The following is a 71,909-nucleotide window of genomic DNA, read 5'->3' as shown; positions in this document are numbered from 1 at the left end:
CTTTTTTTTTTTACGAACAAGTTTATGATGATAGGTATATTTTTTTTAGCAAATAATGGTTGTTAAAGCTTCTGAAACTTTAATCACTTTGTTCTTTAGAAATTTTTGTTAAACTAAGATTAAAAAAAAAAGTACTTTCCCTAAAAATGTATCTTTTTATATATTCCTGTACGCTCATTTGAATTTTTACTTAAAGTTTGTTTCTTTTAATCTTAGGCATTGTCATTCTATCTCAATGTTGATATGCACTTAGTTCTAATTTATGATATACTTTTCTCTGAAAATTATTTAATTAACCTAAGTTTGATCGGTAACCGTCTTTAACGGATCTTAAAGGATGCTTAATCCCTTCCCTTTAGGATAACTAGAACTCTTACATAGAATTTCATGTTTAGTAGATCTTAAAATGAAGTTAACTTTAGATAATGACTTAATCATTTTAGGTGCCCTAATTCACCATAATTAATTAGGTGGCGACTTCTTAAGTTAGTTAATAATTTGGAAATCACCAATATGTTCTACACCGTTTTGACCTTGAGTTAAAATGGGGTATAACAGTAGGCTTGCTTTACTGGTGTTCAAAGACTTAAAGCTGGCTTGTTCATTTCGCATTTTAATCTAGAAGTAATTTGGTCAAATTGTATCAGTTACTTGTCTTTCTTCTCCATTCACGAGGAAAAGACCTCTCAAACGTAAAGAGTTTGTCATGTACCAAGCAAGAAAAGCTACACAGAGACTCAATCCTACGTAGTATACATATAGTTTGTCTGAAGCAATAGTAAATTGACTATTAGTGACTACTACTAAGCATTCCTTGAACAACTGGATGTTAATTTGCTTGTTACTTTGACAACAAAGTTTACACCAATCCTCCAATCAACTTGCTATTCTGTGAACTTAGACTTCTGTAAGTACCAAAGGTGAATGGAATGAGAAGAGGAAAGAAAAAGGCAAACTCTGTATGATTAGCAGCTGTTACAAAAAGTAGTGTTTCTTGGAAAAAGAGGTTTTCCTAATAACATCATTAATGATCCCAAACTAAATCCATCTGACAAGCCAAAGAGGTATTGAAGCATTTGAGTCTAATCTCAACTAAATCCCATTGACGACTCAGAGGTGTATTAAAGAATTTGACCTATCCTTCCCATTTCAATTCAAGTTCCCATATGCTCCCAAAACGAATCAAAAGCTAGATAACGAATCCTTTAGCAAACACGATTGTAGTTCACATCCCCACTAAATACCTGATATGCCAGCTCTAATTATCTAGTTCCTAGAACAGTTTATTTTATATTTTTCCCTCAAGTTCAGATTTCCTCAAAGATCCAACAGGTAAATAATGGTATCCACGTGTTTACTATATTCCGGAAGATAAAGCCAATGCAAATCTCACTTGGAATATCTCAATGATAACTAATAAGTTGGTAGAAATTTGCACACATGCTCCAAGACGAAATTCAACTGGATCTCTACTAGAATGCTAAAGGAAAAAATCTTCATTCCATTATTATAAAACAAAAAAACAAAGTATTGGTTGGCAAAGCAGCACACAAGACCAAAAATTTTCTGTAGTGTTGGCATCGCGAAATAGTTGCTTATCTGCACTTATTATACAACAAGAAGATAAGTTTACTTTGAATCCACCAACAAAAAATATCATTCTCAATTCAAAGGTTACTAACTCATTGCCACATGGTCCATGACTATTATCTGTATATAAGCTGGTCACCTTTTTTGTTTTCAAGTAATAATTTCTTTTAAGACCAAAGCTTGTTGCTACCAAATTCTTAACTAAATCCGTAAAAACTACCAAGCAATAAATCAAACTGCATATACAAGAAACATGTTGAACTGATTCTCCAATATATTTTCCACATTTATATAGAACAAACATGCTATTGTGAACTCCAATGTACTTCAAACCTAACAAATACTCATAAACAGAAAGAAATGGTAGCATGGATAGATCATCAAGAACACAGTAACCAAAAATTGCTTCGACCAATGAGTCAACCCCCACCCCACCCAAACAAAATTCTGCATTCCAATTCAAATCCAATCTATTAGCACTCCTCCCTTTTTCATCATCCAAACAAGATTGACATTCACAAATTTACACTTAGGACAGGTCCGCTATATATATACTAAAACAAGTACTTACTATTTTGGTACTCAAATTCTTTTCTAAATGCCTTGCTCAGTGACTCAAATGCTCTACAATTTTGATTTTTTTAAAATGCCTTTCCAAGTGACTCAGATGCTCTACAATTTCGATTCTTTTTAAAATGCCTTGCCCAGTGACTCAAAAGCTGTACAATTTTGATTATTTAAAATGCCTTGTCCAGTGAAATACCCCCAAATCATTTGGGATCAAGGAGTAGTAGATACATTTATAATGAAGAAGAAACCCAAAAAGCAAGAATTTAATATATGCATGCATATCCAATGCGAATAATGAACAATCAACAACTACAAACAGACAACATATCAGATCAAAGTAAAACTGCATCCAAAATTTTCGCCTACAATGATTTGAAGTGAGGTGATCGGTAATCGGAAAGTAGCATATATCATATTAAAGAAGAAGGAGAAAGGTGACATATACCAGTCTAGTCCAGTGTGGTGTCTGAGAAGGATCGAGAGATCAATGGCGGTCGAAGAAATTAAAAGACTTTGTTGTTTACATGAAGATGAAGAGAAGTATTTTTCTATTTATCGAAAAAGAAGGAACTGGTCGGAGAAATGTTCAGAGGAATGGGGAGGTACAAACGAAGAAGAAGAAAAAGAGTGCGTATAACAAGGAGAATAAAATACGTGGAAAATGAAGGAGAAAATAGAATCTCTTTTTTTTTTCTTTTTCTTTTTGGTCTTTATATTATTTATGTGCACCTTGATTTTTAAGGTTTTGTCCCTAGATTTGTTTATTTGTTTTTTAAATAATAATAATAATAATAATAATAATAATAACAACAACAACAACAACAACAATAACAACACCAACAATAATAATAATAATAATAAGGGTTTGATCAACAAATATGAGTGTTTGACTTTGTTTATGGGAAAAACTGTTGTTTGGTTAATAAAGGGTTTGATGAACAAATATGAGTATTTGAGGTTTGATTTTGTTTATGGGAAAAATTATTTTGGTTAATAGAAAAAAGCTAAGTGAGTTAAGGTTGATCAAATTCGTTTTTTAGGCTATAATGTTAGGGTGATGATTCAATATAAGAATACAATCTTCTTATACGAAAGAAGAATATAAGTGAGGGGGAGGGTTAAACATTTTTTTCATGGGAATTTTAAAGAAAGAAGAACAAAAGACAAATATCACATTGCTTCGAATTTTCATTGATATCCTTTACTTTTTTCAGAGCTTTCTTTTATAAGTTACAAAAGCTAAATTGTCACGTCAATGAGAAACAACGACTTGTTTAGCGCTAAAAAGTTACTTCATATCGCGTTCATATATTCTAACGTCTCACCTGAACCTGATTGGAGTAAGTTGAGTATATCAGAGCTGACCACATCATGGGCTAGTCCATACTGCACGAATGGAATACAACTTAGTCATATAAAAAGACCAACTTAAGAGCGAGACAAGCTAGGAAGGGGCTGCTACCTAGGATTCAAAGACCAATCACAAATTACTCGACGTATCGCAGATTAGACGAGCGGTTTGAGCTTAATTGTTGAATTTCTAGGGTCATTATGAATGGTTCTAGTTGTAAGGCGGTCTCCTAGGGTGAAGTCTTTTCAAGATGCCTGATTGTGTGACAGTTTAATGAAGACAATCATCGAGTCCTTTCATGACATATCAAGGGTAGTGTCTCTCATTCTTTTTAAAATGTGACAAACCTTCCTTCGTATTTTTATTTTACCATGTATCATGGTTCGATTTATTCTTTTTACTAAATTCGAATTTTCTCCATACAAATTTAAGCTAGTTTTTATCAAAAAAAAAAACTAAAATAATTACATTACTCTATTTGTTTTATAAGTAAACAATTTTTATTTATCAAAGTAATATGTACAACTCAATTTTTTTTTGTAAATAATGGTCACTTTTGCTCCCAGAAAGTGTTCTCGCAACATTACATCAAAAAATTCTAACATAAATTTCAAACAAGATATAAGCTCTTTCTATACATGATAAAAAAGATCGAATATCATGAGTTTTGATATGCATGATCAGAAGAAAGATACAAACTGAAATATCTCCACATAAGAAATATCAAATTTTTGTCTCATGAATTATTATTTTTAATGTGCAGGAAGATATAATTTAACTTTTATGTGAAAATATTTAAGTGAAATCAAATTGTTATAGACTTATTGTCTCTAACCAATATTGTCAAAAGAAATATTTGGTTATGCAAAATGCAGGATGATTATTTGATCTACATAAAGTCATATATATTGCGTTAAAGTTATGTCAAATTATTCTACAAGACAATCCAATTGTAAATGAAAGTATCCACAACATGATTGTTACTATGAACAAGTCAAACTGACAATTTACATGCAATAATGAGGTCATGAATAGAGTGATTTTCCCTCTATCGATGTTTTGTTCCACTAAGTTTTTCCAACAAGATTTTTAATGATGCAACAAATAATGCGTATTAAAAGATATGTCATCTATTTTTCTTCACTAGAATTTTTTCACACAAGTTTTTTCGTAATAAAATTTTAATAAGACACATTATCTATGAATATCCAAGAGGGAGTGTTATAAAATATTAGAGTGTGGAGAACCTCCACTGTGAAGATAACCTTTACTTTTATGACCTCACACCTCCATAACCTCCACCATTCTTTTTAGGCATAATACATATATTGAACCCTAAACTTGGCTTCAAATTTCAACTTTGACCTCCAACTTTCATAGTGCACAAACATGCACTTTAACTATCCAACCTTTTAATAAATAAACATGCGTGTCCTACCTGGCAAAACGCGTGATGTGTACGTATTTTGCGCGAGTTAGGAGTAATTTTTGAGGTCCACAATAGTAAAAAAATGTTGAAATGATAAATCTACCCTTAATCAATCCCTTTTATATAATATCTTTATATTTCCAAATCAAAATCTCATTTCTCTTTCCTCCTCTTTCAAATCAAAATTTTTTTCCTCTCTTTTAAAACAATTTGTGCTCATATTTAGTGCAAATGGCTTCTAATTTGTTTTGTCCTTGTTGAAAAAGAGCTATAACCCTTGTATATTAATTAAAAGTAATTTTAATTTTTTTTAGTTCTAAAATGGACGTGTAAAGTATTTAATTAGTTGGCAGCCACTGAGTGGCTCACTAATACACGTGGGAGCGTTTGCATTTCACGCTCTTTGCCTCCAAAAATCGCGTGTTTATTTATTAAAAGGTTGGATAGTTAAAATGCCTGTTTGTGCACTATGAAAGTTGGAGGTCAAAGTTAAAATTTGAAGCCAAGTTGAGGGTCCAATATATGTATAATGTCTTATTTTTATGATTAATGTTATGTTTATGACTAACATTTTGCATGTCTCTATGTAACACTATAAAAAGAACCATAAGGATTTATACACAGGATGATACTTATTGGAAGAATAAGAAAAGTTTCCTCTCTTGTCTCTTTATTTCTATTATTCTTATCTTATTATTTAGTTTTACAACACAAAATATAGTTTGACATAATACATAAACATGACATTTAACTTGACGTCAGCTGACAACTATAATCTTTGACTTTGGGTGTGCACAAGTAAACACTTAAACTGGTATAAAATTGAATAAATAAACACATTTATCCTACATGACACCCTACATGACAGTTTTGTGTCATACGTAGCGTCTTACGTGTATTATACCTATAAGACATGTGTGTCTACTTGTTCAATTTTATACAAATTTAAATGTCTACTTGTGCACACTCAAAGTTGGAGGACATAGTTATCCACTTGCACTAAGTTAAAGGTCATGTTTATATATTATGTCATATAATTTCTAGTCATTTCGAATTTATTCATATTAAACTTAACTTTTTTGTAAAAAAAAAAATAGAGAATGGAAAAGTTTTTTAATAAATGAATATAAAAATGTTGTGGCTAATGATGTGTCATCCATATCAAAAACAAGTGAGCGACACAATTTATAGAAGGGCTTAAAATTCTTCTTTTGAATAAATTCAAATGTATGTTTTAAAAAAACTTTGGAGGTCAAAACTCCAATTCATAATTCGAGCCAAATATAAAAAATTAAACGAACCCTCATTGGGCTTCTTTCTTAGTGCGAGCCCAAAACTTTGTGTATAAAATGCATCACTCTCCCAAAACCCTAATTCCTCTTTTCACAACCCTACTACGTCGGAGCAGATCCAACAGATTGAAGAGGTAAGTGTCACTCGCCGACCTCTCTTCCTTTTTCCGTTTTACCTCATATTTGCGTAGCGCTTCCGTACATATTCTGCCTTTTTGGGTTTGAAGTTACGTAAATCCTCGGTTGTTTTATGCTTATACAAACCAGTAAAGGGAGAAAAAATTGCACTTTCCATTTCTTAGATAATTTTTATCATGAAAATTTGCATTTCAATTGTTTTTTTTTTCTGAGCTGTAGAAAATTGTGATTCTCAGTTGCTTTCATTGTCCTGCTGTGGCAATGCAATTTTGTGATTTGTGGTTGTATGTTGAATGTGGTTTTAAATAGGTGATGGCTCCAAAACAGCCGAATACAGGGATATCTGTTGGCCTAAACAAAGGCCATGTTGTGACCAAGAAGGAATTAGCTCCACGCCCTTCTGACAGAAAAGGGGTGAGTGATGTTCTTTATGTTGCCTGTCTTTGTTGATTGCTAGTGATATCTGTTTGATAACTTGGGCTTGTATTGTTTGTATTTGAATCTATGGGCACCTTTTGAACATTTATATTTTTCATGGAGCACAATTACAGGAAATTGGGTTTTTTGATATAGTCACCCAAATGTCTTTTATAGGTGTCTGCATCCCCGTTTCTTTTTGTATCACATTGAACACAACTCTTGGCTTTATAGCTTAGGGTTCTCTATTACCTTTACCTGTTTATTTTTGTGATGCGGAAAAGTCAGATGCACATGATTTTTGTTGTCTTAGAAGTGAACACCACCTGGCTATGCTGTTCTTGTAGTTGTTAGAAGAGAATGATGTAATTTGGGGTTTTGGGTACCAATACAATTTATTGGGTTTGGGAGTGGAAATTTTGTAGTTTTAGGAAGAGTACACTCCTGACATTATCACAGATGCGTGTATTCTTGTACTAGAATGGGTTGATCGAGTGGCAGGACAAAGATTTATCCCTTTGAGAGTAAATAGAGGTGAATAGCCTCATAAATTCCATAGATTGTTGGCCGTGTTGTTTAGGGATCATGTACCGTCTCTTACAAAGAAATGCTTTTTAGCATGATGCTTGTAATCTTACGAAGTATGTTTTATCACAGTGCTATTATTGTGGGAAGGAGGATTAAATAATTTTAGCTGGTTTCGTTCATGCAGTTTCCTATTTCTGATTTGGATCTGTGTACCATGCTTTTGCTTGCCAATTGTACATGTTTTACTTGCATCTTCTTAACACATCATAATCTGTTCTTTCCATTTTATTTGTTTTTAGAAAACAAGCAAAAGAATCCACTTTGTGAGGAGTCTTATCAGAGAAGTTGCTGGATTTGCTCCATATGAGAAGAGGATCACTGAGCTTCTTAAAGTTGGAAAGGACAAGCGTGCCTTGAAGGTAGCCAAGAGGAAGTTGGGTACTCACAAGAGGGCGAAGAGGAAGAGAGAAGAAATGTCTAGTGTTCTCCGCAAGATGAGGTAACGACTTTATTATTGGTTTTAATGATTCAGTATATCAAGGAAGATGGTCATTACTATTATTTTCTTACTGAAGAATGTTACAAGTCCTTGCGAAGTATCTCATGTTTTATTCTTTTTATCGTTTTGATTTGTACAGGGCTACTGGAGGTGGTGAAAAGAAGAAGTGAGGCCTGTATCCACCACTATTGATGTTTGAAGGACCCAGTTAGTTAATTCACCAGCTTTTACATTTGCAATGTATTTTTGTTTTCAAGAAAGACTGATCAAAAGTTCCCTGTTTATGTTTCATGAAGATTTTGGAATTAGTGAGATTTTAGACATTTTTGCAAATTGCGTGCTTTTCTGGTAGTACTTGTGTTGACTATCTGCTTGATCTTTGAAGTGACTTGGACCAAGAAATTTGTCCATGATGACTCTACGTGAAATACCTGGGACAAACTTATATGACAGTTCAATGCTGTTGAAATATATGTGCTTAACATGTACAATCTTTTTTGGGTTATAAAAAAGTCGATTGGACAACTTTGTGTTTGTTTGGAGAAATGTTTTCCACCATAGGTGTATTTCCTCCCTTCTTTGGATCTTTTATTTAGTGTACAAAGAAGGTTACTTGATAATCATATACAATAAGAGATTAACTTCTCTCCACTGACAGTGGACAACAAAATTGCGCAGCACAATAGGGAAAACAAGACACTGCTGTAAACTTTGGCTGAAAGATGAATTATGTCATCTGTAAGTTTCAGGAAACTAAAGCACCATTGTGTTCCAAATATGGTTGTCTCCAGAAAACCACGAGTGAAGCACATAACATCACTTCAGTTTATAGAGGGCAAATTTCCCTAGTATATGGATGATTATTTTGGTTAGTACAAGACTGAGACAAGAATATGCAATATTGAGTTCAGTCGCGTCTTGAATATATGTGATACTCCTTTCTTGCAATCTCCAGCAAAATTGTTTCTTTCCATCCGTGAAACCTGAGCCAATATCAACTGCTCTATGTTGCATTGCTTGTTGACGGAGCCACCCATCTTCGAGGATGTTATCCTTTTGCTCTGCCATTTGTGTGTTTGCTTTTCTGTGCCCATTCCTTCAACACAGATATCACAAAGAGTATCTTTTCCATTATTTTATGAATTGTCTCTTTTGATTTCGCTCTTACAGTATCAGCCATTTCCTTGAGCTTGTCCATCAAACTTTCAGTTCTATTCAGACTATCTTCAACTGACTGATTTCCTGCACTGAGCCATGTAACATCAATATTCAAATCTTCTAGTATGTCATTGTCAACTACCACTTTGTTGATGCCTTGCCTCTGCCAACGGTGTCTAGCTGCCTCCAGTGTTTTTGCTCGCTCTCTAGCTCTTTTAGCCTCACCTTCAGCCCAAGCTCTGGGTGCAAGATTAAAACATGATGAGCTAAAGGTGAAGAGTGGAATATTTTTTAGCTTTAGTATGAAATTGTTGAACCAAATAAAAGATGACTGAAATGTTTCAACATGAAACATGCAATTGCAGAATGTCAGCGGGTTTAATATAGCCAGGGCCACTTTGCCCATTGTCAGCTATCTTTAACAAATGCGACCAACTTATACATTTGACTAAACAAAATTCAAGTTATACGGTTTAGAAAAAAAGACCAGAGGAGCTAGTGGTGGCAATATCAGGAAAGAAATTATTAAATGAAGAAAATTTTGGTACTTTTCTTATCTTTCCTTCACCAGAAAGTGTATTCAAGCAGAACTGACTCTCATGATACATCATGTTGTTGCAACTTCCCAGAAATCTAAATGTCACTAGATCACATAAGGGATTTACAGCTAGTAAATGGTAGATAACCAACTGGAACATACAGTGTGATTGATTAGTTAGCCAGGTAATATACTCACCTTACTAGAGCCATGAGCCATCCAGGTACAGTGAATCAATTATGCAGATTGATATCCAATTAGAGAAGAGAACTCGAGCCATGAAATTTAACAATATGTTTCTTACCTAGCCATGGATAATGCTTTCCTTTCAACCTCAAGCTCATACTGTAACCGTGCAATCTCTTGGTTTTCAATTTCTGCATCTCTATGAAACTTGCCAAGCCTTTCCTTTTCATATGAGATATCTATTTTGTCACTCTTAAGGCTCTGCAATTGTTCCTCTACCTCATGTCTGAACCTGGAAAGAACTTCCAGTTCCGAATCAACAGCAGCTCGTTCCTTCATAACTACAAGATGCTCTGCTTTCCGCTCAGCTCTCAAGCTTTCCAACTCTTGCCTTGCCTCCTCAGCCAACTTCTTCATTGTATCAACCCTTTTCTTTTCCAATATGAGTTCCTTCTCAAAACTTGCATTCACATCTTTCTCAACTTGAGCTGCCAGAGAATTATATGATGCAACAGCTTTTTCAGCAATTGACTCGGCCTCAATGTGCGAAAGTTCCTCAACAATGGTGTCAGAAGCTTCACCAGTTGCTAGGGCAATGGCGGCTTGACCTTTTGTCACAGGTTTATATGGCTGGAAGAGTCTTGTATATCCTGTATTGATAGGTTGGCAAATAATACTTTTCATTTCTCATGAATAAGATGATTCATGTCAGAAATGATTGCAGTGAATAGAACTTACCAAATGCAAGGGCCATTATTCCCCATTCACCTGATGACAAGTCAGCTACCAGTGCTGGCCATGCATCTGGATGAATCTTGTCAGTATCTATCCATCCAGAGACCTTCTGCAGGGACTGCCCATAAATAAGAGATTGTTGCACCTACTGATTAGTCACTGTTATGTGTCATAAACAAGGTAAAACCAACATTTTTATCGATTTGTGTGCAACCTTCTGGTCAACTACTGGAAGCTGTCTTTTCTCTAGGGCCATCTTCCAACTGACAAGATCCTGACGTGATAAAGGACTGCAATAAAAAACTTTAATGTTATAAGTGGAACCTGATTTTGGGGAACACTATTTGGCCTCAAAACTATATTAGCACTGACATGAAGTTAGCCTGTAAGAATACCAGGGTCAATATTTATCAGCAAATAAAATGATATAGAGATCTAAGAATAAGAAAAGTAGCAATACTCATATGACATCAAATGTAAGGCGCTATTGATGAAGAGAGGGTAGAACAAAGAGAAGTTATTTTGAGCAGTATTATACCTTTCAGGAGTGAAGAAGAAGGGACTTTGGTCAGGATATGAACATGACTTCTTGTCATGTCTTGAGAGCTTGCTCGAAATTAGACCTGCTTCAGCCAAGCCTGGAAATAATTGGCATTCACAGACAGCAACTTCAAAGTATTTAACAGAAGTAAAAGCAGAATTCTGAGAAGAAAATCGATGATTCTGAAGCTCTACCTTGTATGGAAGGGAAGTCTGGATCATCAAGCGTAATATCATCGAAGGCAAGTTCAGTAACATTCTCAATGTACATTGCAGGGTAAACCTTTGAGGCATTGGTTCTGCAAAATAATAAGCACCTGCTATTCCTCATAGGTAATCACTCTATTTTCAAGTGGTAAAAAGCACGACAAGATCAACCATGTAGAAGTTTATGAAGATTAGACAGGTAAACCTTGATAGAACGCTACTAGCACTCACCAACCAGCGAGCATATTCACGTCGAGTACAAAGGTCTCCAGGTTGGACATCAGCCTCAATAACCTAGAATTTAAATATTCAAAACCAGTAGCAGAACTCTTTATGTGCACAACTGCAAAAACAACATGGGATTAAAGAGTTTTTCCCATTAATGTTATGCAACATATTTAAGTCTCTCAAGAATGAAACATGAATTGAATACGATCATATCAACACATGTTTGAATTTTCATTCTAAATACATTGTGAGACTATTCATGAGAGTGTAGGGTTAATTGTATTGGGTGGTAGGAGGTGGTAGAGGGACAGAAGTAGAACTCAGAAAAGTCTGCCTTCAGTTTTCTTTTCATTCTGTGGCATAGACAATCTTGTTCTAGGCATGCCCTTTGTCCAACAAGGTGCAAAGCACTAAGGCATTCCACTTCCTGGTGACTCAACCTAGGGCAGCAGGAGGAGTGCTTCGAAACAGTTATAGTGATGAAGTAATCCAACTGGCCAACAGGTTTACTTACAGTAGCAAAGAGAAATCTATCCTTCATATCTAAAGCTATACGTCAAACATATTGAATCCTATTATGGTTTTGACCCATAATATCTCAGTACAAGATGGTTGCACTTGCACCAAGTGGCCTTGTTCTACTTTGCATAGACACTCTGTTATCTGATCCCTGAAAGAACATAAGTATAAGATTCTGCTATCTTATTTACCGGAAAAAAAAAAAAATTCACGGCCAAATGCCTTCAAGAGTTTCAGGCAGTAAAATTTTAAGCACATTCCTTTATTTACTTCAGCCAAAATAGACAAACTCTACTAGTATCTTCATCCAAACAATAAAATAAGGGCCGTTAATATAGATATTGATTGGTTGTAAGTATGGTAAACAAAAGTCATCAAAACCCATCATTTTTCATAGGTAAGAGAGATTATGGAAGATACACGTTTTCCATAGGGAAATTTTCAGAAGGATATTGCCCATCAAACTTTTTGTTTTTACCAACACTTATCTACCCATATCTTTCCTGTCAACTAAAACAGGGCAATGCTTCTATACTATTTTCAGAGAGGAACACTTCGCATGTGGAAAGGTAAGATCTTACTCCATACTAACGAAATTTTGTTGAACCAAACTTGCAGTTACATGGAAAACATATCCATCGAAGTAAAATCATGATGTTGGTGTTGAGAGTCATCAAGAGAGCAAAGTGGGAAAGGCCATTGTTTGGCACCAGATAGGGGTTCTGAGGTGCATGGTTTACCTCAAGATTTTTTTTTATGGAAAATGTAAATCAGAGAACTTGAAACAGAGAATTCTTCCAATGAAGGAAAAGTAATCTTCAAGTACCTTTAAAACTTGTAATGCTGCTAGTGCCTGACCTTGGACTTGATCAACAGCGGCAGGTACCGGAACCTTCCTAGGAAGTGCCTGCAGAACTGCAGAGGTAGTAGATGGAGCAGGTATACCAACAAAGGTAAATACATCACCAGAATCTATTGAGTTAACAGAAGATCCTCTCCCATTGATATCCTTAAAATTGTTTTTCAAGTTGGTCACAAGTTATTACTGACGCTGACATTGTTCTAGACCATTTGTCTCCTTTTAAAAATTATGCACTTATAAAGATGACTTATCTTCTTTGGTTTTGAGACCTCTGATATATCGCCGTGGTCGACATTCTTGACTGAAATTGAGTTTGTAATCTCCAAACACTCTTGATGCATAATCTTGGGTTCTAAAAGTGTTTCTGACTGTGGATTTAATGAGATATTGATGATCAAAGGCTCAATGGAGGTTTGTCTGATGAAGTGTTGGAATCTCCTAGTCCTTCTAAACTAGATACTTCCTCTTGGTTATCAATTTAATCTGTTCCATTGGAATTTAGGACTGACGCTACATCTAATTTGGCATCACTGAACTCCTTCTCCCCTGGTTCATTTGTTGGTTCTATTTTTCCAGTAACAAGACTATCTTCCTTGTTTTCAAAGCTTGAGGCAGCAAGCAACTTGCCAGAAACCCTCACTTCAGGTGATTTAGATGTGGCTTCAGTAGCAGCTAATACATCACCAATAGCTGTTTCATTGTTCAACTCTTTTTGAAGATGGGTCTTATCAGTGACGTCACCATCAGAGGATGTGTGTCCTATATCGTATCTTCACTAATTCTACTTTTTCAATAGTTCCATCATTTTCTGCATATAAAGAAAGATCATTATTTATACCTTTTTCCATTCGACTGTTCTCTAAAAATATCCCATCTTCAACTGTGTCATCGTGATTATCAGAAGCCATTGGCATTTCCTGTAGCACTGTTAAAGGTTCCCTCTGATGTTTCACTCCTGTGTACATGCACTTGAAAGTCATGAATTAAACTAGCTAGCAGCTTTCAAGAAAAAGTACTAAGGACATGCATTGTTATTGTCTGCTGTTCAAATTAACAAACAAAGGTGGCATAGTTGCACAACCAAACTGCTATAACAAGGAACCACAGATATCTGAACTGAAGTTGCTCAACTGCAATGGTTAGTAACCTTTTTATGACTACTTAAACCCTCCTCATATGTGATGATTAATCCAAAATAAAACTTCCCAAAATGAAAACAGATGTTGACTCAGTTTCATCTCTAATGGATCCAACTGTTAGGAAAACCTGTTGGACATGTCTTACAGAGGCTCTTTCAAAGATCATTTGTTGATGAAAAGAGTAATTCTTAACCACATACTAATGAAATGTGTTTGTTAGTTTCTTTATCTCATCATTGTTCCAATATATGTGCTGCCCTTGAAATGAGTGGCTCTCGGTCCCCAGAGAAGGTGACAGATAAACTCACTTGTTGAGTTCCACTTGCCAATACACAAGGCAGCAAAAGTAAGCGCAGTCACAAGGATAACACCAGCTGCTCCTGCTACCACAATACCTAGAAAAAAGATGTGCTGAAAGTGTTATTTGTCCATAAGAGAACAAAGAAGAATCTATCACTCCAAAGATTTTTTTTATTTTTTATTTAATCACTCCAAAGATTAATATGCATTATGCAGTTAAATCCGTCGTCTATGTGAGCTTCATAAAGCATAAATGTCCACAGCCCAGATAAAGGAAGAGATTGTGGTGGGTTGATGGCTATAAAATAGTCTTAACCATAATAAATAATCCTCTAAGGGCTCGTTTGGTGTGAGGGATAATACCAAATAGTCTCGGGATTAAATTATAGTATTGCTTATTTTGTTGTTTGGTTGGCAAGTTTGGGATAACTTATCCCGGGATTAATAATTAGTACCGGGATAAGTTATCCCTCTCCTTGGGTGGTATAGTAATCCCGAGATAACTTATCCCGGGATAAAATAGGTAAATGACAAAAATGTCTCTTTCAACCCTTTTGTTATATCACTTTTTACATTAATGAAGGGCATTTTTGTAAACAAATAAATTGTTCTTAAAATTTATTATTTTGAATACAACAAACCAAACACTTAATAAAAAATAATCCCAACACAACTTATCCCATCATAACTAATCCTAACATAACTTATCCCAACATAACTTATCCCATCATAACTCATTTTCAAACCAAACGACCCCTAAAGGATACATGATTGATATAACTGACTCCAACTAATTAGATATTGAGAAATAGTCAATTGATTGATGGATGCAGTCTACAGTTTCTTGCACTTGGATTTATGTTACACTTTGTTGTTTCTTATACTTTGATTATCATATTAATTTGTATAGTTACTGTCCAGAATGCTTATAGTATTTTTCCATGGCTCCTTCACTGTCATTGATTCTTTTTCCGACCTCCCCAGGCCCCACTTTGTGGAATTATAGTGCATTCTACAGTTGAACACAGAATGCATAAGACGGCAATATAATTCTCAGAGTCAAAGCAAAGTACTTCACCACAAGCTCAATCAAGACATTCATTAAATCAAAAATCCCCAAACCAGATGAAGTCTGCAATAGGATCCTCTCTATCAATTCCATTTCATTCAGCATAAAGCACTCACTCACTCACTCACCTGCAAACGACTGCTTCTCCCCCTTGGAATCAACGGATTTTTCAGCAACATCATCAGTTTCAGACCATCCACCCAAACCATCATCTGAGGACGTAGAATTCAGCCACGTATTTCTCGTTCCAACACAATTACTATCATTTGTCCTGTTATTCCCAGCAAACAGAAACAAATGAATCCGACGACGCTCCAGCTTTCTAACACGCATACCGGAGAACACATCCGGAAGTTTTCTGCAGCTGAATGCTAATCGAAGCTGAAAAGAATTGGGGCAGCATGCCATTGTCAGAGAAGTCATTTTGGAGTCTTCTTCACATACGAGAATTGGTAATTTAGGGTTTGAATTTATCGTCAATTGAAGAAGTATAATTTTCTGGTTCTACGCATGTATTTTTCTATCTTCACTTCTTTTTCATTCTAACTTTGCAGTGACACTGTTATATAATCTTTGATCACACCAACAGAATTACTACCTGTTACTGGATACACATTTGCCTTTTCGTTATGAAGCACTTAATAATGTATACACATTTCCCTTGAATTAACAGACAGTAAACACAATCAATATATACTACTCCATTATGATGGTAATTATATGCTGAAATAACAGTTTTCCAATATTATATCTCAAATATATGTGAATTAAATTAAGTGTTAAATACTCCCTCCGTTCCTTTTTATATGTCACATTTTTACTTTGCACTTGCATTAAAAATGATGTAATTTTACCCTTTTACCCTTATTTAATCTTTTTGGAACTCAAGTTTTCAATCAATGAATATGAATTAATTTATTTTGATTAATTAATTTAACCATTGAACACGAATCATTTACTTAGCTTTTCTAAGTTGGTCAAATGTATATTTTCAAGGCTAATAACTCACAAGGATAAAAAAGGAACAATATGGTAATTTATGCATTGATTTTATAAAATGACAAATATTATGGATCAACTATTTATAGAAAGGGATGACATATAAAAAGGGACGAAAGGAGTACATTATATTCGAGCGTGATTTGCATATATTTGAGATATGTTGCCTTTCTCCGTCACTCGGTCCTCTCCTTCTTTATATATATATATATATATGTATTTCACAATGTATCCAATTTTCATAATTTCATATCTGTGTATTCATTATCAATTTCATGTATTTGTGTATACAAAATTAATTGCATTCATTGTATCCGGTATTAATTTCGTCTTGTATACTTGATATCAATTTCATCAGTGTATTCAATATCAAATATCTAGTATATATATATATATATATATATATATATATAATTGATACTCCCTCTGTCCTTAATTACTTGTCAACTTTTTCTTTTTTAGTTGTCCCTAATTACTTGTCCATTTTGACAAATTAAGAAAGGACAAATTTTTTTTACCTATTATACTCTCAATTAATTACCTTGAAAAATATATAACTTTTTGAAAACCTTAAATTTTTAATTCATCCACCTCATAATTAATATGGGTAAAATGGTAAACTCACTATGTCAATAATTATTTTCTTAATAGGTATGTCAATTCAAAAGTGAACAAGTAATTAGGGACGGAAGTATCTAAATATGCATCAATACATTAATTATTGCATTCATTAGTGCATCTTATTTCGAAATATGCGACATTTATCAATTGCCAGTAAATGTCATCATCAAGAAGTTTTGATACTTATTATATGCTAATTTTTTAATATAAATTTATCTATCTATACAATCACACATCTAAAATATACAATTTCTAACTAATTAAGTATACTATCTATTTTTGCTTATCACTAGTGCAACTATTTCATCACAGCCAATAAGGATTGTGGTGGAGTGATAAATACTCCTTCGCTTTACCTTTAATGTGAGACTTTTCGACGCGAATCCAATTTAAAAACGGGTGGGAAACCAAAAAAATAAAAATACTATATCACAATCTTTTTGTGATCTTTTCAAAATAATGTCATATTCTATAATTTCAAATTTCATACATTATTCTCAACGACATGATTTTATAATCATAAATTAATACAATGACATATTCAAAATTTAAAATTTAACTTTTTTTTTGTTGTTATTATATTTTGTATCTTGTTAAGTATATTCACATAAATAAATAATATTTAAGATTAGAGGGGTACATAAGCAAATGAAACTTTTAAAAAAATATTACAAACAATGTAAAATAAACAAAATAAAGAAGTAGGAAAGGAAATTACTGATTCTAGTGCGAAACATGAACAATAATTCTATATAATATACAAAATTATAGTAACTTATATATTGTTTAACTTTTATCAAGGAGAAAAAATTACTTAAATTATTTGTTAAATTAACATGAAACTAAAAAGCGAAAATTGTTAAGTCATTCAGTTGTCTCGATAATAATGCAACTTAGGATTAATGATATTAAATGTAATATTTATCTAATTTATTTATTAAGCGAGAAGTTATAAATATAAAGAATAGTAATGTTAATAATAAATTGATAAATAATATTATATATATTTAAAGAAATAACTACATGATTTAGAAAATATTTGTTATTTATTTACGATACATTAACTATACATTAAAAAAATTGTTTTATAATTATACTTTCACTTTTTCTAGCATCTTTCTTCTTTCTCAATCTTCAGATTTTAAACCCTTTATTAAAAATTTTAGTTCCGCCACTACAACAGACTATGTTATAGTTGTGCTGAAGTTGTAACTAAGTCACTCAGGGGCGGAGGCAACATATAATGAGGGGGTCATCGAACCCCCTCGGGAAAAAATATTACTATTTATACATGGTTAAAATTATTTTTTAGGTATGTATAATAGATGTCGAAACCCCTTCTACTAGTTTGTGTGTTTACTTTTCAAATTTTGAACCCCTTTATTAAAATTTTTGGCTCCGCCACTAAAGTCACTTGATAATCAATGAAATCTGTTAGTTGTCAAAAAAAAAAAAATTGTTTTCTCCCTCCCAACACCCCCCCCCCCCCCCCCCCGCCTCTCTCGCTGCCTCTTTTCTTAATTTTCAGTTTTATTTGTTCTTCCTTTAGCTTCTTTTTTTTTGGTATTTTTTATGTGTTTGCATCAATTATATATTTACTCATTTTATTTAGTCATCTTTTTCTCTTCTTTTTTTGGGTACAAATTTTTGTGTTTGATGAATGTTTTTTTTTAAAAAAAAATTCATCTAAAATTCTTCTACACGGTTATCTTCCGGTGTTGGATATATTTTAATTTGTGTGTCTATATCAATTATAATCTATCAAATACAAGAAATGAAATACATAGGAAAAAAGAAGATGAAAGATACATGGATCAATTTCATCAATTATATCACTATTAATACAAGTGATACAAGCAATATCACCCTGTATCTATGTATCACGAATGAATACAAGTGAAATAAATGTGCATGCTAGTAATATAACTCGTATCAGTCTTATTTTTGTATTATGTATCGCGAATGAATACAAAAGTGAATAAATACAAGGATATAGCCTATATTTGTTCCCAAATATAAATGTGCATGCCAGTAATATAACTCGTATCAGTCTTATTTTTGTATTATGTATCGCGAATGAATATAAAAGTGAATAAATACAAGGATATAGCCTATATTTGTTCCCAAATATAAATGTGCATGCCAGTAATATAACTCGTATCAGTCTTATTTTTGTATTATGTATCGCAAATGAATACAAAAGTGAATAAATACAAGGATATAGCCTATATTTGTTCCCAAATCTTAGTTGCCTCTGTCCTCCATCTCCCCAATCTCGCTCATCTCTTTCCTCAATAAAATTGTGGCTATGAATTATAAATATCCAAAACTATAGCTATAAATCTCTAATTATGTCCAAATTATAGTCATTTTTTTAAGTTGCTCATAGTTAAAGCCTCATTTCATTAAGATTTAAACGTCTGAATGTGAATGCACGTCTGAGTGATTAAGATGTTGTCTCTAGATCTGAACACTAAATGATTAAAATTGTTTATTTTTCAATACTCGAATGTACATAATTTCTTTATACATACATAATAACTATACAATTCAAATAAAAATTGATTAAATATTTAAATAAAATTAATAAAATAAATTTATTTTTCAATTAAAAAGATAAAGCGCTTATCAAGTTAGTGACGGTGGAGATAGTTTGTAGTGATGATGGTGACGATAATAGTAATTGTTAGTGGCTAGCAATAATGGTGGTGATAGTTGTGATGATGGAGGTGGTTGGTGCTGTGGTGACTGTTATTATGATGGCGATTGATGATGGTGTTGGTAATTGTAATGATGAAGTTAATTGATAGTAGTAGTTGGCGGTGTTGATGGTTGTGGCTCAAGAAAGTATGATAGTTGGTGATGTGTTTGTGGTAGTTGACGACAATGCTACTTATGATGACATAGATAGTTGGTAGTAGAGATTGACCACAATTATGATAGTGGCCGATAGTAATGGTGGTGGTGATGATCGAAGAATATATGATGGTAGTTAGTGAAGTGTTAGTTATGATAACGAAGTCTGTTGGTAGTAGGAATTGACTATAGTGTTAATAGTAGTTAATAGTGGTGGAGGTGGCGGCAGTTATAAAGACGGTGGCAGCGACAGAGGCTACAAAGATGGTATTGGTGGTGACAATAGATATAATCATAACAATGGAGGAGATAAGTATAAGTGCAGTAACAACTGCCAGTAATAGTTAGCCACCATAATAGTTGTGATGACAGAGACGACAATGATGATTGACAATGGTGGTAATAGTTGTGATGGCAAAGGTAGTCAGTGGTGGTGGCCGTTGATTGTGGACAAAGTGATGGTGAATATTATCCATACAAGAATACCTCTTAATAATATTAATGCTCTTGTCTAGGTCTTAATCATTAAGACCTATTCAAACCTATTAAGTGCTTAAATCTTAATGAAAACAAATACACATAATGATCTGATGTCTAAACCATTCAAATTCAACCCTCTATTAAAGTGCAAACAAATGAGCCTAAATATGGTAATCCTTATAACATTTATATATTATTTTAGAGTGGCTCATATTTGTGTTGGTAAAAGGTCAGTCATTGTTTAATAAGATTTATGTCAAATCATAATCAATCGGTTTAAGCAACATAAATCTGATGAAACAGAAATATTGTTGGGGGGTTTTTAGGCGTAGAAACTTATTCATCTATCTCTTGGTAGAAGGATTGGCCATGTATATGCTAACTGCCATAACCGAAAAATAGGCGGGAACTCAACAAACTAGACAGTACAAAGACTTGTTGATAAGTCTCCTCATAATTCAAGAAATAAAATAGAGTGCACACATTAAAATACTTGTTGATGAGATGTTGAATGCAAGATCCTAAATTCTAATAATAAAAAGGGGTAAGGTGAGGGAAACAAGGTGGGAATGTAAAATTATCATTTTAGAAGTCATGGAAGAGCATGAGAGAATCATCAAGATTCATTAGGGAAGATTCCAGAACAATGCAAACTTTTCTTAGGCGCATGTATTTGTTGCCCAATTCTCCTACCAGCTTATCTTTGGGCATCTGAAGAATCTGGCAAAAGTAACAACCAAAACTCAACACATTAGTACATGTGGTGAATCCACTAATACTCACTGAAGAGGAAAGGTAAATAACAACAATTGAATCCTAACTTCTCCTTTTAAGTTCAATCTCATCATACAACCAAAGGGAAGGTAAATGCACAACATAAATAGGATAGATTGCCAGATCATGCAACAAGGCTGATTTTAGCTGTCATTCCTTTGAGAATTTATATTTTTTGCGAGTATCTGCTTCCGACAAGAGAAAGAATGAAGGGGAGAAAACCTTGCAATAGGTGTGTAGCAAGCAAAGTGGTGGGCATGACAATGAAGTTAATGGCAAGATATAGTAACAAACAAATGAAAGAAAAATGTTATGCAACTTGACTTGAACAAGTAACCAAGCCAATGTGAAGCCCTCTTCTCCCCCTCACGGTTAGAACACTCTATTACATCTGAAAAATTGAATCCAGACAACATACTGTTAAGCAAAACCAACATATATTTTGGATTTATGGTCTAGAAAGAGTTATCTTGCACAGTTATACAGCCCAAGAGATCATTCCTTCCACTTGAAGGAAAACAGTAACTGCACAAGCACAAAGGTGTTGCCTCAACTAATGACCTGATCTCTCCCTGTTAAGGATCTCTCCCTGTTAAGGCATTACCTCAACTTTCTACAACCTATCTGCCGAAATTTGCTTTTAGTTGCTGCATAATTTTTTAGCACAATAAGTTGCTTATTTTTGGGATGAATTTAAATTTTATGGAGATTATGTTTCCAAGTTGACTATTTAAAGCCCATGTTTGATAAAAATTTTGAGAGGTATTTTCAATCTTCTTAAAAGAACTGACAGTGGTATCCATAGCCCATTGATCTTAATGGATCAGTGAGTTCATCAAAGAAAAATGATTTTTCACCGTTTTTAACCCAAATCTAATTTCAACCGATTAGCAACTAATGATTTTTTAAACGCATGAGCATTGTGTTAACTCTTGCCTATTTTTAACGCTTGGGCTCTAATACCAATTTTCAAAATTTTAACTATATTTCTTTTAACGCACAACTACTTTCAACCAATACCTATTTTAACCTAATACAATATTTTATCCATATTTATTTTTAATCATGACAAGCATACATATCTCTTTGAAAGGCCCACAAATCTTCATAGATGAAAATCATTGTAGTTGGTAAGTGAAGATGAAGTCAAAAAGCAACTTAACAAAATGCATGCTTAATTCTCTTCCATTTGACAAGAAAAGTTATACAATTACTTCCAATCACAAAACAACGAAATTGTTACTGAAAAATACTTGTAGCATGTGATAAAAAGGCATGGATATTGAGTTCAAGAAGAAGATGAAAAAGTCATGTTACAGAAGTGTGCAAGTTCAAAAGCACTTAAAAAGAATTTAGCACCAACCGCAAAGGCAAAAATTGAGGAGCAGTTTTTTTAGATTGTAGCAACTGAAGCAGGGGAGAAGTGTTGAAATTTGCTTTCAGTTACTGCAGTAATTTTTTTTGCATAATAAATTGCTTAGTTATCTAAAAATTTCTATTAGGTTGTATTAGTTTGTTGATTTCAGCTTTTTGAATTTTCATTATGTAGATTTTCTGCAAATTATGTTTTGATGTTGACTATATAAAACTCCCCTATTCTTAATAAAACTATTGAGAGACATTTTCAATCAATACTATTAACCTTTTTGTTCCACCATCCTTGAAAGAAAACCAACAGTCTAAGTGTATTTGGTTGTAAATTTTAATTAAGATTTCTCTAGATACTTTTACTCTATCTCGACATGCATGTTTACATGACAGAATAGATGATTAATGATTTCCCCCTTCTGGAATAATATGCCCCATCTACCAGATCTCAAACATAAATCAAACAGATAGCTTCATATTCCCTTTCTTGGTTAATGTTCCATCCTGATTGAAGGGAAACAAGCAATAACAAGTTCTTTTCCAGAATATCATTTTTGATGCATGCACATTCATGGTTTTCTTTAGTGTTTGAGAACCTTAATCTGCCAGCAACAGGAAAAAGTGAAAGAACTACTATGTTTAATAACAGAGTAGATAACTAATTCACACTCAAGTGCCACTTGACATAAGTGGTTCATGTCTCAAAGTAGAACTAGAAAGACTATTTTGTTCCCTTTGAACTCCTTTATGGTTCGTGCTACTCTGTAGGCTGACCAATTCATAGCAAATTGATATGTCTGTCTTAGATGAACAAAGGGAGAACTTTGATCTCACTCGATCATCTTTCGTCAGAAGATGCCGGACCTAAAATGAAGATGAATGCAAATACATACGGTTGCCGCAATCAAAATATAACTAATTATTTGGTTCATTAACAGACATATCTACTCACCCATACTTGCAAAGTTAATGATGATAGAAGATGAATGCAACACAAAAATAAACAAGCAATAGATACAAAGTAAAAACTTGATAAGATAGATCTGTAAACAAACCTCTTTTTCCTGTTCTTTCTCATGTGTTATTCTCAATCTCAAATTAAGGGCAGCATGGTACATTTCATCTAGAATATGTTCCCAAAGAGACTGCTTATTAATTTTCCACAGAATGAATTCTGATTGCTTTGCTGCACGTGCAATAACTTTCTGCAGAGAATGGGAACATCGTTAGTATGTACTACAAACTTTGTTCAATGCAATCTTTATATATAATACGTGTGTGTATGCATGTGCCCGTACATGCATGTATGTGTACATATGTACAAAGATAAGAAGAAGAAAGCTTTCTCCAATGCAAGCCACAGTTGGAAAATAACACAATTCGGAGCTTATCATTTTACTTTTTATTTTGTCCCGCAAGCCTATCAGGGCATTTCAAATGCCATCAACCTTCTATATCTAGATGGAAAAGCATGACCATCTGTTTAGATCATAGAACTTCATAGATTAACAAATTATATAATGTAGCACTCCATTGAAAAGGACAACAAGGAGAAATTCATAGTTGCATAAGTAGGCATTTATGCTACCTAACATACCTACTTAATTGTATCCTACAGTGACAGTTATTGTGATATTTATCTGCACTCTGAAGCTTCATTATTGTCCGCATTACTTTTCTGCTTCACTGTGGATAGAGACTTCAAAAGATGGTGAGAGAATTGCTGCTGAAAAAGGGATTTGACTAGTTAGTAGCTTTCTGCAGTTTCTTTTTGTCGGCCAATTTGAATTCCATTTCATTTTTTATTTTGAATAGAGTAGGAATCTGCTCATAGAAAGAAACCCAGCAGGAGGAAACAAGCATTCTCCTAGTCTAATGGTTGCCTATGCAGGTGCTAGTTTGTGGAAATATATAAGTAGTTTATGGCCTATCTTACAACAAAACATAAGGTGGAGATTGGATACGGGAGCAAAACTAGATTCCTACAGATGTATCAAGCTGGAGAAGAGAAACTGATGGAAAATGCTCCCCATTTATATAGTATTTCTACAAAAAAAAAAAAAAAACTCTGTACTATTGCAGATTGTAATTCAGAAGCAGCCTAGCAACCAAACTTCAGAAGAAACTTCAATGTTTGGGAAATGCAAGATGCCTGTCAACTACTCAATCTTCTAGAACCTACAACCTTGGATGAAAACAAAGTGGATTCAGATATGGAGGGCCAGTAAATATGAGAGATATTCTGTTAAAAGCTGCTACGAACTTCTTTGACAACAAACTGGTTGGTGGGAGGTATCATGACCTTGGAAGGTGCTTTGGAAGATCAAAACACATACAAAAGCTGCTGGTTTTGGGTGGATTGCGGCCCTGAACAGATGTCTTACTCAGAATATGCTAAAGAGAAGAGGATATGCCTAATACAGCAGGGTTTTTTACTGTAAGAGATTCAGGAATCTGTACACCGTTTATTCCTCCACAAACTGGACAGATATGGAATCTCTTCCTAAATATCTATGGTGTTAAATGGGTAATGCCTGATAGTATTAGAAGTCTGTGGGAAAGTGGCAGAGTCAACAGGTAAGCAAAGGGACAAAGAAGATAAGGACCAGTCCTCTATGAAATAAGCAAAAGATGTTTTGAAGATCATAGGCTCCACATTCCAATGTTAAAAATAGATGCTAGCAAAATTTGTAATTTCAGTGGAAGGGAAGTGTAGTAGATGACCTGGTTCAGTTTTTAGATTTCATGGATATGCAGGAGTTCAATATGTAACTGCTATCCTATGTATTGGTACTTTTCTGAAGTTTCTTAATAAAAGTTACTTTACCTGATAATAAAAGGAAACATGCATTCTCCTTCTGTACTTCTGATGAATCAGAATGATCCTCACACTTGATTCTTGAGATTTTACCTTTGAACAGAATCATGTGTTCAAAATCAGTGGTAAATTTTCCTATTGAGGAGCTTAGCGATTCACCCACTTTGCGTACTCGGGTAATTGTGTTGGGTTAGAGAGTTCATGGTGTCCCAAGTCCCCATCCAGTCTTCAGCTAAAATTTGAGTCCCCTAATTTCTAGTATGGATCTCGTCATCTCTACTATGAAGCAGAAGATAATTGTAACGAAGTTGTGCACAGCATATGGAACTTCCCAAAGGATATTTCTGTTAAACGTAAAGATATATTTGTTTCAGATTATTCTATGAATTTCAGGGTATGCCCCAAGTGTCCAGTAATTCCCCATGGAATAGACCAGAGGTGGTCATGTTACTATTTAGGAAGAGATAAAATATAGTTTATAGCATGTATCCGAACAAACTTACCCTCCCTTCATTAGCTTTAGCTATCAGATACAGAAGCAAAGCCAAGTGTATTTTTGCTGCTTCCATAACATTGGCATAAAAGAGCAAGAAAATCCACAGAATAGTTTTGAGTTATGTTTTATTCTACTCAAGGTCTTCAATTTTAAGGATGCAATCGAATCAAGACATATTATTCTATTACTACAACAGAAGACTGGAAGCATATTACCTTCATCTCTAAGTAGTCATCTTTCCACAGCTTAAATAGAATCTTGACTGCGTCTTTCTTTTCAACAAATGTGGTATCTGAAATCTGAATAATTACAGCATAGTAAGACTGCTATCATCTCATTTATCAACAAATTGTAGCACCCAATAAACAAAACCCTCTCACACACTAGTCACTAGTGCACTTCAACACTATTCTCATGTACGCGTACTTTCTCAGGAGCCTCTACAATGTGAAAAGAATATCATTGGAAGTATGGAACAAGTGATATATCCTCTAATATGTTGTATTTTTTTACCTATTTTCTTAATGTTTTATCTATCATATTATTTTGTTCTTAACTTCAGTTTTGTGAAACACTTTCTCAACATTTGGGGACTACATGTTTTGAAGGCCTACTTTAAGATTTACATTTGCTAGAGTAAATTACAATTTAGAGAACCAAGGAGATATACACTCGTCCCTTCACTGAGCAATGCATATTGCTTGGTGAAGTGAGCGTGGCATTTTGATAATACATGAAGATATTGAATAAAAAATAGGAGAATATCTGAAATGACGGTCATCAATTAAAGTTGATAGCAAATATATAAACCAGTTTCAGAGAAAAAACAGAGCTATCTATGCTTTAATGATTACATCAAAACACTTTTCGTCCCTCACAACATTAACTGGACTTGATAATAGATTTCTTATGGGCTATAAAGAAAGAGGGAAGACAGCCCATGATAAACAAAATCTGTCACGTACAGAGCAGTCTCATAGTCATCTATTTATTTAATTCTCTCATAGTGGTGGTGGTTGAACCAGTTTGTGGGCAACTCGACTATTTCATTACATGCTATTGCCCGCCAGTAAAGGTACCGGGTAATTTTGTCCACCAAGGCTTAGGTAGACGAGAAAAAAATCACCTTGCACGTTTTTTTGTCTCTACTGGGGTTTAAACCTTGGTCTCACTTTATTGATTGATATACTACACCCTTGGGTGCCGCCATTGCCAATTATGCAGGCAATAATTTGTAGAAATCTAGTATGCCTTCAAATTAAGTAGTCTTTAAATTAACATATAATTCAACAAAGCTATAATACCTTATCCGTTTCAACAAGACGATCAGCTTTCGACAGTAATCTGAACATCCTGTAGGCCTCCCTCCCATATCTTTTTAATACAATGGATTCCACCTGCAAGTTATAGCATGTAGAGATGAAGTAATTCAATTCTAGAACATTGAGAAGGTCACCGCTTGTCTATAATTTTGTAACCAACCTCTTCAATGCGAGCCTGTTCAATAATGTTCTTCAAATCTGTTCACACATAACTGTCAGTTAAGTCATAGCGGGAAATCAAAAACTTGGATCCACAAGGATTCTTTTTCTTAAGATTATATTACAATGAAAAATCATGTGTTGATAGATATGCATACCTACACTATAAGTTTCATCTATTTCCATCAATGGAGCTTCACATCCTAAATCATCAAGGGAAGCTCTGATACGCTCCAGGTCCATACCAAGACCACCTTCCCTCTTTATCACCTCATCATAAATAGCATTTATGGACTGAGGAACTGCAAATAAAGAATATAATAACAAACACATTAAGAAAAAGGGAGAAAAGAGACTAGATATTCAAAAACAATGCTAACACTACAATGAAACAACTTAACATGAATCTGACATTCATAAACACAAATCGCTCCATTTCTCCAGAAACAAACACATGGAAATTTTTGGCACAATATCCAAAGAAAGTACAAAAATGTAAAAAAACATTTCTACTGCAGGCAACGACTTGTTAATTACTCAACCAGAGACCTTATCTTGAAAAAAACTCAACTACTGAAAAGTAAAGAAGTAAGCATGCCACTGTTATGCATGTCTCTAGAAAGGCCTATAAGGCCCAGGCTTCACTCTAGAAATTTATCCATATACAACTGTACATGATTCAAGATGAATGTACCTTCACAAAAGACTCAAGGTGCTAAACGCCTCAAAAGCAAGGCTGGAGATTAAAGTTGGTGGGCCATTTATTATGAAGAAAAATGAGTGGACTTTGTAAATGTGAAAATATCAAGTCTATTTATGTCATGAAGCTGGCTATACCTCATTTCAAACATATGCATATGATTCATATGTTATCATGAACCTGCCCCTAGTCGAGACATGAGCATTATTATCCACTTTTTTTTTACAAATGCAAATTTTAGTTTCTATTTATCCATTAACAGTACCAGGAGGAGGTCACAATCATGTTTAAACTTTATTGACCATTAAATGAAATCCTCACTGACCTGAGTTATCAATTCTCAATTTAGTTTCAGAATGTCTACTCAACTCCAGGGTCGCAGCAAGAACAATGGCAGCATCATTGTTGACACGTACTTTCACATTTGCAACACAAGCCTACAATGCATACAATTTTATGTAGCTGTGATTCCATAGCCAACCAGTGCTTGAGATTCACAGGAGATTTTAAATTCTAATAAAAAGTCAGACGAGACAAAGTTATCTAAACCATTTCTACTGTAATGGTAAAGGTTTCTGATTTTTGCTAAATAATTTAGCCAGTTAAGGAGAGACTTCCTCAGTGGAGGCAACAATCAGGGCCACAAATCTCACCTCATCAAGTGGGAGAAGGTGACTCAACCAAAATATCAAGGAGGTCTTGGAATCAAGGATCTTGCAGCCCATAACAAAGACATGATGATGAAGTGACTTTGGAAATTCAACTTGGAGGATGCATGGTTCTAGAAAGATGTCGTCATAGCAAAACATGGAGGGTTGAATCAATGGTGCACGAAGGCTTCTAGTCTCCCTCATGGAGTAGGGTCTCTGAAAGGGTATTACAAAAGTGTGGACACCTTTGTTCAACAGACTCATTTTGAGGTAGGCAATGGCTCACTCTTAAGATTCTGGAAGGACAAATGGCTTGGAAGTACCACTCTTCAGTATGACTTCCCAAATTTGTGCACATATCTCAAGATCCCGACTCTGTAATTGCTGCTAACGGAGAAGGGAACAACTGGGATCTGACATTCAGAAGAAACATGTATGATTGGGAAGTGAATGAGTTGTTAGACCTTTTTGCAAGACCTCAGCAGTATCACATCAATCACCAGGCAGTTGACAAGCTCAAGTGGGGGAATCTACACAGTAAAGGAAGGTTACCATCAGCTGTACTCTAGCAACCCCTTGATAGACAATTGACCCTGGAAGCTCATCTGCAGGTCCAAACTGCCTCCTAAGGTTATACGATTCACTTGGACAACTTTACATGAGGCTTGTCTTCAGCTCCCAAGCAGATGCTATATGTGCAAAATGGATCCTGAAACCAACAGGCACCTATTCCTTAACTGTAAGGTAGCCTCAGATATCTGGAACATGTTTCTTTTGGTGATTTTGGTCTCAAATGAACCCCACCCCTCTCAGTTAAGGAGGCTTATGAGAGTTGGAGCCTATGGAGAGTTGACAAAGCCATCAAGAAGATCTGAAACATGGTACCCACTTGTATATTTTGGTGTCTCTGGTTAGAAAGGAACAGGAAATGTTTTGATGGGGAGTCTTAACTCCTTCAGGTCTTTTGAAGGCCAGGTATATTGCCAATTTGTTTAGCTGGTCCAATTTGGTTCCTGTTGTTAATGCAGCAAATCTTTCGGATTTTATTAAGCTTATTAGTCCTGACTTAGTTTCCTTTTGTACAGCGAGCCAGTCATTTTTGTAAGCTAAAATGCCATATCTTGTAATTTTTGCATCTTCTTGATGCCTTTATTAATACCACTTACTTCATCAAATAAAAAAGTTGAGAGACCAACCTTGTGTCTCAAGCGGCGAATGAATTCTTCAAAATTGGCACGCCAAAGTACTTCCTTTTCGCCTGTAGCCGAATCTTTTGTGTTTGACTCCAAATCACCTTGCTTCCGCTAAAATCAGAACACAATAGATCAGCCGACTTTCAAAATTGTTATCTTCAATGAAAAGGTCATACCAACCTTCATTCCACATTTCACATCAGTAGTCCTTTTGTCAGCTCTTTCCACAGAATCATTCCAGATGTCTTCAACTAAGAATCTCATGGATTCCATTGGAGCTGCTGCTGCTAAGGCTTGTTCTTCCATGGTTTGTGCTTGAATCTGTTTTCATCGGTAAATGATAAACTCAAGAACATGAACAGTGAAATATCAACTTAAAAACTGCAGCCTTTTCTGCACTATATTTACTTATCAGGAATATTTTATAGAACATGGATGCTTATGCTCTCATCCACCTTCCTTACCCCAAATAACCTATAGGAAGCACTATTCTTCTTGTTAGCAAATGAAGCAGGTTCATTTGAAGAACATCACCTACATTCCTTTAATTCCTATGCTACAACTCCATCCATTTCCATGACAATATTTGACTGAGCATGGAGTTTAAGATATTCATTTTTTTATTTATGTATTATAATATTAGTGGCAATGTAAGAAATATTAAAGTAGTTCTGACCCAAAAAAAAGTAGTTGAAAATTAGTTTGACAGAGGAACTATCACATCAAAGTTCAGAACTGAAGTTAATGGATTGAATACTTGGAAGTTGAAAAAGTTGGATAGAAATGGAATTGAGTCAAAACATTATGGAATGACCAGAAATGGAAAGAGACAAAGAGTGACATATAATTAAAAGTTAAAACAGATGGAGTATTCGTTTTACATTGTCAATTCTGTCTCCTATCCTATTTTCTTGGTTACTGTCATTTCTATGATTTCAATCAGCACAAAAATGCATGTAATCCTGTCTTCAAACGACAAATGGAAGTACGCTGTTACTGGTTAATAGAAGAATGGAGAAGTATTCTGTTGCTAATAGAAAATCTCCATCACATTTACTTGTTGTTTATGATTAACAGTACTAAAGCACATGGTAAATTAAATAGTACTTCAGCTAAAGAAGGTTTGCCAAGATCACACAGATTTCTAGAGTAAAATCAAGAATGCAGCAGAAAACAAACATCACATGGAGTCATCAAGGTCACTGGTATACTCTAAAGAAAAACCTTTTGATGGGAAAGAAAATTGAACAGAAGTTGTCATCATATTATAAACTTGACATCAGAATACCTTGGCAGATTTAGCACCTCGTTTCTTTGCAGCAGTTTCTTCTGCAGCAGGTGGTTCAAGAAGTGGATCAGGGGCAGGACAGCGTTCCACAAATCTAGCGTTAACAAGGCTGTTGAAGCTATCCCGTGCAGCATCAGCGCTAGAATCTCCTGGACAATGACAAGGCATTCTTAAAGCAAGAAAGATGTTTAGGAGGTGCAGCCTTGCCTTTTCGAAGATTGACAACCCAAGGTTTGTTGCTTCAGGTTCAAGTAGCTTTAATCAAGAAACAAATAAAGATGCAAGTTGAAGTTATGAAATAGATTGGGAAAGCTTGCTCTTTGAATTTCACAATCAACTTCGGGTGATGATAAAGCTCAAGAATTGCTTTAGGTATGCACCCAAGGATATAGTCCAGTGATCAATGTAGTGGGTCCAGCACCATGAGATCCTGGATAAATACCAGCAGAGGCAAAAACATTACGTTTATTTCTTCCCATCTGTCCAAACCTTGGTGGATAGAGTTACTTAAATACTTTGAGCTAGTGGAAATAGCAGGTACTACGTGAAATTAGTCAAGGTGCATGCAAGCTAGCCCAGACACCACGATGGCCAAAAATTGCTTTACATGTGAAGAACATAGATGCTCTCTTGATGCTAGACACCTAGATGTATCTGACTCTGTAGAAAATTTTGAGGCCTTTCTTTCATCCTTCCTCATTTTCTTGTGGCTTGCTTTATTTCGATTTTCAGTTTTGCGTGAGAAGGTTGCAGGGGCTGTTCAAGCAAGGATCCTTTTACCCCAAAAACTGGAAAAAAGAAAGGAAAAGAGAAATTCCAGTACAATTGGTAGTAATAAGTGCAATTTATTTTATACACTTGTAAAGCATCATATTGCTGGACCAAGTAATACTTGTGTTTTACTTCAAAACTAAAGACAGGAACATAAAAAAAGGGCATGTAACTAAGAGTGCCAATAATTTTGTACACTCACAGCTCCTTTCATTGATTAGTTGAGTAATGATTTAGTGTAGTTCCGTCTTTATGCATGAAGAAAAGGTGATTTATGTAAGATCCATAAGATTGTACTCCCTCTGTTTCAAAAAGAATGACCTCCTTTCCTTTTTAGTCTATTTAAAAAAGAATGACCTCTTTCCCTTCTTGGAAACATTTTAATTTCAGCTTTCCACGTGGCATGTTTAAGGCCACAAGATTAAAGGGCAATTTTGTACATTTGACACAACTTTAATTTAAGACCACAAGATTCAAAAGTCTTCTTTATTTTCTTAAACTCCGTGCCAAGTCTAAGTAGATCATTCTTTGTGAAACGGAAGGAGTACTATTTTTTTGATAACCGTGGTGTTTGGGCCAGTTTTCGTGCACCTCAACTAATTTCACGGATACCTGCCACCTCCCACCTCCCACCGGCAGCAGGTACCACATAATTTTGTCCACCAAGGCTAGGATATATGAGAAGAAATCACCTAGTGTTTATGTCTTTTTTGGGATTTGAAACTGAGACCTCACGGTTCTCAACCCACTCATTGACCACTAGGCCACACCCTTGGGTGATGTTGTGTATCTCACGTGTTCTTTGTCAATGTCTCTTTCAGCTTGATAAAATATTAGAAACAAGAAGTATGTTCATATACTGCCTATCATCTTCAATTAAAACCATTTTCCAATGAAGTGATTTTTTACCTTTTAAAATCAGTAAAAACCTTCTTCTTGTTGTTTCTTATTTAGAAAAAACAGAAGCAAACACAAATGAAAAGCCAAAATAGAACTCAAATTCGCATATTAAACTGATTAGCTATGATGATAGTAAACCATAATCATAGTTTACAAGATAATTCACAAAGAACTACAGAAAGGATATTGTTTCACCTTGTTTCGATGCCTCCTTGTATCTTTCTATAATTTCAGTGAGTGAAAGCCTACCATGCTGAAGCAACCCTTCAAAAATCTCTTCACACTAGAAACACAAACACAATCACTACCATTAATATAAATATAATCAGCTCAAGATAGGGCGACAAATATTATAACAAGCAAAACCAATAAAACTGACCTCTTTCCCCATCTCCTCAGACACAATCTCTATAAACTTAGGGAACCTCAATTTATGTATAATGTTGTCAAATAGTGCCATGTATTGTGTAATAACTTTTGGTTCCTCCCCAAATCCACCTAAATGGCAATATATCAGACATCAAGGAACTTCTCACTATATATCCTCAAATTGAATAGCTAATTGCAATATGAGAAAAAGTTCTTGTAGCATTAGTGCTAGTACCTTGTTGTCGCAGTGCAAAGGCTTGAACACAATTATGATGAATAAGCACAAGCAAACAGTTCTTAACATTCGTTCTGCTAAGCTCTGTGGAACTTACTACCTGATATAAAGTTTGTGTTCCTCTTCGCAACAGACAGTCGCAAACCTTCTGCAAAAATTATCAGAAGATGAATTAGGAAAAAGGGGATCATCAACAAATTATTTTAACGAAATTAAAGTACATCTATATGGTTTCTGCATAAAAGATAGAAAAACCCCAAAAAATGAACAACTACCAGTACCCTCGAATTCAATCAAACTAGTTGGGCTGGCTATACAAATCATCTATATCTATTTCATTCTACTTGGGTCCGTTTCATTCCAATACCAATAATTCGCTATGTTTTATAAAACCCCAAAAGAAAAAAAAGGAAAAAACAACAACTGCTTCTCCTCAATCCCATGCTATATACAATCTTCTTACTCCCAAGAAGAAGAAAAATTAAAACTTTGAAATCTTTAGGCATAGGTTTTGCGTTTCTAGTCTATAATTGTCTGTGCAAGAATTGTTACGTATGAATTTGGGTTATAGGGAGAAAAGGCGGAGAGAATTACTGCATTAAGATCGCCGAAGTAAGAAGAGATGAGATAAACAGCGAGCTTGATGCCGTGCGGCGAAACCATGGCGATACTCTGCTTTCTCTCTTTCACAGTACTGAGGGAGAAGGAGAGGGAGAGTGACAGAAGAAACGGAGGCGGGAATAAGTCAGGGTTGAAGGCAAGAAAGAAGTTAGATGAAAATATAGGGGTTTGGTAGCATAAAGGGTCCATAGCTCAGTGGTAGAGCATTTGACTGCAGATCAAGAGGTCACCGGTTCGAACCCGGTTGGGCCCTTTATAGTTCTTGCTCTTTTTTTTTTTGACATTATTACTAAAAGGTGAAATGGTCTGGTGGAAGTGAGGAGCATTTCTACTTAAAAATTATAAAAGAAATATTTTTTTCAAAATAATTAATTAAAAATGTTGTCTTCTTCACCCATTACTCCTCCTTTTCAGCCATATCCTTCCCTGCCCAAACCCTTTTTCTTTCTTTTCACAATCTATTTTCATCTATTTAGATGATCCTGTCACCTTCTTGAGTCCACCAATTTACCGATGGAGAAAGAGAGCGGCGCCGGTGGTGCTCGCCGGACACTACTGATACACAGTGGAGGGAAAGAGAGGTGCGGCTGGTCAATGGAGAGGAGAACGAGGTGGGTGAGGGTGCAAGGATCTAATCATGGCGGCAAAGATGACAATGGTGTGCGGCGGAGATGAAGGCGAAAATGGTAATGGTGTTTGGCTAGATCTAGTGCAATGGCTTAGGTTGTTGATTTTGTGGAGGTTGAAAGAGGAAAAGGGAAATGCTGATGATGTGGGAGAGATTAAAGTGGAAGGAATACGAGTGGTTTCGCCAACAAAAATGGCGATGGCGGCCACTGCTTGGGCCTGAAACAGTGGGAATGGAGAAAATGTATTGGTCTTTTTTTTTTCACAACAAAATGTATTGGGTTTTACTTTAAAGAATATAATTAAATTTTTATTATTTTACCTTTAATTACATAACTTTGATTAATACTTTTAAAAATAATTATGACATGACATTAATATATCTGATGTGGATATGTCATGTCATTTATGTAAAGGAGAGTGAGCTACACACATGGTTGGAGGGGTTTAAAAGACTCATTTTGATTGAGTTTAAGGGTTCAATTGACAAACGAGTAAGTAGAAGGATTCACAATACAAATTCGTACAAGTATAAGGTTCCACTAGACCATTTCGCCTTACTAAAAACAACTTAATTTTAGAAGTACTTTTTAAAAACGACTTTTCAGAAAAGTGTTTTTGAAAAAAAAAATTGTGTTTGCTAATTTATTTGAGAAGTATTTTTCATAAGCAAATTGCGTTTGACTAATCTTTTTTAAAAAGTGTTTGAAAGACAAATTACAGAAAAGGACAATTATTAATGTACTTTTAATATTAAAATTATTTTATAGAGAGAAACTATTTATAATATCTATTATTAAAATATTAACTAAATTTTTATTTTTATTTATTAAATTAAAATGAACACATTTAAATTTTCAATCAATATTATATACTTTTTTGGGAGGCTAAAAAATTTAATTATTTCTTTTTTCTTTTTTTTAAGTCTTGCAAAAATATTGTTGTTACTTTTTTTTTTAATTCTGCAAAATAATATGTAATATATAAAATAATAATATATAAACGTAAAATAAATTATAAAATTTATCATATAAAAATAAAAATTCTTGAATGAAATTTAGCCAAATTTATGAAATATGCTAATTAATTAATAAGAGATATATTGGTAAAATAATTTCTTATTTCTACTTCTGCTTCTGCTTTTTGTAAGAAGCAAATTTTTTTAACTTATTCCCAATAGCAGAAAAACTGTTTTTGTTTTCATTTAAAAGCACTTTTATTGATTTGTCAAACGATTTATTTTTCAACAAAAGTGTGTTTTTCTCAAAATAAGTGTTTCGGCATCCCAGCAGCAATGTCAAACAAACTCTAAATTTGCGTCAAAAAATATTTAATAGGTTAATTAATAATAAATTGTTGGTTTAACAGTTTGATAATGGTTTTGATTTTATTTTTTATCTTGTTATCAATTTCATATCAATTTAAAATTTATTTTTTTGACGGATTAACTAATAATCTGATAATAATTAAGGATAAATCTTATAAGTTCATTATGTTTTAAATTTTTTTAATATCGTGCGCATTGTGTTATTAATACTTATACTAAGCTAGTAGATCATGTTTGATTGGATGGATTTGATTTTTAGGCTAAAATTACTTAATAATTTTGGAATATCATTAGATTTTGTTTATGACATTGTCTGCAAGTGATTTTCAATAGAGAAAACACATGTGTAATCTTAATAGGTAACCCAATAATCGAATCGAAAATGAAATAACTAATTAACTAGTAGTCAGTTGATCAATATTTTAACGATTCTTTAACGATATAGGAATCTTCAAACCGATAACATGTAGATCAAATAGATAACCTTCCGAACGAAATAGGATAACCTAGTTTTGATAACATCAAGGGTTCATAGCTCAGTGATGGAGCTGTTGACCGCAAATTAGGAGGTCACCGGTTCAAACTTGATTGGCCCTTTTTAATGTTTGTTTTTTCGTTTTCTATTTTGCATATTAAGCCTGTGTTTGGAATGCCTTATGAAATCATGGTTCTGATCAGCATTGAAAGTATAATGCTCTGGTAACATTAAAAGCCTGTTTGGAAGGCCACAATGGAATTGAAAATTAGTGTAATTACTCTCTTTGTCCTATTTGGTAGACCAAGTAATTACTTGGTAAGAGGGGAATTGGGTGTAATTGAAGGGGAGTAATTACACTCCTCAATTTCCAAGGGAGGGTAAGGAATTGAGTGTAATTACTTGAATTTTTTAATATTATATTTTTTTAATATATTTTTGTTTGGAATACCAAGACAGTTCTTCTTTTTTGTCTAGACATTTTCAGTTCTAAGAACACCACAGCAACAAACCCTGTACTTCTTCTTTCAAGTAAGATTTCTTTCTTGATTCATTTTACTTTCATATTTTGATGTCTAGGTAGATTATGTATGAATTTAATCTTTGTATTTTCTCCTGTTAGTTCTTGAGATTAAAATAAATATGAGAATTAATTTTTTTTCTTTAATTTCTGATAATAATAATAATAATAATAAATTAGAAAATCGATTCTAACAATCAGTTATACATATTTCCTACAATGACAATCATTTGGTTATGTAATTTCAGGATCTGTATGGTTTTAATAAATCATGGCTTTAAGCATGTTAGCTTGCTTATTTCTCTTCTTTGTCTTACTAGCTTATGACTTTGTGAAGTTCGCCTCAGTCGATATACCTCTGCTCTTGCTTTCTTCCCATTTACATTCTTTGTATTTGAAATTGTCTAGTTGATTGTTACAATGCATAAATATTATCACTGGTAGCAACAGTAAGTAGCAAAACAAAATATCAACTCCTAGCTAGCCTACCAAACAAACTTTAAATGGGTTAATAGTTCAGGTTAGCTATCCTCGTTGCTCGCTTGGGCTTGAAACTGGCCTTGTACATCACTTCTTAGATAATGCGTCGAACCAAAATAATATTTGATTCCTTTCTTGCCATACTTGAAATAGGTGATTAGTCAGTCATTCGGTAAATGTGAGCTTGAGGTACATTACTCCTCGTGTTACTCTAAGAACAATCAAGTTCACCTTGCCAAATTAACATCATAGCCTGCTTTAGTGAAGTACTCTTTTGCCTTGAATTTTTTTAGATTTTCATTTATGTAGGATGACAACTAACCAAACACCTAAGGTTGGAAAACCATACACCAAATGGAGTGAAGTTCAAGATGAACACTTCATTTACTTTATTGATGAGCAAGTTAAGTTGGAAAGAACGCAACCAGGAGGCTTAACCACCGAAGGATGGGATAATGTAGAAAAAGAAATGAACAAGCTATATGGGGACAAATTAGATAAGACTAAAATGAAAAATAGGATGAGGACTTTGAAGAAGATATATGCAACTATGAAGAGAATGTCATAACACAGTGGATTTGGGTGGAATGAAGAAACTCGAAAAGTTGATGTTAAAGATGATGTCTGGGAGTCATACCTTGCAGTGAGTTATATATATTGTTATTTTTTTCCCGATATAGTTTAAATTTATGTTATTTATTTTTCTAATTTAAGACTATTGATAATATAATAGGCACACCCAAAAGATTCTAAGTATAGGACGAAGACGTTGCCAGACAATAATACTTTGGCCTTAATTTTTGAAGATATTGTCGCTGATGGTAGGAATAGGTGTGAAATTAATGATGTCGAAGATTTTCAAAGTGAATTCACCGATGATGATATAGCTGCTGAAAAAGCTACCACACCTGCTCCTGAAGATACACAATTTGTTGACCAGGATGATGGATATTTTGTTCAGAACATGAACTTTACTAGTCCTGAAATAACTCAATCATCTAATCAAGAAAAGAGAGTAGGAAAAAAACATTTAGATGAGCAACCAATTCTGACATCACGTCCCAAGAAAATTAAGAATTCTATTGGAAACAGCTTGGCCAAATCTGTTGATAGATGGACAACAATAGCTGAAGAACAAATAAGGCTACAACATGAACCAAAAAACACTTCTGCTGAAAAATTAATGCCTTTGATATTGAAATTTGACTTCGATGATGAATGGACTATGCAAACTGTTGACCTCCTTGCAGATAAGAGATATGCTGAATTTTGTTTTGCTATGGCTTCAGAGCTTAGAAAGAAATGGGTTTTGCGCAAACTTAGTTTATATTGAGTGATGTCGTTTAAAAGCATATTTTGTTGTTTGAATGATGTTTTGGGCTAGTATCTTATTTACTTCCAGATTATCTATTCTAGAATTAAGCCAAAGACTTATCTTATGTTTTGTTGAAATTGTATATGATATTATTATTTATCTCTTCTTTGTTTTTAAATTACGTTACATATTTGTTCCAAATTGTCATCATAAGAATACTCTGCTCTTTCTTATGCCATTATAGTTTTAAAATTAATTCATTTTACTTGTCAAATAGGATGGCAAAGGAAGATCACATCATGGTGTTTCTGGCAAAATATGTACTTTTAATTAGTATCATTGCAAATTATTTTGGTCTTGGATAAAAAAAAAAAAGAGTGCACAGATCAATTTTAACTGGAGTAGAGTTTATCAAATATTTGATTGAAGGACATCCTCGTGGATGCTATGACCTACTACATATGAATGTTGGATGTTTCTTGCAACTTGCAGATGAGATGAAAACAAGAGGTCTATTAACTGATTCAAGAATGGTTAGAGTTGAAGAACAACTGGCAATATTTTTATTTACATTAGCTCATAATGAAAGGAATAGAGTTGTGCAAAATCGTTTTCAACATTCAGGAGAAACAATTAGTCGTTATTTTAACAAGTGCTTGAAAGCTTGTCTTCGATTAGGGAAACACTATGTGAAGCAGGCAGGAAAAGATATTTCACAAGAAATATCCTCTAATCCATTTTTTTTATCCTTGGTTCAAGGTTAGTTTTTAGCATTACATTTTACTTTTACTAGTTAAAACTTTGTAATTGTTTTGTGTCATATCTCAAAATTTATTGTAAGCTTTTTGAAGGATTGCGTTGGAGCTATAGATGGAACTCATATTCCTGCACTAATACCTATAGAAGAACAACCAAGATATAGAAATCAAAAAGGAGTTCTTTCTCAAAATGTCCTTGCTGTTGTAGATTTTGATATGAACTTTCAATACGTGCTTAGTGGTTGGGAAGGCTCTGCTTCGGATTCTAGAGTGTTAAGAAATGTTGTTTGGGAAAGATCAGAAAATAGATTGAAAATTTCGAATGGTAATTTACTAATAATTCAGATATTGATATTGTTTATTTTTCTAAAGAGTTCAAGTTGATACTTGTAATTTTGTAGGAAAATATTACATTATTGATGCAGGCTATGCAAATACAAAAGGCTTTCTAGCACCTTATCGTGGTGCACGATATCATTTGAGAGAATGGAGCCAAACACAAGCACCACAAAATGCTCGTGAGCTCTATAATTTGAGACATTCAAAACTCCAAAATGTCGTAGAGAGGACATTTGCTGTTTTGAAAAAAAGATTTCCTATATTAACGACTCCTCCTCCATATTCCATAAAAAACAAGGTTGGATTGTACTCTCATCGTCACGCCCCAAACTCGAGGGGCGCAATTGGCTCCTAATGCCAAAACTTAGGCCCGAGCCGACCTTGCTGAACCATTTGCTACTAGCGCATGACAGCCACACACAATCAAGAAAACAAACAAGTATATCTCGGCTTAAAACTAAGCCATCAGCTGGCAAGGCCCCTGTCAATTGATCTATAAAAGAAACAACTACTCCCAGGAGATCATATAAATATATAGCCAACTAGCACAGAAGTCCTGATTAGGCCGTCGAGGCCACAATGATATCTATACCAAAACTAAAAGCAGGTATATATCAATACAATACATCAAACAGCTCACAAGCTTCAGCAAACCAACAACATAGGCCAGTATGGCCATAACGTAGCTATACACCCCACACACTAGTCTGCAAGCCTCTAAGAGTAGTAAAGATTAGCAGGACAGGGCCCCAGCCTACCCATAAAGATATATACAACAAAAGGTAATAAATCTCCCAACTCTGGCAGCTTCGGATAAAAGTCAATCCTGCTGATGAGGAGGTCTACTCGGTCGTCTGTCAGGACTTGCATGCATGAATGCAGCGCCCCCAAGGCAATGGGGCGTCAGTACAAAATAATGTACAGAGTATAAAAGACAATAGACTATGAAGAGGTATCCTGATATACTGGAATAATCTGATAAATAAATCAAGGATAAGATAAGTGTACTGACATGCTCCTAAATCTAAACTTATCAAAACAATAAAACAACAACCTACCCAAGCCCCCATAAGCTCGGCAGGTACAAACAGCACACAATACCACCTACTCAAGCCCCCATAAGCCCGGAAGGTGCCAATCAACCTATATACCCCTATCGATAGTCCCCTAGCCCCGTAGGCAGTCACATAGCCCTCTTAGGCATTAATATAGCCCTGTAGGCAGCACATAGCTCTCTTAGGCATCAACATAGCTTATAGACAACTCATAGCCCTCTTAGGCAACAACATGGCTCTGTAGGAAGCACATAGCCTTCTTAGGTGTCAATATAGCCCTGTAGGCAACTCATAGCCCTTCTAGGCATCAATATGTCCCCGTAGGCAACTCATAGCCCTTTTAGGCATCCATATAACCTTGTAGGCATAACATAGCCCTTCTAGGCATATATCACATTCCTACAGCTAACCACAATATCCCCAAGGGCAACAATAACAATACAATCGCTAAAAGCGAGCAATTTAGTTATAAGCAACCTATACAAATAGCCTCTAAGTCGTGTCCAACATAGGGACGCTACTAACTGAATAAGAATCCTGATAATGAAGGATTATATCAACTCGAGCAGCCAACAATCAACGATAATGGCTACAAGTGTAACAAGGATAACAACCCAATTACATTGCTCCTAAGCTTTAAGGAAATATGTTGTAAGTAAGGAATAGCCTTAACATACCTTTCCAATGAACACTCGAAAGACTGTAGTTTCTTCACGAAAGTTATTCCTTATGTCCTAAGCTTCACAAAAACTAAATATACACAGCTGGTACGCACATATAAACAGTTCATAATTAATCTTAAATCGGCAGATTTGCCATATTGCCCCAACTTGTCGAAACATCCGTAGAAATTCATAAAAACAACCATAAAAGGGTCCCGAAATGACTACCTTAGTTAACCAAGTGTAAACCTTGAAGAAACACCAATAACTACAAATTTATATCTTCAAAAACCAGCTCTAAACGCAGCTAATAGAAGGGAAAAACGATTGTCACGTGTAGGGATTACGTTTCTAGGCACGAGGGTAATGTTTAATGGTAGAAATCGTCAAAAACTAACCTTCGTCATGCTAGAACTCCATAGGAACTCTCTCTTAAGCTTTCTCTCTGGTTTGGAACTGAAATGGAATATTTTCATGGCTTAAAACGTTAAATAAGCCGACATATCATATTTTTGACCCGACCCGGATTCTGCCCCGACAGTCCGTAGTAAAACCCTCATAACTTTTTGCTCTGATGTCGATTTGATACGGAATTTTGTGTGTTGCAAACTAGACTCGTAGGCCTTCGATTTAATGGGTGATAGGACTTCTAACTCTTTATATATTGGGAGAAAACATCCAAGACATTTGACCCAAATGTTAGACAAATCTTTAAAAAGAAACTTACGATAACTTTCGCCAACTTTTATTTTGACACTTACTTAACTTCAAAACATGAGATACAACCCTTGAACACTTAAAATATGACATACCACATCATTTTTAATTTATTACTCACCCTCCTTGTCTTTCCACGAAAATACGAGTTAATTTAGACGTTTTGGAAAGTCGGGGTGTTACACTCATGTTGCATACTTCATAATTTCATCCGTAAGTGGAATTGACAGGATTCATATTTTGAAGAACACATGGAAGAGGAAATAGAAGATTCTCACGGTTTGAATGATATTGACTCTGATTCTGATGAAGAAGACCTTGGACGAGGGCCGACAGATGCTGATAAACAATTTATGTGCAATATAAGAGATGAAATAGCTCAACAAATGTGGAATACTAGAGCAATTAGATGAATATTATATACAGAATGACTCTCTTAGTTTTGTTGTGACTTGACTGGATAAGAAAGGTTGTTGTAGCAAAAAAATATACTTCTAACTATGTATATGCCGTATAGATCAAAGATGTTAATCATGTGCAATACAAGTTGCCAACATTGTAAGGAATTGCCTCTTGTCAATTATCCTAGTCGCTAGACAGATTATGTTCTACGGAATCATGGTTATGCATTTATATTCATGATGATTTTGTCAAACAATTAGATAATTATGAATATCAATTTGATAAGATTCCAATGCTCGAGTCCGATGAAATAAAGTGTTTTGGTTATACGGAATCATGGTTATACAAAGCTGGCATGATAAGTTCAATAATATTCTTGGCATGGTAAGTTTCATTATTTTGTTTGTCATTGTGTCTAGAAGAAAACTTTGTATTCATTAATTAATTAAGTCGTAATATTATTTATTCAAAATCTGGTCTATTTTAAAATTTAACTATGTAATTACATTCGTCCAACCAAACAGGACAAAGGAAATTACACTGTAATTACACTGTTACAACCAAACAGGTCAATGTAATTACTAGGTTGTTATTACTATTGTGAACACCTAATTTTTGACGTGTTTATTTTATTCATATATATATATATATATATTCTTATAGTTTTTGTTTTGTATTTTGGGTAGTTTGTCTTTGTTTATATTGTTTTTTTATTGGCCCAAATGACCCAATTTTTTATTGAATTGGGTTGATTTAGACCAAATTCTGATGACCCAATCAATTCTGATCCGATCCAATAGAAATGGTCAAGATTAAATCTCAACCATCCATGATTTTTTGATCCAAGGGTTCTTATGGGACCCTACCAAAAATACAAAATCCCAAAATCAAATTTTTATTGCCATTTTTTTTATTTTTCTTCTCCCCTTTGCTTCCACCAACCGCCGGCGACGGCCACCACCCCTTGGCCGGAAAAATCTTTAAATTTTTACCACGTCTTCCTTTCATCCTCCTCTACACAAATCCGCAAACCATTCATTCATATTCATAGCCAAACTTCGTAAATCTAAGAAAAATCAAACATAAATCTTACTTTTTTCTTTAGATTTACGAAGTTTCGGCCGTCCCCGTCCTATATTCGTTACATAAAAGTGTAGAGCTCTTCAAGGACTATCCTTTGATGTAAAGTTTATGTCCAAAATCCGTCAAAAAAATTACGATGGAATTTTACGGCGACCTCCAATCGTCCGAAAATTTATGTCAACCATTTCCCCCTCTCATCCTCTATCCAAATCCGTCATTATCACATTTTTAAAACCATATAAGTTGTTTTGATGCCGGATTTGTATTGTTTTGTTAGTGTTCTTCAAGTTTATGTTTAAGTTGTTGCTTGAGTTTTATTATTATTATTTTTTTTATTTTATTTTTTAATTTAATTTTTATTTCTTATTTTTAATTTTCTGCCTTATTTGTTGTGTTTGATCTTCAAAATAGTTTACATGTTTAGATTTTGTGTTAGTGGACTGATTTTGTTCTGATTTTTGGGTCGTGATCAATTTTGGGCCTATTTTAAAATTTTCAGATGACTCATTTAGCTATTATTCAATTAATGAGTAAAAGAAATGGGTCATCCAAAATGACATTTTTGGGCATATTCTAAATTTTCAGATGACCCATTTAACTATTATTCAATTAATGAATAAAAGAAATGGGTCATCTAAAAGGGCAATATAGTCTTTTAATTAATTTTATCTTGAAAAAAGAAAAAGAAAAAGAAAAAGAAAAAAAGGAAATTTCATTGGTCATCTTGGGTGGCACCTTGGGAAAACAAAGAGTCCAATGCATGCATTGGCTCTTAAGTTTTCAAGAAAAGTTGGGGGTTTAAGACTCCACACCTATTTAAACCCCATTCTTCTTTCATTTCAAGGGAAGGAAAAAAAAAGAAGAGAAAGAACAAGAACAGAAAATTAGAAAAGGAAAAATCATTACTTCTAAAAAGAAAAAAATATATATATATTTCATCTTGGGTGGTCTTTTGGGAGGGGAATTGAGTTTTGCTTTCATCATTGTTTTGTCATCATCTCTCTAAGTATATTTCTTTTCTTACACTTTGCAATGTAACTTCAAACATAATGAAGCATGTTTATATTTTTGATTTAATTATTATGTTTAGTTTATTTGAATTAGTTAAATATGTTATGATACTTAATATGATTATGTTTCATTGTTATTGTATATTTGTGTTTTATTATTAAACTAAGTATTAATTCTATCTTTATCATTATGAAACGATACATAACTTTATTGGAATCAGTTAAATTATATCTTGTTGTTATTATATATTTGTGTTCTATTATTAAACTAGATGTGAATTTTATATTTATCATTATGAAGTTGATGCATAACTCATGCTTTTTATTTTAGCAAAAAAAAAAAACAACAATCTCAAAGTCTTTTTTTTTTTAGTTTTTAATTTCTGGTCATTCTAAGAAAAGAAAAAAAGAGGTTGTTTAAAAAAAAAAAAAACTAAATCTGGTCATTTTTGCAAAAGTGTAAATCTGGCTATTTTTGCAAAAAATGTAAATCTGGTTATTTTCGCAAAAATAATGTAAATTTGATCATTTCATAAATTCAGTTTTTTTTTCTCTTAAAAAATATATAAAATGGTTATTGAAACGAAATACAAAATCGGCTACTTTGATTAGTAATTTAACTATTAGATAAATAGGCTATTTTTGCAATTTTTCTTTCAAAAGAAAACATATGACCATTTTATGAAAAACCAAAAAATTTATTAAAGTCGTCGTTTTCTGAAATTATATCAATATAATTTTTTTTTAGTATATCACTAGTTGTTTTAAAAGGGGCCTAGTCATTATTTTTTTTAAAAAAAAGAATATATACTTTAAATACCACCATGTGTTCGGTTACGATCCTTGGTGTGTATTCTTTCTAAAAGGTGATCTTGTGTGCGGTTACGCTCCTAGGTCAATCATTTGTTTTATTAAAAAAAATTAGTAACTAACACAAATTTATTCTTTTATCCAAAAATTATTTTAGCCAAACATGAGTTGATAAAGCAACCGCGCTAGAACCACGGGACTCGGGGGGTGCCTCACACCTTCCCTCCGGTCAATAGAATTCTTTACCCAATCTCTGTTTTCGAAGACTAAAATAAAAAGATTTTTTTTTCTTTTTTTTTAAAATTTGGAATAACTAGGTGACTTGAAACACCTAAAAAACTCATTTTCAAGTGGCGACTTTAAAAAAAAAAAATCAAATTTTTCTTTAGTTTTATATTTTTTTATTCTTTTTTTTAAAAAAAAAAAACCGTCATATCCATAACTATTGTAAAAAGAGAAGTGGTGTGACAGATCGGGCGACTCTGCTGTGGACTTTCTTTAGAATTCGAGCTTTGTACATTAACTATATTTGCCTATTTTGAATATTTGGATAATTTTTTGATATTTTTTGTTGACTTATTGCATTATTTCAATGATTCATTGTTTTGATATTGTGTATTTGTATATAAATTGCCTCCTTTCACACACACTTTGAATCTCCATAATTTTGTTATACACTGTGTGTGCAGATACGCTCCACGGGACTTCTGTCTAGGATGAGCTAATGTGTGGTTACGCTCCTGGTTCTAGGTTTGTCACACATGTTAGGCGGGGTTGGACCACCAATTAAGCTGGAATAGCTCTGCTACCGGTACGCTGACCCTCTCCTACTCGAGTTGTCCACTCGAGTAAGCCAGTCTAGACACCTTCCAAAAAAAAAATGCTAAACCTAACAAAAACTATCTCTGGTAGGCTACGTTTATTTGTATCATTTGCATTTGACCTAGAAAATCTAAGATATGTGCCCACTCTAGACCAACATGTTCATTTTATGTGTTACGTGAGAATAATTTGTTCAGGAGACCTTTATATTGTTGACCAACTTTATAATAGCTTTGTCTTTCAATATTTTATTTTATTTAAAATAATAATAATAATAATAATAAAAGAGGTTGAAATAAAAGAGTTTTTCAAGTGTGAGTTTTTTTTTATGAACTACGCACACCTGATTCTCACTAAAATGAGATACGTAGGCATCCCTTCTTGGGTTCGGTGTTTGTAAAAAGAGGTATTTTGTTTTTTTTTAAAAATAAGTTTTTGTTTACTCTTCTTTCTTCCCCCGGTTAGAGTTTGTCATAAAACATTAATTGGACTCTATTCAAAGGTACAAATGGCACCTTCGACCAAATGACAGGGTTCCAAAAGGCCTAGAAGTGAAGGAATTCCAGAGTTCATGATCGTTGACACAATACCCAAGAATTTATGGCGATGGTGGACAGACATGGGGAGTCATGAGCAAAGGAGAGTAAAAGAACATCTGGGACATCTAGTTCATCTAATGGAGATTGACCCTAGAAGGGATGTGATCGAGGCATTGATTCCTTTCTGGGATTCAAAATATAATGTATTTCAATTTTCTGACTTCAAAATGACACTAACTCTGGAAGAAATCGCCAGCTTCATAGGGAAGGGGTCCAGTGTTCGGGGTGCTGATCTCCGCAACAAAAAACCTATAATTCCAAAGAACGTTGATGCCAAAAAGTTCCTGGAACTTCTCAAGTCAATCAAGTAGAGAAGGAGAGTTTGAAAAATGGGTGGGTTTCATTGGACTTTCTATATGAGAGGTATGGCCAAAAGGATGAATTTAAAAACTGTCGGAACCAACTTAGCAACCAAGGGGGTGAAGAGGCTTGGAAGGCAAATGGATGTTTTGCCTTCATGGTCGCGTTTTTGGGGCTCATTATTTTCCCCAAACGGGACAAGCATATCGATATTCGTCTGGCTGGGGTGGTGAAGACGTTGACCACAGTGGAGAGTCCTACTATTATTCCTATGATCCTGGTAGATACGTTCCGTGCATTGACTAAATGCATAAATAGGGAAATGTACTTTGAAGGCTGCAACATTTTGTTGCAAATATGGTTTTTGGAGCATCTTTATCACCATGATCGTGCACCCAGGTTCACTCCAGACTGGTGTAATTATGTTTCCTCTCATAAGGAAAGAGAAGCAAAAATAGATTTTCCAAAAGGAATTATAGCGTGTGAAGAGAAATTTTCGGTGATCACGTCTGATGAAATAGTGTGGAATTATTACTGGTTCCCAGTTAAGGATGTCATATGCATGTCTAGTGGTATCTCGTTTCTTGTGTTGATTGGGTTTAGAGGTGTTCAACCCTATGCCCCACTTCGGGTTATGCGTCAGCTGACTAGAGTACAAGAAATCCCACCAAATGATGATATGAGTAGATTTGTATTTGACACCCCGCCAGGTTTTGCCTTTGATAGCACTGATATTCTAAAGATTTGGTTTGGAAGTATAATTTCTGAGCTAAGTGATATGGTGGTGGAGCAAGATAAAGGAAAAATGGTGCCTGAGTACTTATCGTGGTTTCGTGATCCAACAACATTTGATGGCATTCCCGAAGGATCCAGCAGAAAAGAAAAGACCAGCATATCATAAGACAGTTGGAAAAAGAGTTAGAGAAGGCCAAAACCACCATTGCCCGGCAAGAAGTTCAAGTCCAAAGAGGAAGAAATATTAAGTTGGAGTTACAAGATACGGAAGGGGAATTGAAACATGCGGAGGGGAAATTATCCCGTCTAGAGGAAGAGTTGGATAGTAGAATTCACTTGGCCCGACAAATAAAAAAGGAGCAGAGTTTTGAAATTTCTCGATTGAAGAGGGACTTAGTGGCATCTGAAGAGGTCGTGAACTACCAAATGGGAGAACTTAAGCGGCAGAAGGAGAAATTTGATAAAGAAAGGTCATGTTGGATTCATTTACATGATCAACTTAAAGGAGAGTTAGAAGAACATAAAAGAAGAATCAGTCAATATGTCGATATCGAAGAGGGGCAAAGGCAAATGATCATTGAGAGAGCAACACTTCGCCATCAACTCGAAGCAGCAGAGGAGCGAAAGGCCCTCTTAAGGAACAATTTTGGTGATCATCAGGTTTGATTGAATAACTGCTATGAAATATGGGAAAGGCTAGGCGTCAAGTTCATCAGCTGGCGGAACAAACCTCCTATGTTATTAAAAATCATCGTCGCATGAATGATCCAGAAGTGGCTGAGCAAGCACGGGCCATTGTTCCCTATCTGCCAAAGGTGTTGTTGAATCTGTATGTGACCTTGGGAGGACAAAGAAAGCCCAAGGAAGATAATGAAGGTTGAAGAAGAGTTTAGTTGTTTAGTTTGTTTATTTGTTTTATCTTGTTTTGTTTAAGACTCAGTGTTTCAGTTTAAAGTTCGGTGTTCAAAGAGATCATGTTGATCATGGTTGTGTTTAAACCCATTGATTTTGCTTAAAGTTTATTAGAAATGAATGAAAGGGTTGGATTTTTCTTGTCTAAATTAATGTTGTTGAGTTGTCTAAATTTCTAAACTATGTAATGATCTGATTCATGCGGCGACATGATACGTAGGCAACCTCCAAAGGGTTCGATCAAAACTTTTTTTAAAAAAAAATAAAAAAAATAGAAGACAATGAGCGAAGCAAAACTGGGATGAGACAATAGCCTTTTGAACTCATGTTATTATGTGATTAACAAATGTGTGAATGATGTTTAACCCCTAACAAGTTTGTTCATTTCTTATCTCTCTAGTAAGCGTTCGGTGGTTGGTTTGTGGAAAACTGGCAAAACACCCGTACTTTACCAGGTCTAAGGTAAGAGCGTCAATGACAAGCAATACTGAAACTGTGGTGAACCCAGTGGATACTCCAGTTGATCCAACGACAAGAGAGTCAACAACTATTGAAGAAAACCGGACATTGAGACATGTTATGGCACAATTGTGGCAAGCCTGGGCCAATGGCCAAGAACCATCAGCGTCTATCCCCGGTTTTCCTGAGATCACTAGTATATGATCTTCATCTTCTCAGGTCCCGATATCAGATCTTTTTTTTCCTCCGGGGTATGGACCATTTGATAATTGTGGGGCTGGACCATCAACAACACGCCCTCAAGGCATGCCATTCAGGAATATTCCCACTGTCGCGACAGTTGCACCGGTCTATACTCTCCCACAACCAACTGTGACGCAGAGAGCAGCTCAAGAGGGACAGTTCACCGTCCATCCAGAACAATATTATATTCCTGGGATAGAATTTGGGGGCCCTAATTCTGTACAATTCGACTCCCCTATTGATGTTGAGAGGCCCCCTCAAGTCGCAGAGCAAGAGGAAATGTTGAAGAAAATGAAAAACACCGAGCAACACATGAAAAGTATGCAAGGGCTAGGAGGGCACAAGAGTGTCGCATTCAAAGACTTGTGTATGTTCCCAAATGTCCACTTGCCACCTAGATTCAAAACCCCTAAATTTGATAAGTATGACGGGCACGGTGATCCCATAGCTCACCTCAAGAGATACTGCAATCAACTTAGAGGTGCAAGGGGTAAAGAGGAAGTGCTCATGACTTATTTTGGTGAGAGCCTGACTGGTGTTGCCTCAGAATGGTTTATAGAACCAAGAGATCTCCCACTGGCACATCTGGGATGATATGACTCAAGATTTTGTTAGACAATTTCAGTACAATGTCGACATTATGCCAAATTGTAATACACTTTCTAATATGAGAAAAAAGCCAAATGAAAGCTTCAGAGAGTATGCTATCAAATGGAGGGAACAAGCAGCCCGGGTCAAACCACCTTTAGATGAACAAGAATTGGTTGATATCTTCATAGAGGCTCAAGATCCTGACTATTTCCACCACCTGACAGCCGCAATGGGAATACCGTTTCACACAACAATCAAAATTGGAGAAATGGTTGAAAGTGGTCTAAAAACAGGAAGGATTGTGAGCCAGGTAGCAATCAAAGCTACCACACAGGCCATTCAAGGTGGTTCAGGCAGTTTTGGAATCGTAAAAGAAAAGTGGAAGTTTCTTCGCTAGCATCAGGGTCAAGGGGTGCTCAAAGGAATTCTAATTGTCCTTACCCACCACTTCAGGGACAATCTAGCTATCCTCAACATTACTACCCTTATGTCCCTCAATATCCAGTATCTCCATCTCCATACACGGTCTTCAATGCTCAGTCATATGTGCATTCTCCTAATCGCCCACATTTTCGGGCCCTAACTCAAGGAAACCTTCGCCCACTACGACTACCCTATCAGGTCCCTTACAACCCTCCTCCTATGCAAAATTATGATCAAGAGCAAGGACAAAAAAGGAAATTCACTCCATTGGGAGAGTCATATTCCAGCTTGTTTCAAAAGTTAAGAAAGATAGGAGTGATTGGGTCTATCCCACCACATCGTCTGAATCCAACTGCTTCACGTTTCCAAGCCAATGAAAGATGTGAGTATCATTCAGGGGCCCCAGGACACAACACTGATAATTGTTGGACCTTGAAGGGGGCAATAAAGAAGCTAATCGATCATGGAGTGGTCGTTGTGACAGATGATCAAAACACTCCCAATGTGATTAATAACCCACTTCCAGCTCAAAACAATTTAGTGGGTATGATCTGCGATGATCAAGAGTACAAACTCCTTGGCAAAATAAGAAAGTTGTTTAAGAAGATCGGAGAGGAAAACAAGCCGATAAAGAGTTTAAAACCAGTTGCATCTTTGAGTGTGAAAGGTGTCAACCTTGATACCAAAGTTTTGTGTGTCCCGGGGGTTTCGAAGGGGATTGAAGTTCGAGCAGGTATGCCGAAGTTGTATGTATCAAAGGGTTTTTCATTAACACAACAGGACCAAAATTGCTTGGCAAAGTTGAAAGGACCTATCTTTGTTAAGCCCGTCCAACAACTTTCGGTAATTGATTCAAAGGCTGTCCCTTGGAACTATAACAAAATCGATGTGGTTTACTAAGGAAAGGAGATTGTTGAAGAGGTTGATGAAGCAGGAGGGCTGACACGTTGTGGAATATGTTATTCTCTAGAAGAATTAAGAAAATGGAAGATGACTCAAAATATCCAAGTACCACTGAAGAAAACAGTTACTGAGGAAGAAGCAGAAGAGTTTCTTAAAAAGATTAAGGTTCCAGTTACTCTGTTGTGGAACAATTGAAGAAAACCCCGACATAAATTTCATTGTTGTCTCTACTCTTGCACTCAGAAGAACATCGTCGTGTGTTGAATAAGATTTTGAATGAAGCACATGTATCGAAGGAGACCACGGTAAATCAGTTAGAGAAAATGGCCAAATGCATCTTTGAGTCAAACACCATCACTTTCACTGATCATGAGTTGCCCACAGAGGGAGCTGGACACAATAGAGCTTTGCTTCTTACAGTGAAATGTGAAGGGTACTATGTAAAGAGGGTCATGGTAGATGGGGGATCGGGGGTAGACATATGTCCTCTCTCTACGCTGCAAAACTTAAAAATTAGCCTTGCCAGAATTCGCCCCAGCAATGTATTTGTTCAAGCTTATGACGGCTCAAGGCGGGATACCATTGGTGAAATAAAGTTAAACATGACAATTGGACCGGTGGATTTTATGATTGTGTTCCAAGTAATGGACATGGACACATCTTATAATTTTCTATTGGGAAGGCCATGGATCCACACGGCTCGGGCAGTCCCATCAACTTTGCATCAAGTTGTTAAGTTTGAACACAACCATCAGGAAATCATTGTGCATGTGGAAGATGATTTGCCTATTTACAGAGATCCCTCCATTCCATACATTGAGGCAAAAGAAGGATGTGATTCCATTGTTTACCAGTCTTTTGAGGTTGTATCAGTCGATCGCTTTAGAGAAGGAGACCCCATTATCCAACCATGTCTCTCTTCTTCCTCTTCAATGGTAGCAACGACAATGCTCAAATATGGTTGTCAACCTGGTAAAGGTTTGGGACTATGTTCGCAAGGAATTGTGGATCCCATTACTCTTTTAGGGAACCAAGGCACCTCTGGCCTCGGATACAAACAAAGCAAGAGAAATGGAGATGAGACTAAGAACCACAAAAGGACTGATTGGGCGTTGCCACAACCAATTCCCCATATTTATCATTCCTTTATCAAGCCTCAGGGTCCAGAAATGGAAGCTTCATTTACTCATGAAGACATTGAAGAAGTTATTCAGGATCTCAGTCAGTTGTTTTGTGAAGTAAATATGGTCCAAGTTGGTGAAGGTACAAGTCATGCCGATGTGCAGCTCGTGGGCTCAGGTTTTGAGTTAAACAATTGGGAAGCCACTCATTTCCCCATAAGAAAGGAGTCTTGGTAGTTTGTTTTGCTACTCTTTTGTTTTTTGTTGTTGTCAGGGTTGTGATCCGAATATTTGAAAGTGTTTTGTTTTAATGTCAACCCTTCTATCCTTTTTTAATTTCAATGAAATGAAATTCCAGTTTCATAGTAAAATTTTGTCTTTTCCTTTCCCCGTTCTTATTCTCCATTTTTCAGTTCTGTAAATGTCTGCTTTGATAACATGACATGCATGCGAAATTCACTCCCAAATCTCAAAAAATTGTTTATTCTTGAATCTCCGAGTCTAGAGGCTGAATATGATGAAGAAAAGGCTTTTAGGAAAATTAATAGGAAATTGGAACAATTTGAGCACAAACCTAAGCCTAATCTTAGTGAAACTGAGGCCATCAATTTGGGAAGTAATGAGGAAGTCAAAGAAATAAAAATAAGTCTTCATGTCAAGAAGGAAATCAGGGATGCCATAATACAACTTTTGTTTGAATACAAAGAAGTTTGCTTGGTCCTATGATGACATGTCAGGTTTGAGTGTTGATTTAGTGGTCCATAATTTGCCCACTCATCCTGATTTTCCACCCGTCCAACAAAATAGAAGAAAATTCAAACCGGACGTGAGTGAAAAAATCAAGGAAGAAATCATGAAACAACTAAATGCAAATGTGATCCAAACCATTCGTTACACTACTTGGTTGGCAAATGTTGTTCCTGTGCCAAAAAAGGATGGAAATACAAGAGTTTGTGTTGACTATCGGGATTTGAACAAAGCTAGTCCAAAAGACAATTTTCCCTTGCCTAATATCCACATTCTAGTGGATAATTGTGCCAGACACGAAATTCAATCATTTGTGGACTGCTATGTAGGGTATCATCAAATCTTGATGGACGAAGAGGACACTGAGAAAACTGCTTTCACCACTCCATGGGGGACTTATTGCTATAGGGTCATGTCATTCGGTCTTAAAAATGCTAGGGAAACTTACATGAGGGCTATGACCACCATGTTTCATGATATGATGCATAAAGAAATCGAAGTATACGTCGATGACATAATCATCAAGTCTAAACCACAAGCTGACCATGTGCAAGATCTGGGAAATTCTTCGAAAGAGTGCGAAGATATGATCTCAAGCTTAATCCAACAAAATGTGCATTTGGAGTTCCATTTGGAAAACTTCTAGGTTTTATTGTCAGTAGAAGGGTAATCAAATTGGATCCTTCCAAAATAAAAGTCATTCGAGATTTGCCACCCCCAAAAAATAAGACCGAAGTCATGAGTCTACTTGGGAGGTTGAACTATATTAGCAGGTTTATTGCTCAATTCACAACCACTTGTGAGCCCATTTTCAGACTTTTGAAAAAGGATGTTGTTGTTCGATGGACGGATGATTGTCAACAAGCTTTTGAAAAAATCAAGGAATATTTGTCCAAACTTCCCGTGTTGGTCCCGCCTGAACTTGATAGGCCCCTCTTTCTATATCTTTCAGTGACAGATAATTCCTTTGGGTGCATTCTCGGTCAACACGATTCCACAGGCAGGAAGGAGCAAGCTATCTACTACTTGAGCAAGAAATTCACTAGTTATGAGGTCAAGTACACCCTCTTGGAAAAGACATGTTGCGCCCTAACTTGGGTAGCTCAAAAGTTAAGGCATTACCTTTTGTCCTACACAACTTACCTCATATCCAGGATGGATCCTTTGAAGTACATCTTTCAGAAGCCAATGCCAACTGGCAGACTCGCGAAATGGCAAATCTTGCTCACTGAATTTGACATTATATATGTCACTCGAACTGCAATAAAAGCTCAAGCTCTGGCAGACCACTTGGCAGAGAATCCAGTTGATGGCTACTACGAACCACTGGATACATATTTTCCAGATGAAGAGATTAACTCAGTTGAAGAAGTAAATCTAGATGAAAACCAGGCCTGACAATTATACTTTGATGGAACAATCAACAAAAAAGGCACATGGATTGGGGTAATTCTCATATCTCCCACAGGACAGCATTACCCTGCGACAACTCGACTTCGTTTCTTCTGTACAAATAACACAACAGAGTATGAAGCTTGCATCATGGGTCTAAATATGACAATAGATTTGGGTGTGCAAAAATTGATTGTGTTGGGAGATTCTGATTTGCTTATTAGGCAAGCTCAGGGCGAATGGAAAACTCGAGACCTCAAGCTTCTTCCCTACAAACAATGTGTGGAAGATCTTAGCAAAAGGTTTAGGTCCATCGAGTTTAGATACATCCCCAGATTTCATAATGAATTGGCAGATGCTTTGGCTACTTTTGCCTCAATGCTTCCATATCCTGAAAACACTTGTATTACTCCCTTGGAGATTCAACTTCGGGACCAACATGGTTATTGTAACACTGTGGAAGCAGAATCAGATGGTGAGCCGTGGTACCTAGACATCAGGAATTTCTTGCAAACAGGGAAATGCCCCGAACATGCCAATGGAAGCCAAAAAAGAACTATTAGACGTTTGGCTAGTGGTTTCTTTTTTAGCGGGGAAATTTTATATAAACGCACCCCAGATTTGAACTTATTGAGATGTGTGGATGTTAAAGAAGCCGAGAAGATCATGAATGAAGTACATGCTGGGGTATGTCGACCACACATGAATGGATATGTCCTTACGAAAAAGATACTCTGAGCAGGATATTTCTGGCTTACCATGGAACGGGATTGCTTTCGCTTTGTGAAAAAATGTCATCAATGTCAAATTCATGGTGATCTCATTCATTCACCTCCTTCAGAGTTGCACCCCATGGCCGCTCCTTGGCCCTTTGTTGCATGGGGAATGGATGTCATCGGACCAATTGAGCCAAAAGTTTCAAATGGACATCGATTCATTTTGGTCGTAATTGATTACTTTACTAAATGGGTAGAGGCAATCACTTTCAAGGCAGTCACTAAGAAGGTGGTCGTGGATTTTGTCCATTCAAACATCATTTGTCGTTTTGGTATCCCAAGAACTATCATCACAGATAATGATGCAAACCTTAATAGCAATTTGATGAAGGAGGTATATGAGCAGTTTAAAATTATGCATCACAATTCTACTCCATACCGACCAAAGGCCAACAGAGCTGTGAAGGCAGCCAACAAGAATATCAAAAAGATTCTCAGGAAAATGGTTCAAGGCACTAGACAATGGCATGAGAAGCTGCCTTTTGCACTTTTAGGATATCGCACAATAGTGCGCACCTCAATTGGTGCAACTCCTTATTTGCTGGTGTATGGGACTGAGACTGTGATACCAGCGGAAGTTGAAATTCCATCTCTTCGAATTATTGTCGAGGCTGAAATTGAAGATACTGAATGGGTCAAAACCCGACTAGAGAAGCTCACATTAATAGATGAGAAGCGATTGACGGTCGTCTGTTTTGGTCAGCTTTATCAACAAAGGATGGCTCGTGCATTCAACAAAAAGGTGCACCCAAGACACTTTGAAGTAGGTCAACTGGTCTTAAAGCGCATTCTCCTGCACCAAGAAGAGGCCAAGGGAAAGTTTGCCCCAAATTGGTAAGGTCCATATCTTATCAAGGAAGTGTTGTCCAAAGGAGCCTTACACCTTACTGATATGGAGGGAAAAATCACAAGCATAATTGTTAATGCGGACGCAGTAAAAAAATACTACATCTAATGCGTTCTAAGATATTGTGACAAGTTTGTGGCTGAGAGAACAAAGACATCTCTTAAAAAAAAAACCAAAGAAAAAAAACTCTCTTTGAAAATTTGAACTAAGTTTAACCTAATTCCGAAAGGATACGTAGGCAACCCTTTGTCATACCAAAAAAAAAATAATCAATATTCCAGTATCTATAGAAAACTGGGGCATTTTTTTTTCTTTTTTGATAGAATAGAGTCAAATTGATTTTGTTTTTGATTTTATTCTAGCAACCAACATTTTGATCAACTCTGAGAACGATAAATTCGGTGTGTCTTGCACGGACAATTGATTATCAAGGACAACTTTGTCAAAAAAAAGAAAAGAAAAAGTCTTATCAGTGAAAACCTTTATAGGCACCATAAGACGACAATAGAGAAAATCTTATCGGTGAAAACCCTTGCAGGGAATCTTAAGATAAAAGAAGAGAACATCCATTTCTCGATACCTCTACATGAAGAATACATAGATCAGTTATAAATTGATAATGGTTCAGATTTTGAGAATTAGACAACTCAAGCGGATCTAGGGTCAAGTCCAAAGTGCATGTCATGGTTCACTCAAAGTCGACATATGCCTCCAGATAAGTTCTCTTTCTCATTTTTCTTCAAAAGGAATGCCCTTCCTTAGGTTTATAGTCTTTCTTGATCCAATTTTTTTTTCACACTCTTAAATCTGATATTTCTCTAGTCTTTTCGGTATAATCTCTTGACAAATAAGGTAAAAGATTGCAAAACTTACTACGGGTTCCCAAGAGTAAAGCTGAGTATCCGAGTTGACATGCCTCGAGCAAGGACTAAAAAGGCCTCAAATCTTCACTGAAAACTCGTGAAGGAGCACGTTATAGTCTCTTAAGTCATGAAAAATATTCAACAGGAAAATTCATCCTTTGGAACATCCAGTCGCACCATGATATTTCGTAGTACCAAAAAGATCAGCTCCCCTGAATCAACAAAGAGGAAGCTTCAAAGGTTGTTCAACCGAGAATTTTGAGTAGAATGGGAGAAATTGGTCAGGAATATGGTCAAGTCATCGGAGCATCAAGGCCACAAACCAACCGCACTTTAAACTAACAATTTTCTCTTTCTTTTGCTCAACACAGGAACAAAAGAAAATGCGGGATTACAAGTAAAAAACGAAACATCACAAAACGGAAGTTCTCCAAAGTCTTCACATGTTTGTTGTTTCATCTCATGCTATTCGCATTTTTACCTCTCAATTCGAGAGCTTCGGGCAATATGCACCACTCTAAATTCCGTGCAATACGCACACATCCCTTATTTATGTGCAATACGCACCATCCTTTTCATGTGCAATACGCACCAATCTGAATTTCCTGCTATACGCATCAATCTGAATTCTGTGCAAATACGCACTCGTCCTTTATTCACGTGCGAAACGTACCAGTCTTTCTTTCATGAGCAAGACATACCAATCCAAATCACATGCAATACACATAGATATTGCATTCATGTGCAAAACACATTAGTCTTCTTTCATGTGCAATACACACCAGTCTTTATTCACATGTAGTATGCATCAATTTTCTATTCATGGGGAATACGCACCATATGCATATTCTGGGCAATACGCACCAGCATTCATGGGTTATACACACCATATTCACATTTTTGGGGATATACCCAATCTTAGGACAATCCACAAAGACAATACGTCTTATTTGAAACTCTCAGGGCAACACACCCCACTTCTCCTTTTCTTTCTAGGGTTATACGTCCTAGTTTAATATTCTCATTTTTTTTCTTCCCTAACAGAAACACATCCTTTTTGGGTTCTTCATTTTGTGATCTTGAGTTTTGAGTTTCAACCGCCAACTCAAGTTAAAACATGCACCTGAGAATGATCCGCAAGCCGCCAAGAGAGCATAAAGATCAATATCAAAGATAACGCACAGAGCAAGTCAAAAATCAAGACGAGACCCTAAGAAAAACATCAAGTAGGGATCTTGTAACTCTTATAATGTAGAGAGACATAGTTCTATAGCTCTCTTCTTTGTAATTATAGACAGTAGATGATGACAAGCAATCTTTTGACCGCAATTTCTGATAGTTTCAACTATCAAAGTTTCTCGAACTACACTGACCTGATTTCCTTTTAATTAAGGATATGTAGGCAACCTCTAAAGCAAGGTTCGGTCATCTTTTTCAAAATGGTTTCAACGGAGTTTGCACAGTAAAAAATTAGCCACTTCGTTCACTTTCTTCGGTTGAAAACTCTTCATGTTTCCAAGCAAAGAGGGGCATGCTGTAAACACCTAATTTTTGATGTGTTTATATTACTCTTATAATATATATATATATTCTTATAGTTTTTGTTTTGTATTTTGGGTAGTTTGTCTTTGTTTATATTATTTTTTTATTGGCCTAAATGACCCAATTTTTTATTGAATTGGGTTGATTTAGACCAAATTCTGATGGCCCAATCAATTCTGACCCGATCCAATAGAAATGGTCAAGATTAAATCTCAACCATCCATGATTTTTTGATCCAAGGGTTCTTATGGGACCCTACCAAAAATACAAAATCCCAAAATCAAATTTTTATTGCCATTTTTTTTATTTTTCTTCTCCCCTTTGCTTCCACCAACCACCGGCCGGCTACCGCCACCACCCCTTGGCCGGAAAAATCTTTAAATTTTTACCACTTCTTCCTTTCATCCTCCTCTACACAAATCCGCAAACCATTCATTCATATTCATAGCCAAACTCCGTAAATCTAAGAAAAACCAAACATAAATCTTCACTTTTTTCTTTAGATTTACGAAGTTCCGGCCATCCCCGTCCTATATCCTTTACATAAAAGTGTAGAGTTCTTCAAGGGCTATCCTTTGATGTAAAGTTTATTTCCAAAATCCGTCAGAAAAATTCCAACGGAATTTTTCGGCGACCTCCAATCGTCCGAAAATTTATGTCAATCATTTCCCCCTCTCATCCTCTATCCAAATCCGTCATTATCACATTTTTTAAACCATATAAGTTGTTTTGATGCCGGATTTATATTGTTTTGTTAGTGTTTTTCAAGTTCATGTTTAAGTTGTTGCTTGAGTTTTATTATTATTATTATTTTTGTTTTATTTTTTAATTTCGTTTTTATTTCTTATTTTTATTTTTCTGCCTTATTTGTTGTGTTTGATCTTCAAAATAGTTTACATGTTTAGATTTTGTGTTAGTGGACTGATTTTGTTCTGATTTTTGGGTCTTGATCAATTTTAGGCCTATTTTAAAATTTTCAGATGACCCATTTAGCTATTATTCAATTAATGAGTAAAAGAAATGGGTCATCCAAAATGACATTTTTGGGCCTATTCTAAATTTTCAGATGACCCATTTAGCTATTATTCAATTAATGAATAAAAGAAATGGGTCATCTAAAAGGGCAATGTAGTCTTTTAATTAATTTTATCTTGAAAAAAGAAAAAGAAAAAAAAAAGAAAATTTCATTGGTCATCTTGGGTGGCACCTTGGGAAAACAAAGAGTCTAATGCATGCATTGACTCTTAAGTTTTCAAGAAGAGTGGGGGGTTTAATGCTCCACACCTATTTAAACCCCATTCTTCTTTCATTTCAAGGGAAGGAAAAAAAAAGAAAAAAGAACAAGAACAGAAAATTAGAAGAGGAAAAATCATTACTTCTAAAAAGAAAAAATATATATATATTTCATCGTGGGTGGTCTTTTGGGAGGGGAATTGAGTTTTGCTTTCATTATTGTTTTGTCATCATTTCTCTAGGTATATTTCTTTCATTACACTTTGCAATGTAACTTCAAACATAATGAAGCATGTTTATATTTTTGATTTAATTATTATGTTTAGTTTATTTGAATTAGTTAAATATGTTATGATACTTAATATGATTATGTTTCATTGTTATTGTATATTTGTGTTTTATTATTAAACTAAGTGTTAATTCTATCTTTATCATTATGAAACGATACATAACTTTATTGGAATTAGTTAAACTATATCTTGTTGTTATTATATATTTGTGTTCTATTATTAAACTAGGTGTGAATTTTATATTTATCATTATGAAGTTGATGCATAACCCATGTTTTTTTTTTTTTTTTGCTAAAAAAAAAAACAATCACAAAGTCTTTTTTTTTAGTTTTTAGTTTCTGGTCATTCTAAGAAAAGAAAAAAAGAGGTTGTTTTAAAAAAACTAAAAAAAAACTAAATCTGGTCATTTTTGCAAAAGTGTAAATCTGGCCATTTTTGCAAAAAATGTAAATCTGGTCATTTTCGCAAAATTAATGTAAATTTGATCATTTCATAAATTCAGTTTTTTTTCTCTTAAATAAATATATAAAATGGTTATTGAAACGAAATACAAAACCGGCTACTTTGATTAGTAATTTAACTATTAGATAAAATAGGCTATTTTTGCAATTTTTCTTTCAAAAGAAAACATATGACCATTTTATGAAAAATCAAAAATTTTATTAAAGTGGTCGTTTTCTGAAATTATATCAATATAATTTTTTTTAGTATATCACTAGTTGTTTTAAAAGGGGCCTAGTCATTATTTATTGTTTTTAAAAAAAGAATATATATTTTTTTTCTTTTGTTGTTATCATCAAGTAGTGACACTTAGTATATTTATTTGTTTTTTTAAAAAAAAAAATCTTTGTTCAAGTCTATATGTTGTAACAAGTTCTTTTTTTTTCATTTTTTTTCTCATAGTTAAATAAAATTTGAGTCATGAATGATCAATCTTTTTTTTTTTTAGAAAAAATAAAATAAACTTTAAATACCACCATGTGTTCGGTTACGATCCTTGGTGTGTATTCTTTCTAAAAAGGTGATCTTGTGTGCGGTTACGCTCCTAGGTCAATCATTTTTTTTATTAAAAAAAATTAGTAACTAACACAAATTTATTCTTTTATCCAAAAATTATTTTAGCCAAACATGAGTTGATAAAGCGACCGCGCTAGAACCACGGGACTCGGGGGGTGCCTCACACCTTCCCTCCGGTCAATAGAATTCCTTACCCAATCTCTGTTTTCGTAGACTAAAATAAAAAGATTTTTTTTTCTTTTTTTTTTAAATTAGGAATTACTAGGTGACTTGGAACACTTAAAAAACTCATTTTCAAGTGGCGACTTTTAAAAAAAAAATCAATTTTTTCTTTAGTTTTATATTTTTTTTATTCTTTTTTTTAAAAAAAAAAAACCGTCATATCCATAACTATTGTAAAAAGAGAAGTGGTGTGACAACTACTCTAGTAATTACACCAATTCCAATTACCATGTGGCTTTCCAAATAGACCCTAAGGGTTCTTATCCTAGTGGAAAAAACATTTGATTGCAAATCAAGAGGTCATCCGTTTGATCCTGGTTGGGCCCTTTTTAATGTTCGCTTTCTCTTTTTCTAGTTTGCACATTAAACTCGTGTTTGGACATGCCATATGAAGTCATAATTGACAATCAACGTTGGACACATGTAATTTGGGATCATAATTTCAAATTTCAAAATTCTAAAAAAAACATGATTTGGAATACCAAATCATAATTTCAATCATGATTAGAGTCGTATATGATTGCATTGCATGAATTATTAGGGAGGGTGGGGGTGGTGACTGCGATTGAACTACATGAATTATTAGTCTAAATTACAGATCTAATTGGACCCTTTTTAATGTTGATATATATATATATATATATATATATGCGCGTTAATCCTTAAATATATATGATATTGAATAATATATACCATATACATTGTCGTAGCTATGTTTTAGAGGTCGATCTTAAGTTTGAATTTTGATTCCAAACCAGTCCAAAGCACCTCCAATTTAATTTTGTATATAGCCTTGTCCAAGTGTTTCCGACGAATTTCAACCACGCCCACTCAAAAACCAACTTCTAAATATGATTAAAGGCTAGTCATTGGTAAATATTTCGTTATTGTTGTATACTTACAAAACTTTCCATTGGTGTAATATACCATAAATATAATAAATTGTGGTTAAAAATAAAATAACAAAAATAAATAAATAATATTAAAATGCTCAAATCACCAACAATTTCAAACATATTAATTTGAAAGCTAAAAAAGGGGTCTTAATTTGTGTATTTCATTTGGGAGTTTTTTTTGTACTTTTTCTTCAAAGAACTTGGAAGTATACCTGCTAAACGTTGGTAGCTGCATGACCCTGCTGATTGTACAAAATAGTTAAGGAGATCTTATCAGAGGTTAATCTAGCGGGGTAGGAGGGTTGTTCACCCGAACCATTTCAGCAAAAAAAAAAAATACACACTATATATATAAGGTAGATTTTATGTGTTTATGTACGTATACAAATTTTGAATCTCTTGAACATGTAAAAGGTTAGCTCAGTGGTCCAGGGCATTCAAAATGCACCTCAACATCCCAAGTTTCATTATTAGGAATGTGAAAATCCTGATTCCGCAACTGGTGTTTGAACCTTACTCTCTTCCATGGGTGGAATCATTTATCTTGCAGCTTCAGTTTGTTGCTTGAATATGGTTGGTACCAAGAGCTATATATTACTTTCTATGATTGTGATCACATTTCTTACACAACTCATTTAAAGGGAAAGAAGAACAATGGAGTTAATATCTCATATGGTCACTCAACTAATACTTTTTTTCATAGAAAGTGACTTTGTAGGTTAAATATTCATAGTTGAGTGACTTTGAAGTTATAAAAGAAAGTTGAATGACTTTTCTAGGAAAAGAACTATTAGTTGAGTGACTTTCTGTGAGAAAAATCCATAGTTGAGTGACTTTGAACTTATAAATGAAAGTTGAGTGACTTTCTGTGAAAAGAAGTATAAGTTGAATGACCATTTGAGATATTAACTCAATAACAATGCATGCGAAATGAAGTATTCATTTTCACATTCTCAGTTATTCTTTCATTGCATCTATTCACTAATTATAATTTGTAATGAAAATTGGAAAACTTGTCTTCAGACTTGCTGGCAAATGCTGTTGGTACACCGCGTCAATGTAATAGTACAGGACAGTTTGAATTGTGAAATGAAGAAAAATTCTCTATGCATCTCTTACGCGCAAGTTATACAATAGAAATTGAAATGAATGAGATCACAATCTGATGTTTCATTTAGGGGGGGGAAAACAAAAGAATATCCAGAAATGATCAGGCTGATGAAAATGGAAGTAACACAGAGATAAGCTTATGACTAGGAACATAATCAAATAGGGAAAACACTAAAATACAACAGCATAGCGCATCGGCATGGAGACGGATATGATGAGATTCAAAGTGCTCGCGATTTTATAATGTCAAGGCTCATTTCACTAGGATCTGTTGCTTGCAATTCAACTTGAATTCCATCTATTTCTCTCTTGAATCTGTCCTTTGAACTCGCGTACACCATCTTCATCCTCACCTTTGATGTGTCGGGAGACCTAAAATTAATCCATGTCAGTATACAACATAACATTGGTAATCAATTGATGTAACTTAAATTCATAAATAGTGTAGTGTACCAGGCAATGAAGAAAATCTTGCTTTTCTGGCAATTTTCATTAGTAACGAAGTCGAAATCAAAGACAGCATATCGGCATTCATCTGCAGGCAGAGCGTTAGTGAAATCTTCGTAGGTTTCTTCGGGGTTTCCAAGCTTCTCCACGACCACTTGTTGGGCGTCAATTTTGAAAATGATGAACCTGTAGATTCTCTTTGCTTTTAGTTCCAAAAATTTCAGCTTACATTCGTCATGCACAGCCATTCCAGATGCAGCATTCGCCTGCATTCATTCATTAATATGTCAAAACAGAAAAGGGAGAGTCACCACCAATATGTCAAAATTACACTATTTATACATGATAAACAAATTTCGTATATGGCTTTTCCCCTGTTTATAAGTATTCTCTTAATTTACATGAAGGATTCTCAAGAGCAAGCACCAAAAATGTATGATATAATATGAAATCAAAATTAATTAATTAAGCTAAGTAGTGAGATTGAGTGAAAGATATATACCATGATGTGGTGTTGCAGGCAGGAGATATCCTTGAATCTGTAAGAGAGATAGAGGAGACTGATTTGCATATGCATGTTTTTTCAATGTATATAAAAAGGAAGAGAATAAAGGGTTGACAATTTTGGCATGTCATGTCCACCACGTCTAACTCTGTTTCTTCCTTCCCTCATGTCATGCCATCATACTTCCAAACGATCGTGCCACGGACTCCCCCCACCCACTCTCACATCCAATCACTCATTTTTCCATCCAATGATTTTCATACTAGGACCTAATGCTATTGTCGCAAGTAGCCTCTTGATGAATAGCATAAAAGTGAACATTCCTTTTATGTGATCAGTGACTCCATTCCTCATTCCACCAAGTCATTTATCGAAAGTAACATACTCTAAGCTATAACTAAAGACAAAATTTGAAGTTTTTAGGGAAAATGGTCTGAATTTTTTTTTTCAACTTTGGCCGATTTTACCCCCTGCACTAACCACGTGGGCACATATATACTTTTAAAATACACTATTAAATAGTGCAAGGATAAAAGGTCCTCCATAAAGTTTGGTATCGTATCATCAATTTCAGCCAAAGTTGAAGTATTTTTCAAACCCTTTTCCCAAGTTTTTAAGTTTAAAATTAATTTGTAATCAAATTATAGCTCATTTTAGTTACTAAGTTATAACAAATTTTCTAATATAAATACAAAATTTAAGCAAAAGCTACTAAATTGATTCAAACTCATTCCTAGTACTATAACTTCTCCTCTTCGCCTTTTCATATTAACTTCTATATTACTACTACTTTTCTTTTTCTTGTATAAAATTTTAAAGGGTTTCTTTGGTTTCATTTTAAGGACACCTTTGTTATTTGATTGAAATTGGAAAAAAATATATAATTAAAGTTGAAGTTGAGAAAAAGTATTGAAAGTCAAAATTATATTTAGGCATTAATTTCAGGCAAAAAAAAAAAAACATTTCACTTGAAACAATCAAATCAATTTCAAATCAATATATATTTTAAATTAGTTGAAATATAATTAGTCTCGGAACACTTCCAATCTATCAAAATCATACTCTACACATGAATACAAGTCCATTAATACTCATATCTTAGTATAGAAGTTTGGATCAAAAAGTCAATCGTAAGAATCGGGTGACGAATATAAAAATTCTTTCGAAATTATTTTACCCGTTAGATAAGGAACTCACATATAAAATTTCTTCATAAACGGAATTCAAATTTGATCTCAAATCATCGATTTATTTTTTAAAACTTTGGGGGAAAAGTTCCAAAAAGATTCATTTTTTACCCGCGATAATTTGATGAAATTAACGAAGAATCATTGGGCAATTACCAAAAGAAGGGTTAGACACTTACCCCTACAAAGAATCTTTATATATCCCATAAAATTCATCTAAATCTAAGCTTTAGAACTCCCAAATTTCATTGCAAACGTGAAGGGTGTCTTGCGATGGCGTAGAAGGGTGTTTGGCACAAATATCAACAATTTCAAACTCAATCAAAAATCCAAAACGGACCCTGAAACTCATTTGGAACCCCCTAATATAAATCAATAGCGCAAATCAATCGTAAAACACCTTTTGGACATGTTGGAATTGTCAAAATACATTCCAAGATTGTTCAAATCAAAAGTTGACCGAGGTTAACTCAAGAATTCAAAAAAATTTAAAATCCAACCAAATAACCAGAACACCCCTGAAAGCCTTGAAAATTGAGCCAAACTTCCACTTAGGCCAAATATCACCAGGTGTACCTAGTGAAACAATCAAAATTCGGATCCAACCTCACCAACATTAAATATTGACTTTGGTCAAACTTTTTAAGTTTTAACTTTCAAATCTCAAAAACTTAAAAAAAAACTCATTCAATCACCTCAGGAATCAAACCACGCATTTCCACAAGTAATAAATACCAATTCAAAGCTATGGAGAGGGTCACACTGGAAAAAATAAGTAAAAAATATGAAACCACCTTGAGGGTCGTTACATTTAACCTACTCGTCTCCTAACCAACATTAAACTAGGTGAACAAAATTTGATGAGTTGGAGTTTGTCTATGAGGTTAGAAGGTTAGAATTTTTTCATTTGATTGGGTTAATTTGTATATCATGCATGATGATCATGAAGTATACTATAATATATTTGATGTTGTAAGTTGCTAAAAGACCTAATTGTTAGTATCAATCAGAGTGGTGTCACTCCCTAGGCTTGATTTATTGAGATAAGTTTTATATTTTCTTGAGGACGAGCAAAAATCAAAGTGTGATCCACTTAAGTAATTCAAAATTGTAATCATGAACACAATAACAAACCTATACATTTTGATTTTACAATACATCCCCGATTGCTAAGCTCAATTATAGAATCTTACAATACTATCCCCAAGTTTCACTTACACAACGAATTCTACAACATTGTCATGAAATTTCAATTATAAAACTATCTTGACAAATATATATATCTTCAATTCAATTTGTTCAAACATGACGTTTTGGACGCATTGCAATTTGAAGTGCAAAACTTGATGGCCTTAACTAAAAACAATATACGAGGAAAGTAAGTTAATTAATATCAACTTTACAAATCACCAAATTCCAACCTAAAAACACTAGTAGACAATTTCAACCTCTTTTAGAACAGACTAAATATATATGGGCAATCAATATTCTCACCACATATGGGAAAAGCCAAACGGTTCGTGATTTAATCAATTTTGTGGAGATAAGATGTCAACATCTAAGCATTATTGATAGGACAATGCAATAGGAGCAAATAAAATAGGAAGACAATTGTAGGTAGTCATCAAGTATATATAAAAGGAGGCAGCTACTACAAGAAAATAATTAAGATGATGTATATGAAATGTCCCTTTATGATCTCAAGGGTCGTTTAATTCGTGGATCATTAATGAAAAAATAATTTTCAATCCTAATTTACGTGACACAGTTGAAATTTAAACATATAAATTTTAAGATTTTTTGAAATAAAATTTATATATTTAAAAATTATATAATTTTTTTTTATAAATCACAATAATTAACAATTTAAAAAGAATATAATGAAATTTCGATTAAAAAAATTGAGTTGACTCTCGAAATTTTTACGGTGACACGTAAATAGGAACAGAAGAAGTAATATACAATTATATATGAATTATTCTATAAAGATCAATTCATCCATACTTTATCCATTATTATATAAAATAATACGTAGATTAATGTACAAGTTACTAAAAATTAATGGATTATTTGGTTTGTGAGATTAAAAAAAAATCAAAAATAAAATGTAAGATTATTTTATTTCATATTTAGTTAAACTTTTGGTTTCTAAAGTAGCAATCTCGGGATTGTTAGACCACAATTGTGGTATTATTATGTTTATACAAGAATCAATGTTATATAATAAACTTGGGATAAAACATCAAAATGATAAATATGACTTTCTCCAATTCTCTCCCAAAATCTTAGAGGAAAAGGTTGAAATTGAAAATAATTTTTCATATCTCACCTTATTCCGTGTATAAAATCAGACATATATTTTATATTATACCATCCTATATCCTATGTAATCCACTGAACCAAACATTTATGAAAAATAAAATTATATTTACTAAATAATCTCGTCATTATATAATTTCCATTTATAAACATGACATTATAATATTTGTGTAGTCTGTTCACCAACCAAAATATTTTAAAGTTATATTGAAAACGAAAATGCAAACCAAACGAAGGATAAAAACTATCAAATTATATATATGATTATTTTCTAATACCTCCGACCAAGTGACTCTTAATAAACTATTAAAAAGTGGAAAATTTATTAGGTTTCTAATTTATATTTATATGTGCTTTCAATCTTCATTGATTAAGAACATGGAGACGTTTTATTGATAGGTGATGGTGGGACTCTAACTAGTGAACTCGACAAGCTAGCTTTAATACTATATTAAGTAATTATGCAAATCATCATTATCCAAAAGTTTAAAATAATATAACCATTAACCACCTCTATATAACATTTTATTGAGGAAATGTTTCTTTAAGTAGTACATGAATTCTTCCTCCAAGAAGTTATGTAGAAATTAAAGTTGTCTCATAAACTATTTTCTAATTATCTATTGAAAAATATTGGATAAGCGATAAACTAATAGTTTGTTTGGTAACCAATCAACTATAAAGATGAATTGATAATGAGCTAATTTTTTGAAACACATGATTTTTTGGAAAGTAACTAACAACTAACTAATCATAAAACCAAGTAAACAGTTGTAACAATATAAAAAATTATTATATATATACAAAAAGGAGTTTTTTTGAAGAAAGAGAGTACAAAATAATGTTTTTTGATTTCTGAAAAAGATTAAAAGAGAATAAATCAATACTCCTCCCCCTCCGATTAAAAAAGAATGATTTATTTTTCTTTTAAGCCTGTTTACAAAAAAAAATTCAATTATTCACGTGACATAATTTTAATTTAGGACCACAATTTTTTTTAAACTCCCTGTTAAATCAAACTAGATTTTTTTTTTTACACAAAGAGAACATATAACAACATGTCATACTGTTTATAACACTTAATTTGTTCTTGATAAATTTTGGGAGACATACTGACCTACCATAGAGTCTGCCCTGATATTTTACGCACTCATATTTGGAGGATAAGGTGTGTAATAAAAAAGAAGCGTGAAGTGGTTTTGTTGTGTATATAATATGCATAAGAATTATTCTTAGCCAGAAGTTTGGAGTTCAAATCTCCTAAATACATTATCGCTTTTTATTAAAAAACGCTTTATCTTTTCATACAAGACTTCTCACATAAATCTAAATTTAATCGGATATGAAAAAAATTTATGCAAATGAGAGAAAGTAATTTAATTTTTGCTTAAATAAGGGGTTACCAAATTAGGGAGAGAGAGAATTGTTTGCTTCATGACAAATGTTTAATGATGGATGAGCCTTTTTTTTTTGTTTTCCATCTAGTGTTTGGAGTCCACATTGAAGCTTCGACTAAATCCGAATCGTGCTCTGTAGGGCCTATTTGGGGGTGGAGCTCTCAACAAAATTTTCTCCATATCCAGGGCTCAAACCCGAGATCTCTGGTTAAGGGTGAATCACTCCCACCAGTATACCACAATCCATGTTGGTGATGAATGGGCCCTAGTTGATTACTCCTTGTCATCTCTCTATGAGAGTTGGCATTGCAACAAGCAACATGGGGATTGTTCTGACAAAAGTCCTTTTCATTTTCCAGTTGTTAAGAGTGAAAACCAAGTTTGGGATCTATATATGTAGGCCACCCTCTCCACAGTCCACATGGTTACGTCAAACGCCGTCACTCACAATTCCCCTAATATAAAATGACAATTCTCAAAGCCATTATGCATAAGAATAATGTCATGTGTACCCAAATCTTATTTTATATTGAAGAGAATTTTGATAGATCTTCAATTCAATTAAAATAATATAATATAATTTTGACGAAGAAAATAACGAGAGTAAAAAATGAAGACAAAATTATTGAAAGCATAACAACGCAAACTAAAGTTACTACAACTATTATGATATGAAAAAACAACCCTTAAACCAAATATAAAATAATAATAATAATCTGGAGATTATTATTTTTATCTATCTAGGATACAACTCTACAAGGTAGTAGTATTTGTTTCGATCCCTAAATATCTGCGTACTATGGAAAAATAGATTTTTATTTAAAAGTATATGACGTGTTTCCTAATCACGTGCCATCTTTCACGTTATAAATTACTGCGTACATACAACACCTATACAAGCGCCATGATTCTGATATCCCAGCTTCTTTATTTTTAAACAAATACTCTTAGACACACAATTAAGTAAAAAAAATATTCAAGGTTTTAAATTAAATTTATATTAAATATATCAAAATATATTTTAATTTTATGGTGTTAAAAATGTCACGATAAAAAGGTGAAATTGAAATACTGCAAAAATAAAAAGATTATTCTTTTTTAAAATAGACTAAAATAAAATATGATATAATATCCCCTAAAACAAAAAATTTCTGACATGGTTACAGTTAACGGCGAAGAAGCTCCGTTAACTCGCGACTCTCCAATATATATACTCTCCCTCTTCTGTGTGGCATTTCCCCAAAAATCAAATTCTCTCTTCACCAGTTAAACCCTATACCCTCTCTCCTACAAAAAGTCACTCCAAAGTTCATCAGCAAGAATGCGTGAGATTTTGCACATTCAAGGAGGTCAATGTGGAAACCAAATCGGAGCTAAGTTCTGGGAAGTTATCTGTGCCGAGCACGGCATTGATTCCAGCGGAAGGTATCAAGGAGACAGTGATCTTCAATTGGAGCGACTGAACGTGTACTACAATGAAGCAAGCTGTGGAAGGTTTGTTCCACGCGCCGTCCTCATGGATTTGGAGCCAGGAACTATGGATAGTGTCAGATCTGGACCTTATGGTCAGATTTTCAGGCCTGATAACTTCGTTTTTGGCCAGTCAGGTGCTGGTAACAACTGGGCGAAGGGACATTATACTGAGGGAGCGGAGCTTATCGACTCGGTGCTTGATGTTGTGAGGAAGGAGGCTGAGAATTGTGACTGTTTACAAGGTACTTGACAAGTCTACGCAAGTCTAGTAGAGTCAATTCCCTTGATCTAACAATTTCACTGTTTAGTTTTTTTTATACATGTTTCAGTCGTTATGTTTTATGTGTCCTCTTTGATTTCTTGAATTTCTGGTAGGATTAGTGTTTATTAAAGTCATCGCGTTTGAATTCGATTTTACTAAATCAATCCGCTGCTTATAGTGAACAATTGAGTGAAATGTCACAGAACACTTTCATTCTGGTGGTGTTTTGTTATTATGTATATTTATCTCTAGTAATTTGAAATAGATTGTTTATTGTGCTTCAGGAGTGCATTTTCTTGGAGTTTAGAGATACAGTATCTCTTTGAATGAGCGCTTTGATGTGAACTTAGGTTTCTTTGTTTGCGCGTATGAAGGACAATGTGTTTTAGTTCAATTTTTTACTAAAGCAACTTTCATTCAGCAAATAATATCTGTGTCTATTTGGCAAATATGCTAGTTTATTGAAAATAATTGAGTTATATGGTACTTAAAAATGTATTCAGGTTGAATATTGTATCTCCTAATGGCTATATGATCATGGTTGCTGCAATTGCTTGAAACCTCTTTGCTTGGTTTATCTCTTATTTTTGGTCCATAACAAAGTACATGAATGCAATTTGAAGTTTGGCAACTCAGACCCTGCTTGAATGAGAGTCCATGATCTAAATTTGATTTGTTCTGGTGCCCTCTAAATGAGTAAAAGATTGGGCTGGCTACCTTTTTCTTACATCTTGTGAAAGCATTTTGAGCTCAATGTAAAATACCTTTTCAACTTGTTAGT

At 34.4% G+C, this 71,909-nt stretch overlaps 7 protein-coding genes, 1 non-coding gene and 1 pseudogene across 10 annotated transcripts in view; 5 read left to right on the top strand and 4 right to left on the bottom strand.

Moving 5' to 3' along the window:
• The window catches only part of LOC125834335 (uncharacterized), a 33,136-nt gene extending 30,481 nt beyond the window's left edge, over positions 1-2,655 (bottom strand). Inside the window, exon 1 of one of the 2 annotated variants that reach the window (XM_049513489.1) lies at positions 2,606-2,655. The gene's annotated coding sequence lies outside the window, so the exon portion shown is untranslated. The remainder of the gene's footprint in view (positions 1-2,605) is intronic. The other variant, XM_049513490.1, reaches the window with a different exon arrangement.
• A 3,592-nt stretch (positions 2,656-6,247) lies between these two features.
• On the top strand, positions 6,248-8,147 carry LOC125834356 (60S ribosomal protein L36-2-like). Its single transcript, XM_049513508.1, has 4 exons — positions 6,248-6,366; positions 6,680-6,784; positions 7,615-7,814; positions 7,954-8,147. Exons 2-4 carry the CDS (start codon positions 6,683-6,685, stop codon positions 7,982-7,984), a joined length of 333 nt encoding a protein of 110 aa, XP_049369465.1. The 5' UTR covers positions 6,248-6,366; positions 6,680-6,682; the 3' UTR covers positions 7,985-8,147.
• A 536-nt stretch (positions 8,148-8,683) lies between these two features.
• Positions 8,684-15,718, bottom strand: LOC125834386 (uncharacterized; annotated as a pseudogene).
• A 4,952-nt stretch (positions 15,719-20,670) lies between these two features.
• On the bottom strand, positions 20,671-34,049 carry LOC125834340 (uncharacterized). Of its 2 annotated transcripts, XM_049513495.1 has the most exons (14): positions 33,889-34,049; positions 33,295-33,442; positions 33,070-33,188; positions 32,886-32,973; positions 31,020-31,168; positions 29,912-30,052; positions 29,735-29,842; positions 28,214-28,325; positions 27,347-27,490; positions 27,190-27,227; positions 27,012-27,104; positions 25,923-26,006; positions 23,449-23,598; positions 20,671-20,971 (listed from the first exon to the last, which is right to left on the bottom strand). In XM_049513495.1, the coding sequence occupies exons 1-14, from the start codon at positions 33,955-33,957 to the stop codon at positions 20,837-20,839; spliced, it is 1,578 nt and encodes a 525-aa protein (XP_049369452.1). In that variant the 5' UTR covers positions 33,958-34,049; the 3' UTR covers positions 20,671-20,836. The 2 variants fall into 2 exon arrangements, with proteins under 2 accessions (XP_049369452.1, XP_049369453.1); XM_049513496.1 differs by lacking the exons at positions 20,671-20,971; positions 23,449-23,598 and adding an exon at positions 25,723-25,770.
• Positions 34,050-34,096: 47 nt separating this feature from the next.
• Positions 34,097-34,168, top strand: TRNAC-GCA (transfer RNA cysteine (anticodon GCA)). Its single transcript has one exon. It is a non-coding gene; the product is annotated as a tRNA-Cys (tRNA).
• Positions 34,169-39,120: 4,952 nt separating this feature from the next.
• LOC125834383 (uncharacterized) lies at positions 39,121-42,603 on the top strand. Its single transcript, XM_049513532.1, has 4 exons — positions 39,121-39,418; positions 39,530-39,742; positions 39,843-40,054; positions 42,421-42,603. The coding sequence occupies exons 1-4, from the start codon at positions 39,121-39,123 to the stop codon at positions 42,601-42,603; spliced, it is 906 nt and encodes a 301-aa protein (XP_049369489.1).
• A 12,289-nt stretch (positions 42,604-54,892) lies between these two features.
• On the top strand, positions 54,893-55,480 carry LOC125834382 (uncharacterized). Its single transcript, XM_049513531.1, has one exon. It carries the CDS (start codon positions 54,893-54,895, stop codon positions 55,478-55,480), a length of 588 nt encoding a protein of 195 aa, XP_049369488.1.
• Positions 55,481-63,735: 8,255 nt separating this feature from the next.
• Positions 63,736-64,263, bottom strand: LOC125834358 (actin-depolymerizing factor 7). The gene is made up of 2 exons (XM_049513510.1): positions 63,992-64,263; positions 63,736-63,910 (listed from the first exon to the last, which is right to left on the bottom strand). The coding sequence occupies exons 1-2, from the start codon at positions 64,255-64,257 to the stop codon at positions 63,760-63,762; spliced, it is 417 nt and encodes a 138-aa protein (XP_049369467.1). The 5' UTR covers positions 64,258-64,263; the 3' UTR covers positions 63,736-63,759.
• Positions 64,264-70,659: 6,396 nt separating this feature from the next.
• Positions 70,660-71,909, top strand: part of LOC125834345 (tubulin beta-1 chain-like) — a 2,839-nt gene continuing 1,589 nt past the window's right edge. Inside the window, exon 1 of the mRNA XM_049513499.1 lies at positions 70,660-71,108. Coding sequence (XP_049369456.1) covers positions 70,715-71,108 — 394 coding nt within the window. The 5' untranslated portion in view covers positions 70,660-70,714. The remainder of the gene's footprint in view (positions 71,109-71,909) is intronic.

The sequence above is a fragment of the Solanum verrucosum genome, unplaced genomic scaffold (assembly GCF_900185275.1).
Source record: "Solanum verrucosum unplaced genomic scaffold, falcon-dt-bn FXZP01000279.1, whole genome shotgun sequence".
Taxonomy (NCBI): Eukaryota; Viridiplantae; Streptophyta; class Magnoliopsida; order Solanales; family Solanaceae; genus Solanum; species Solanum verrucosum.
Note: the sequence above shows the minus strand (reverse complement) of the source record. Positions and strands in the feature narration are given on the sequence as shown.

Bases quoted from the DNA above. Each gene is read 5' to 3' on its own strand.
- LOC125834356 (XM_049513508.1), top strand. From the start codon at position 6,683: ATGGCTCCAAAACAGCCGAATACAGGGATATCTGTTGGCCTAAACAAA. The intron at 6,785-7,614 runs GTGAGTGATGTT...ATTTGTTTTTAG, and splicing joins GCCCTTCTGACAGAAAAGGG to AAAACAAGCAAAAGAATCCA. The intron at 7,815-7,953 runs GTAACGACTTTA...TGATTTGTACAG, and splicing joins AGTGTTCTCCGCAAGATGAG to GGCTACTGGAGGTGGTGAAA.
- LOC125834340 (XM_049513495.1), bottom strand. From the start codon at position 33,957: ATGGTTTCGCCGCACGGCATCAAGCTCGCTGTTTATCTCATCTCTTCT. The intron at 28,326-29,734 runs GTTGGTCTCTCA...TATGCATTGTAG, and splicing joins TTCGCCGCTTGAGACACAAG to GCTTGTGTTGCAAATGTGAA. The intron at 26,007-27,011 runs GTATTATAGCTT...GTAATTATTCAG, and splicing joins GTCTTGTTGAAACGGATAAG to ATTTCAGATACCACATTTGT.
- LOC125834383 (XM_049513532.1), top strand. From the start codon at position 39,121: ATGAATGTTGGATGTTTCTTGCAACTTGCAGATGAGATGAAAACAAGA. The intron at 39,743-39,842 runs GTAATTTACTAA...TTATTGATGCAG, and splicing joins TAGATTGAAAATTTCGAATG to GCTATGCAAATACAAAAGGC. The intron at 40,055-42,420 runs GTTGGATTGTAC...TGGAATTGACAG, and splicing joins CATATTCCATAAAAAACAAG to GATTCATATTTTGAAGAACA.
- LOC125834382 (XM_049513531.1), top strand. From the start codon at position 54,893: ATGGGTCTAAATATGACAATAGATTTGGGTGTGCAAAAATTGATTGTG.
- LOC125834358 (XM_049513510.1), bottom strand. From the start codon at position 64,257: ATGCAGGCGAATGCTGCATCTGGAATGGCTGTGCATGACGAATGTAAG. The intron at 63,911-63,991 runs GTACACTACACT...GATTAATTTTAG, and splicing joins AAGATTTTCTTCATTGCCTG to GTCTCCCGACACATCAAAGG.